Here is a 70,875-nt window from a genome sequence, read left to right as displayed (position 1 = left end):
GCCCTCTTCTGGCCTCTGCAGGTACCAGGCACACACATGGTGCACATATATACATGCAGGCAAAATATCCATACACATAAAAATAAACCCCTAAAGTTAGGGCTAGCTTAGTTGATAGACTTGCCTTGTGAGCAATGAAGACCTGTCTCTTCAGTCCCCAGAACCCACGATAAAGTTGGATATGGGGACCCACAGTTGTAAACCCAGTCCTGGAGATGGGAAGAGAGGTTTGGGGTTCTTCGACCAATCAGCCTAGCCCAATTTAGGAGCCCGAACTCCTAACGAGAGACTCTGTTTCAAAAAAACAAGGTGGGCAGCTCCTGAGGGATAATTCCTAAGTTTGACCTCTGGCCTCCCCATGCAAGCACTCATACATGCACACAAATTTAATATTTACTTTTCTTTTTAAAGTAAAACAGGTTTAGTGGCTGAGAGTATTTATTGCTCCCACAGAGCATCTGGGCTTGATTCCCAGCACCCACATGAGGATTCACAATCACTCGGACCCCTAGTTACAGGGTATCTGGTACCTTCTTCTGACCTCCATGTGCATCAAGCGTGCACAGGATGCACATACATAACATGCTGGCAAACTCACAAAATGTATAAATCTAATTTTATTTATTTTTTTTAAATTATGTATTTATTATGTATACATCATACAGCTTTCTGCCTGCATGTATGCAACTGCAGGCCAGAAGAGGGCACCAGACCTAATTATAGGTGGTTGTGAGCCACCATGTGCTGGGAATTGAACTCAGGACCTCTGGAAGAGCAGACAGTGCTCTTAACCTCTGAGCCATCTCTCCAGCCCCATAAATCTAATTTTAAAAAAAGTAAAATTGTTGGGTTGGTGAGATGGTGGAAGGGAAAAACTGAAAATTCTCTTCTGACCACACACTATGGCACATATATACTCCACAACACATTGTTCACACAATAACAATTTTAAAAACCATAAAACTTTAGCGCACACACACACACACACACACACACAAAACACACACACACACAAACCTATTCAATCTTAGTTTGTTCCCTTTTAAAGCAAGGAGTAAACTTGAAAAGCATTTTAGCTGTGTTTGGCCAGGCATTAGTATAGTGTGACTTATGCCATGCCAATGTGGCTGTTGATGTGCAATGTGTCACTGGTTTAAGGGTGTACATATCAAGAATAGCAAGGCTGGGCATGGTGACATGTGCTTATAATCTGAGCAAGAAGCATGCGATTCACAAATTTGAAGCCACCCTGGTCAACAGCAAGTTTCAGGGCAGCCCAGGGCTAGAGAGGAAGATATGGTTCCTCCAGCCCGCCTCCACAAACCAATATATGGCCCTGTTAGCTTCAGTTTCTACTAAGATATATTTATGTGTAATAAAGTGAGTTCTTCATGTGTACTGGGCAAGTGTTACTGATTGAAAATAACTTCATGGGGCTGGGGATTTAGCTCAGTGGTAGAGCGCTTACCTAGGAAGCGCAAGGCCCTGGGTTCGGTCCCCAGCTCCGGAAAAAAGAACCAAAAAAAAAAAAATAATAACTTCATTTGGGCTTTTGCAATGAAAGGAAAGTCCTTTTAAACTCCTCATGTAGCGTGTTATAGTTCAGAAGGGATACACACACACACACACACACACACATGTGTATATATATACACACACACACATATACACATATGTACATACAGACACTTGTATATACATACACAGACACATATGTATATACATACACACACATATCTCTGCTGAGCCATCTCACTGTCCAAACATAATGTTTTAATTTATAGCTCAATGCACTCCCCCTCCCCTCAGTGTTTTGGTTATGTTACCTCTATCTCTTTATACGACGATGAAGCTGCAAAATTTTATATATAAATAGGAAATTCAGCCTTTTCTCTGCCATGTCATCTCAGTTTTTTAATAGCTCCTATAATGGCTGCTCTGTGTATCTGTATAATTCTTTGCTTATTGATGCTCCCCAGCGGTTGACCTCCTTTAAGGTGTTCCCAGTGGGGCTTATGAAGGTGCTTGTATGCACACTGGAATGGCGTTTCCAAGAGCAAAGCCAGCCTAGGCGTACACTCCTACCTTCACCCAGGCATTCACGCCCTTTGTTCCCAGGTCAGGTTGCTCGCTGAGACTTTGCTGTGTGCATCTGATGAGTGCTCATTCTGCTCCCTAGGCTCACTGGTGACTTGTCACCGGGTGTAGTCTCTGTCAGTTTCCCAGGAACAAGAATAAAGAAAGGGCGTGTAAAAGAAATGGAAATCTAAGCTTAATGAAGGGTTTGAAATAATACAACATGTTCATATCCTGGGAACAGTGATCTAATTAACTACATTTAAAAATGTAGATGGGAGAGAGAGGAAGGGAGGGAAGGAGGGAGAGAGAGAGAGAGAGAGAGAGAGAGAGAGAGAGAGAGAGAGAGAATGCAAGCAGGCACATATACTAGGACATAGGGAGAGAACATTGGTTCTCTCCTGCCACCTTGTGGGATCCAGCATCAGGCCTGTGCAGAAGTGTCTGCCTGCTGAACCACCTCCCTGGCCTCACTACAGGTAGATCAATCCTTTATTCTGTGCATTAGTGGAAAGGGGACAAGTACCACGGTGTACACACGGAGGCCAGAGGGCAGCTTCAGGGAGTCGGTTCTGGCTTGCCACCCCCTGTGGACCCCTGGTATAGAATTCAGGTTGTCGAGTTTGGTAGCTTTTGCCTTTACCCACCAAGTCATCTTGATGGCCCCCGACTTCCCTGACTCATACTGGAAACTTTTACATATTTTTCCCCATTTTTTAATCTACCTTTCAGTGACATTCACCGACAACTTTACTGTGGGCTTTTAAAGTGTATCATTTTAATCAGATGCCAAGTGTGGTGGTTTACACCTATAATCACAGTTACTCAGTGAAGTGAGCTCAGACAGGAGGATTGCCCATGTGGTCAGTGTGGGCTACAGAGTGACTCCAGGCCAGCCTGAGCTGCAGAGCAAAAACGTGTCTCAAAACAATGATTTTAATCAAAGCATTGGCAAGATGGTAGGAAACTGGAGTGCTCGTGAACTGTTAATGGGATGTAAACTGGTAGAGCCTCTATGGATGGCAGTGTGGAGGCTTCTAACAACTGTGAAATAAAATCGCCATGTGACCCTAACGGAAAAGAACCGAGAGCAGATTTTCCTAGATTTGCATGTCTCAGTTTGTAGCAACACCATTCACAATCGCCAGAGGTAGAGGAGCCTAAATGCTCACACACAGAGATGAATGGGAAAACAAAATGTGATCTATACACAATGGGATACTGCTCAACGTTGAATTGAAATTAAGTTAGGTGGATGTGCACTTGTAATCCCAGGACTCGGGAGGCTAAGACAAGAGGGGTCTTAACTTGACAACTAGCCCGGGCTGCATATTGAAACCCAGTCTTATAAAAGTGGAAAAGGAAGGAAAAGAAGAAATGGAGACAAAAACTGGAGGGAGGGGGTGACGCTGTCAACTTCCACAGCATAGAGGAGCCATGAAGACACTTTGCTAAATGAAGTAAGCTAGAGACAGGCAATGCGATTTCGTTTACATTTTTAAAGTTATCAAATTTAAAATACTTAGAGTGTTCAAGGCGAAAGGGAAGAGGGTGAAGCAAGTTAATAGGTAGACTATCAGATTGACAGGGTAGAAAATTCTGGAGAACTCCTTTGCAAGGTGAATCTGTTCAATGTGATTGTGTTGGACACCTTAACTGGGTGGAGTGGGGGATATGATGTGTTTATTTTTTTTCATTGAATTTTATGTTCTTTGCCTGCATGTATGTCTATGCATCACCTGTGTGCCTGGAACTCACAGAGGCCAGAAGAGGGTGTCAGAACCCCTGGAACTGGACTTATGAGCCACTAAGTGGGGGCTTGGAATTGAGCCCAAACCCTCTGGAAGAGGATCCAGTGCTCTTAACCACTGAGCCATCTCTCCAGTCCCTAGAGAAGCTTCTGTTTTGGGTGCTGGCGAATGCAGAGATTCATAGCCAGTAAAACCTCAGAAAATGTGACCAATGGGTGCCCAGCCCCAGAGAGAATATTAATACTGACTTCCTCAAAGCTCAGGAGCCATTACTGATGCAGAAGTGGAAAGAAGGTGAGAAACCAGAGGAGATCATTGGCTCCTGAACATGACCTCTGTTGCACCTGTCACCTCACAGTCCCTGTGGTTACCTGCACAAGACAGGGCTCACTGACACTCCATCATGAATGGAGAGAGGGCCCTTCCCTGGGGAGCTGTGGACAGTTACTGGTTACAGGAGAGGCCACCCATGCACGTACAAGCAGGCCTGACTCATCCCAGCCAATCACGTACACAAAAATGGACATGAACGTTGACGTTAGGTGGTTCTTCCTCCCAGAAACAAGACCCAGACTCAAAATATATTTACAAACACTTTGGCCATAGAGCTAGACTCTTCTCTGACTAGATCATAACTTAAAGTAACCCATTCACTCTTATCTACATTCTGCCACGTGGCGGTTACCTGAGCTCAAGAGACCATGCATCTCTCTTGTCACGTCTTCCCCAGCGAATCTCCCACCTGGCAGTATCCCAGAATCTTTTCTGCCTCCTGGAAATCCCACCTATTTCCTCTGTAAGCTAAAGGCCATCAGACTTATTATTGACGGTGCCACATCCACACAGACACAAGATGTTCTCTCTACACATGAAAGCGTGTGCTGGGGAAGGAGGCATTTGTTAGGGAGAAAGGGTTTCAGTGAGGGAGGGAAGGAGAGGGATGAGGGATGGAGGGGGCAACAGGTGGTGAAATGGCCCAAACCCATTTACATATGTATGAAATTGCCAAGGTGGGGGAAAAAAAGGAAAAAAAGAATCCAGGTAACTATTGACTTATCAATGGGTTGCCTTTGGCCTCAAACTGCTATGAGGTAGTTTTAATCTGCTGCCATTTAAAGCCTGATATCATAAAATATATCTGCAGAAATAATCTCAGTAGTCGCGTTGGGATTTAAATGCCTGCGGGACATGGTGGACATGGGGTGCGTGCCTCAGATGCCACAGGTGTAAGCTCGTGCTGGTGCATGTAAGGGGAGCTCTCCTCCATTGCTGGGAGGACCAAGAACTTGTACCGCCACTGTGGAGATCACTGTGGCAGTTCCTTAGGAAGATGCGAATCAATCTACCTCAAGATGCAGCTGTACCACTCAGGCCTCTACCCAAAGGACACTTCATCGCTACAGAGACATAAACTCAGCCTTCTTCACTGCTGTTCTATTCCTAATCGCCAAAAATTGGAAACAACCCACCTATCCCTCAACAGAAGTCTGTATAAAGAAAATGCAGTATATTTACACAGTGGAGTATTACTCAGCCGTTAAAAAATGAAATTCCGAGGTAAATGAATGGAACTAGGAAAGAAACCATCCTAGATGAGGCATCTCAGAGCCAGACAGACAGATTACGGCATGCATGTACTCATATGTGGACATTAGCTGATAGGTTAATGATAACCAAGCCACAACCCATAGGATCCCTGAGGTTATGTATAGAGTAAGGGACTGGGGATGGGGCATATAGATCTTGTTAGGAAGGGAAATAGAACAGATAGTTGTGGATAAATTGGGGTGGGGGGTGGCGCTGAAATGGAAGGACCAAGACAGAAGGGAAAGAGAGAAGGGGATGAGGGAGAGAATACAGGGGAGACACAATTAAAATTAAGGGCCATTTGAGGGGTGTGGGAACAATACAGTAGAAGCTTCCTAAAGTATATACGTATAGGAAGGCGATCTAGATGAAGTCGCCAAAGAATGAAGGAGGCAGAGCCCCAACTGGACATCCTGTGCCACCAAAGAAGCTTTCAGTACCAGGACTGGCTTACATCTAATGGAGTTGTTGGCCAAGGGGTCTCATGGAAACCCCCAAGCAACCCAGGCTGTTGCCAAGATTGTAGGTGGCTCTCCACGGAGGGATAACAAGGTCCTACTGCTGGAGACAGCACTCAGACAACTCACTGAGCATGAAGAAGTCGCACTGGCGCCTTCATAGAGCCCTCACCACATGTGCATGCTACCAAAGGAGAACTAGACTCCAGCCCAGCCACCAACCCTCTGATCTACACCGGTGTCCTGCCTGCTAGATACACTAGTGCAATGGTGCCACAGAGCCTGCGGGGTAACCGACCCGTGTCTGATTTGACGTAAGGCCCCCTCCATGAGATGAAACCCACACCTGACACTGCTGGGGTGACCAACAACCTGAAACTAGATAGACCAGGGACCTGGGGCAGAATTAATACGACTGTTCTAAACCAACAAAAGGAAAGTGGGACGGAAATGGCTCCCCGTGACACTCTGTCATACTCAGAGCAGTGCCTTGCTCAGCCATCATCAGAGAAGATTCCTCCTGCAGCAGGTGGGAACAAACACAGAATTCCACCGCCAGACATTGTGCAGGGAATAAGGAACCCTGGAATACTTAATCCTAAACTGGAAGTCTCTATCAAATCCCTTGCTTTAGGGTTCAGGGTACTATGCAGAAGAAGAGGCAGAAAGCCAGAAGGGATGATGGAGGACACCAAGAAAACAAGGCCTCTAATTCAGCCTGATCAAGGCACGGGTGAACTCTCGGAGACTGAGTTAGACCTGCGCTGGTCTGCACAGGTCCTTCCTGGGTATACTTCTGGTCTAGTGTTTTGTTTTGTTTTTGTTTGTTTGGTTGGTCGATGTAGGGTTTCTCTGTGTAGCCCTGGCTGCCCTGGAACTAGCTCTGTAGACGAGGCTGACCTCAAACTCATGGAAATTTGGTTGCCTTTGCCTCTCAAATGTGGGGTTAAAGGCATGTGTTACTGCCACCTGGCTAGGCTGGTGTTTTTATGGAACTCCTGAACGTACAAACAAGTTTCTTGTGCCTTCTCTTGGGCTCTTTTCCTTCTGTGTGTTTGTTCTGTCCAAATCCAATGTGTTGTTTTTGTTTTATCATTTATTTATTATCATTATTTTATTATCTCTTAGAAGTCTGTTTTTTAATGAGATAAAGAAAGGAGGTAATGCAGATGGGAGGAGGGTGAAGAGGAACTAGGGTGAGTAGAGGGAGGGGAAACTGTAATAAGAATAAATTATATGAGAAAAAAAGTCTATTTTCAACAAAAGGGGGAAAACAGGAAGCAAACAACTCAAAATAACTTCAGGAAGTCCCTGAAACTGATCGTACTCACTAGGCTCTAGATGTGTGTGTACTTCCCCAGGAGAAGTCCATCACACAACAATGTCCCAAGTGGAACATGTGCTTGTTTCTGAAAACTGTCACCTGACATTTCCCCCACTGTGGGTCTCAAAAACTCATTTCCAGTACTTGGAAAGCACTGGTACACTGGCCCAGCTTCTCCCTAGCTGTGCCCTAGTCCCCACAGTGATTTCTCTATTCACTGTCACCAAAGAGCTTTTGGCAGTTTCCAAAAGCCAGTGAGAGCTATAGAGCCATAAAAATACTTTTCCGGAGACACTTACCAGACTGACACATTCCCAAGGAGAAGTTTCTGAGAAACCCAAGCATAATGTAGCCCAGACGACCATTAGAGGCTATGTGGTAGTTAAAATGTTGTATGAGGACAGTATTTAAAGCCACACTTTTTGCACTGCCAACTACCTAAAAAGACTGGTTGCCATTCACTAGCACTGGTGCCATAACCAAGTCTTGGTGTGGACTAGGCAAGTGAGATCAGTGGAACTTTCAAAGTGAATTTTCACTCTTAGTGAATGATAGATGCATGCTATAGTGGTGTGGAAACCCAGGCTCTATCAGTAGTGTTTGGAAAAATACCACCTTCCTTTCCGGTCTTTGGTGCTTTCTCCTCAAGGCCGGTAGGTTTTACTCCCTGACCCTTTCTAGCGATTTACTCACTGGGTTCACAACTGAAAACAACTCACTCTCTCCCAGAACCTATGGTAGCCAAAATTGCAGGGTGGGGCAGGGCGGGGCATTCTGTTTTAGTTGACAAGTGGTGTTCCATTATAACCACATACCAGGATTTCCCCTTCCAGTCAGCAGTTGCTGGGCGTTTGGTGTTTCCAACGAGTGCTATTTCAAATGAAGCGGATGTGGACATTTGTATCCAGCGTTCACACACACTTCCATTTAAAATTTCTGCTACATTTTCACTTTTAGAGTGTGAGTCCTGTGTATGTGTGGTGTGTGTGTGTGTGTGTGTGTGTGTGTGTGTGTGTGTGTGTGTGTGTGTCCGTCTGGTCCTTCCACTCCCATTCTGTGAGTGCATGACAGCCATTCACCAACACACCTGCCTCATGTGGTCCTGGGGACTGAGCCAGAGCCTCGGGCATGCTGGCAAACACCACCAGATGAGCCGTTTCCCTCCCTTCAGTGTGTCTAACCAGATGGTTGTTATACAGCCCAGGCTGGTCCAGAACTCCCGTCCTCTAGTCTCTGTCTGGCTTGACAGGCCTATGCCTCCAGCTGCGGTTGTTGTTGAACTGCTCTGTTGTTGTTGTTGTTGTTGAACTCTGTTGTTGAATATATCTATATCTATATATATAAATGTGTTATATATATCACAATACATCATATATATATACATATATCAGAATAACAAAGAAAAGGAAGCCATGAATTTGAGAAGGAATAGGGAGGGATGGGATGGGAGTATAGAGAAGGGGTTGGAGAGAGGAAAGCAAAGGGGGAAGTGAAATAAATAAATAAAGACAGTTTTGTTCTTTTCAAGACAGGGTTTCTTGTGTAGCCTGGATGCTCTGTAGACCAGGCTGGTTTTGAACTCACAGAAATCTATCTGCCTCTGCCTTCCAAGTGCTGGGATTAGGGCATGTGCCACCACTGCCCAGATTGTAATTGTATTTTAGTTTCAAAATAAGCTAAGAAAGATAGTAGATATCAGGGTTGTCAGAGGGGAAGAAGATATCTTTTTAAAAAAAGGTTTATTTATTTATTTATTTATTTATTTATTTATTTTATGAATATGAATGCTCTGTCTGCATGTACACCTGCAGGCCAGAAGAAGGCATCAGATCTCGTTACAGATGTTGTGACCCACCATGTGGTTGCTGGGGATTGGACTCTAGGACCTCTGGAAGAGCAGACGGTGCTCTTAACTGCTGAGCCTGAAGATACTTTTCTTTTTTTTTTTTGACTACTTCTTTTTCATACGATTTATTTTGATAATGTTCCTTCTCCTCCCATATGTTGACGAGTTTAAGAAACTTCCAAACCACCTTCCAAAGGACTGTATCATTCTCAAGTCCCACCAGCAAATGGGTGCGCTGCCCTGCACCCCACCACCAGAATGTTCTTGGTGCGTTTTCCTGAAATTACTTTTGTGCTTTGAGATTTCACACTGGCACCCTTTGTGCAGGGCTGTCATTGCGGCCCTTTTAGGCTCTTTCCATTTGGAAATAAATTTTCTTCAGCCTGGGACATTTTCTCAAGATGTGTCTTTTCTCTTCTCTTTGGCACTGCCCTGGTAATACCTGTGGACACTCACTTACCTTGGATTGGCTCGCTGACCTCGGCTCGCTCTCTCCGATGGCCGCTTCCCTCATCTGAGTTTTAGGAGCTTTGTCAGTGCCCAACTCCATTACTAAGAAGTTTTGTTTCCACTTTAGTTTCTACATTCCATTTTCTTCTTAAAAAAAAAACAGATTATTTTTATCTTACATGCACTGGTGTTTCATCTGCTCGTCTGTCTGTGTGAGAATGTCAGATCACTTGGAGCTGGATTACAGGTAGCTGGGAGCTGCCATGTGGGTGTTGGGCCTCTGGAAGAACAGCCAGTGCTTTTTTAACTGCTAAGCCATCTCTCCAGCCCCGACTCCTTCTTTTAGAGTCTGTCTGTGTCCCTGTGTCTGTGTCTCTCCAACTTTCTTTGGCATTTCTTACATGTCAGAGGTCCTTGCATGTATGGCTTTCGTATTGGAGAAGCAGGTATTAAATGTCTGTCTGGTCAGGACACTGTCTTCTTGTGATTGGGCGCTGCTAACTTTGACTGGATGCAGAACTGAGAGAGGGACAGGACCTGTGGAAATGGCACTGGGTGGTCCTCATACCAGGAAAGAGTGCTCTAGACACAAGGCAACAGGCACTGGACACAGGCAGGGTACATGTGGAGGCATTTGAGGGAGCCCTGAGGAGGGTGGACTGGTCACCAGGAACCTCACGGGTCCCTATGTGACCTACGACTTCCTCTCAGGGTGACATGAAACACTGCCACAGACAGAGTTTTGGCATGATAAGAGCCACCTGGAAGGAAGAGTCCCCTCGCATGCCACACGATGGGTCCCAGTGAAGAGGAAGGAGCATATCAGTTGGCAGACGTGGTGACTTGGGTAAAATGCAAGAAGTATCAAATTCTGGATTTTAAAGGACTCCTGGGTAGACGTGACACAAGACGGGAACAGTGGCTGGCTAATGAGTTACTGTTGCCTTTAGCTGGGCTAGGAGGGAAGCGTTTGTTCTAGAAACACTGCATTTGGGATGTCTTACTAGACTGCCCAAGGAGAAGTTAAGGAGGTGTGTAGGGCTGGAGACACAAGTCCTTCCTGGACCTGCAAAGCACACGTGATATAAACTCAGGGTAAAAATGGCGTGTCAGTACGGCCCCCACCACGGGACCACGGATGCCTCTCTGGTGTGGGAGGCCTGTGGTGGGGAGGCTGCCCACGTGCGAGGTCTGGGAGGACAGCGAAGCTCTGTTTAATTTTGCTGTAAACCTAAAAATTCCCCACAAAATAAACTTGATTTTTTTTTTTAAAAAAGAAAATGTTATTCCAAGCCATGAAACTTGGTGGAATAGCAAAGAGGATAAGAGGACCTGAGCCAGCTCTGAGGACCAGGCCTGTGGTGCACTGTTGACAGAGGAGGGAGAGGTGAGTGTGGGACAGAAAGTGATGTGATGATTGTGCAAGAAGCAATGGGTTAAGAGGGAGGGACCGGTCATGGACTGGTGAGAAAGTCAAGTGATACAGACGGCGCTATGTATCTTCTCCTTGGCAGAGATAGGTAATGGACTAGAAAAGGCTGGGGGACTAGGAGGAAAGGGGCCAGGGACAGGGAAGGAGGGTCCACTCACTTGAGGTATTTTGTTGAAAAATGCTATGATGAAATTGAGCAAATAGAATAAGACACATTTTAAAAAGACATGTTCCCTATGTAGCCCAGGCTAGCCTCGAGCTTACGATCTTCTCGCCTCAGCATCCCCATTGCTAGGATTATAGATACACACCTCTACTACATTAGCGAGAGAACTTTAATTTATTATTTGCTTATTTCATTAAAAATGTAAATGGGGGACTAGAGAGATAGCTCAGTGCTTAAGACTGTAAACTGCTCTCGAACAGGAGTTCAGTTTGCAGTACCCACACTGGGTGGCTCGCCACGGCCCATACATCTAGTTTTGGGGAATTCAGCATCCTTTTTCGGTATCCTTGAGTACCTACATTCATGAGCACACTCCTTTAGAAGGCACACACATGGAGCTGGAATTTGCACCTTGTGATTCCCAGCTTCCGTCTTCCTCATGCCCCCGACCCTGACAATCACCGTTCTCCTTGGAGGCTGTCCAGACACAGCTACTGTAGATTGCTTCTGTTGCATGGACTCTCGGCATTCATTTTTCTATGTCTGGCCTATCTCACCTAGTACAATGTCCTCCAAGTTCCCCCAGTTTGTCAGAAATAGCAGGATTTCCTTCTTTTCTTCTCAGGACTGTTTTGAATCTGAGACCGGAGAAACACAATCCTGGCTACAGACCGACAGAATTAATCGGCCTTATTTTTATTTCATGATCTTTTTTCTTGAGATGGTATCTCACGGTAGCCTAGCCTAACCTAGAACTCATTGTAGTTCAGGTTGGCTTCAAACTCTTGGCAACCTTCCTAATTTAACCTCTGTCCGTCTGGGATTATAGACTTGAGCTAACATGCCCTCCTGATCTGCCTCTTTAGCTGAAATGCTATCCAGAACCTTCAGCTTTCTCTCCATGGATACGATGTAGCCTGAGGAGGGTGCTCTCAGTAGCCCTAGGGAGGGTACTACCAACACAGTCGCTAGCTGAAAATAGCCAAACCATGTTCAGCCGCTGTCTGGCCTTAAGCTTCCTGATCTGCAGCCCGAGATGCTGCCCTCCAAAGCTCTCTGGATTTTGGCAAGCCAGGAAGGCATGGTGTGATGTCCAAGAGAGAGCAAAGCTGGGAACAGCTGACCCTGTCTGCCTGATGCTTCCATGGGAAATTGAGAATTTTAAGAAAGAAAAGTCAACGAGGTAAAAACGGCCAATGGGGACAATGACAGGGTGTTAGTAAAGTCTAATGGCACATAAATACAAAGACGTCATAAGGAAGCCATTACGTTACGTAATTTCTGTATAACACATTAGTTGGAATACTCACTAAAATTAAGTAAAATGTTATAAAAACAGAGTCTTACATATTTGTGTCATTAAACCCAAATGGAGCTTTCAGCTAGGTTCCAATTTCTGATTTCTGGCTCTCTGGTAGAAGCAGATGGATTTCTGTGAGTTTCAGACCGGTCAGGGCTACCTACACAGTGAGAGCCTGTCTCAGAAAAAAATTATAGAAGCTGTAGCCATCTTTCAAACATTAGTGTATAACATAAAGATTGCCTCATCCATTCAAAAAGCTGAGGGCTGACTCTACCAGCTGAGCTATATGCCCTGTCAGGTTTATAAAACTTTTATTTCCTTTCTCCCTTCCTTCTCTCCTCCCTCCCTTCCTCCCTTCCTTCCTCCTTCCCTTTTTCCCTTCCTTAACTGTGTATGTGTTTGGTTGTGCATGTGCCACAGCACACATGTGGGACTTTACCAACTGAGCTAGATGCCCAGTCAGGCTTATCAAAGTCTGTCTGTCTGTCTGTCTGTCTGTCTGTCTGTCTGTCTGTCTGTCTATCTATCTACCTATCTCTCTAGCTGATTTATCTATCTACTACCCACCTACCTACCTTTTTATTATGTATGTGCATAGTTAGTGGACACCTTGCAGGAAGCCAATTCTCCTATTCCACCAGGTGAGTCCTGTGACAGTTTTGTTAAAAGTCTGCTCGCGCAATTCCACATGAGCTCCATTTGGTCTTTTTTTTTGGTGTGGTTGTTGGTTTGTTTTTCGTTTTTTTTTAAATGAGGTTTCACATAGTCTAGGCTGACCTCAAACTCAGCATGTGGTCAACAAGGACCTTGAGTTTCTGATCGCCGGCCTCTACCTCTTGAGTGCGAGGATTAAGAGCACGCACTACACCACCCAGCTTTGTGTCTCTGCGGGTGGAACCCAGGGCTTCCTGCTTGCTAGGCAAGTGCCCTACCTACTTAGTCGCGTTCCTTTCTAGCACATGGTCCCTTGCAACTGTTAGATCATCTATCATAGGACGGCTTACAGCTCGGTCATCTTCTGGGCGAGCATCTTTATCTACCACAAATAGCAACAGGAAGCGGGCAGTGATACATGTAATCGTTGCGCTGATTATTCTTTTTAATTTTTGGCAAAATGACTGGTTGTCAAACTATTTACTGGCTCAAGGGACACAAATACTTCCAAGACTCCCATACACAATGCCAAATAGCATCTTACCACGTCTGCCTCCTGGAGCAACTGATTAACTGTAAGGGCTTGGTCTCCCCTTACATCCTGTGAGAGTTGCTATTAGTAATTATACCTTGGGTGCATCGCACCATTACTACTGTGTCAACTTCTTTAATTTAAAAAAAAAATCCAGACCTGAGGTCTAGCTCAGTGGTAGAGCGCTTGCAAGGCTCCAGGTTTCATCCCTAGCTCCACACATAAGCAAAGCCAACACTCCCCAAAACTTTCCGCCTGTGTGAGGGCTGAGGTTTACTATTTACGGAAGCAGCTTGCCGTGGGGGTGCGAGTAATCTAGATTCCAGTGATTTCTTTGTGCGCCTACATGTGCTAGGCACCGGGCCAGGTGCTTTTTGTGTTTATTACTGCTGGAACCACACCTTCAGAACGTAGGTGTTCTGTCCCCGTGAGGCTGTGATATGTGAGGACAGAGTGCTGGTCAGTTGGCATGGTCAAGACTGGTACCAAGTGGCTCGACTTGGAGTGTAGCATTGATCCATTGTGTACTCAACCCCTCCTCAAAGGATTTTACATACATGCTCACGTGTAAACGCATATATTACATATTGCATATGATTATGTATGTATGCCATATATATATTCACAGCTTACCAGTTCTCTCTCTCTCTCTCTCTGTCTGTCTTTTTTTGAGACTGAGTTTCATGTAGCATAGGCTAGCTTTAAATTCGCTATGTAGTCAAGGGTGGTCTTAAATTTCTGATTCCCCTGACTGCTACTCCTGAGCGCTGGTGTTACAAGTGTGCACCATCCCTGCTCATTACGCACCCCTGTTCTGTTTAGTGCCGGAGATCAAACCCACAGCTTGGTGCTTGCCTAGCAACTGAGCTATATTACCAGCCAGACTTCAGCAAAGTCTTACTACCTTTATTTAGATATTTTTACCTTACTTTGTGCATATGAATGCTTTCCTTGCACAAATGTATGTTTGCCACACGATTGTTAGATCCTCTGGAACAGGGGCTACAGGTGGTTGTGGTTGTGACTAACGACACAGCTCCTGAGAAGTGAATCCAGGTCCTTTGCAAGTGCAACGAGTGTTCTAATCCCTGACACCCCTTTGCAGTCCCACACTGTCTAAGTGTATAAGAGCATACATATCGGTCTGGACATAGTGGCGCAGGACTTTAATCCCAGCACTAGGAAGGCAGAGGCAGGCAGATCTCTGTAAATTTCAAGGCTAGCCTGGTCTATGTAGTGAGTTCTTAAGACAGCCAGGCATGGCTGCACAGAGAGATCCTATTTCAACAAACAAAACAAAACCGGAGTGCACATGCCATAGTGTGAATGTGGAAGTCAAAGGACAATTTGCAGGGGAGTTAGTTCTTTTTTCCCACCACATGGGTTCTGGTAGCCACTGAGCTATCTCGCCCATCCTCATCAGTTTTTAAATTCCTGGTAGACTAAGCCAGCTGATCTACAAAACTCATTTCTCTGAAACCCCAACCTCCCGGAAGAACTCCAGGGCCACTGCTTCTTGTCTGCTGTGATAGGTGATCCTGGATCTAAATGTGAAGCCAGCAGTAGGGGGGAATGGGGCCTAACCTATTTACCATCATTTCTTCTGAAGGTTTAAATGAAAGAAGCAGAAGAGGGAGTGACTTGGAGGACTGATTCCTTGGAGGCTGTGTCTTTACTTGGGACAGACACTGTGCCCAGAACATAGCTGTGTGAAAAGGTGACCCTCTCTGACAGCTTGAGGCGGTTTCCTCCCTGCCCCCACTTGTTTTATTTTGTTTTGAGACAGGGTCTCACGGTGTAGCCCTGGCTATTCTAGAACTCTCTCTGTAGATCACTCTGGCCTCAAACTCACCAGAGCTCCACCAGCCTCTGCCTCTACCTCAAATGCTGGGATCAAAGGTGTCTCTCACCGTAGGCCTTTTATTCTGGGTCTTCTGCACTCTATACATGAATATTGGCTCTTGGATCTTTGGACACCATGCATAAGAGTGTTTTGTCTGCATGTATGTATGTGTACTGTATGTGTATCTGGTGCTTGTAGAAGTCAGAGGAGGATGTCAGATCCCCTGGTACTGGAGTTATAGATGGCTGTGAGATGACATGTGGGTGCTAGGACTTGAACCCTGGTCCTCTGTGAGAACAAGTGCTCTTAATCACTGAACCATCTCTCCAGCCCCGGGCACCAATTTCATGAGTCAAACAAAAAGGAAAATTAAACTGTTTCCTTGCTCTTAACCCTGGCCTTTTGACAAGCTCACAGGGCAGAAAAAGGGATCTAAAGCTGTTAACCTTCCCCATTGTTTTCCATTGTCTAAGAGGCTTAGAGCTCTTAGCTCAATGTGGCCTCAGAGTATATCATAGGCTACACCAGTCTTGCTGAGGGCATGTGGGGAGGACCTGACTGCTAGTGCTGGCTTTGGCTGCCTGTGTCTAACTTCTACCCCATTGTGCTAGTCTCCTCCTTTCCTGTGTTAGCTTCAGTGTATTTGTGATCAGCCTTGGGGGGATGCTTTCAACGGAGGTGGGCAGAGAAAATTCTGTTACTGTTCTCAGAATACAGTGATCTCATTGGGATGGTTCGACCCTCCCTTCTCTCTCTCCTTCCTCCCTTCATTTCCTTCCCTCCTTCCCTCCCTCCACCCCTCCCTCCCTTTCTCCATCCCTTCTTTCCGACTCCTTCCTTCTGATTCTCTCTGTAATCCTGGCTGCCCTAGACATTGCTATGTATATCAGGATGTCCTCTAACTCAAAGAATCTTCCTGCTTCTGCCTCCGGAGTGCTAGGGTTGCTGGGATTAAAGGAGTGCACCATTACACTCCTGCCGGTTTAGGCTCAGTTTTTCCAGAGCCTATGACCCAAGAGCTATTTCAATGGCCAGGAAGCTTGTCCCGGGAGTGGGCCAATAGCAGCTGGAAACATTCAGAAAGCCCCGCTTGGAAGCCAGGCTCTCTGATGGTGCTCACCTGCAAGCCGCTGCTGAAGACCTCTGCAGACTTCAGGGGACGGAATATCCTCTTTGGAAAGCACAAATGGCCTTGTTTGGAAATGATGGAGTGGGGAAGAGTAGGGAGAGATATGGAGAATAACCACAGAGGGCCAGAGCTGAGGTGGCGTTGGGACTGCAGGGTGGACAAAAAGGGAGGAAAATAGAGCAAAAATGGGAAGCTCAGAATAGAAGATATAAAGGAAAGTGCCAACTAGTGAAAATCCTGCGAAAGAACGCGCGCGGGGGGTTGGGGGGGCGACTGGGGAATGGTTTAGAAAAATAGCAATTAGCACAGCTAAAAATAAAGACCAATTTCGAGACAAAGCCAGACCCACAAGGAGAAAAATAAAACTCGCCAGAAAGACAATTCCTTGCAAACCAAATGCTCAAGAAAATGGGGCTAACGACACCCCCCTCTTGGGCTGTTTGGTAAAAAGAAATGGGAAACTAGATGAGCGTGGAGCGCGGCGCTGAGCAGGTGACAGGCACCAGGAGAGGAGCGTTGAGCCGGCGCTGGAATCCATAGGATTCCGGTAGTTGAGCGCAAAGGTCCTCCTGAGACTGCACCCGAGTGTCGTCCAAGTTAAAATATGTGCCGGCGCGCTCCGATCCACTCTGGAACCGCAGAGGCTCCGGCAGCGTTCTCCCAGGTCTGTCCCGGAGCCTGGAAGCCCCGGCACAGGCGTGGCGTGGGCCAGAGTGGGCGCCCACTCGCGGCGGCTTGGCTTGGGACTCTGGTGACGCCTCCCGGGTATTCGCGGCGTGAGCAGGCCGCGCGCCCACGGAATCGGGTAGACCTGGGGGCGATCAGGGAGGTGACTTGGGCCTGGCAGGGACACTGAACACTGTACGTCTCCCGGCTGGGAGGGGAGGGACCGGGATGTGCGGGGGAGCTGAGGGTCACCCGGGGCCAACGCTCCCTGCCCTGCGCCGGTAACTGGGGGCTGGACCCAGTGCCCACGGGCGCGGGTGGGCAGGGAGAGGGGAGCGCGGCGGGGAGGAGGCGGCGGGCGGGGCCTGGAGGGGCGGCGTCGCGCGGACTCCTCCTCCTCCTTGCCCTCTTTGGGCTCAGCCGCCGCGCGGCCCGGCTGCTCTGTCCTCTGGACGCCCGCGGCGATGTTCACCCGCGCCGTGAGCCGACTGAGCAGGAAGCGGCCGCCGTCTGGTAAGCGACTGCCCGCGCTGGGGCGCGGGAAGGACCGGTCGCGGGGTCCCTTGGCGCGGCTTGCCGTGCCGCCCGGACAGCAGCCGCGCTCCTCCCCGCTCGCTCTGTCCCAGCCGCGGCGGGAGCGCAGAGCTGGGGAGCCGCCCGGGGAGGAAGTTGGGCTTGAAGCGGGAGTCTCAACAGCTTTCTTTCTGGAGAAGGTCTGGGAGCCACGGGAGACACATTAACAGCTCCACACTCGGTGGCAGTGTGGGAAGCCAGGCTCCCCTCCTGCGTGCAGCCTCCTCCTCCGGCGGAATAGGAAGGATGCTCCTCCGGACCTCTGCATCCCCGGAGTGGCCGGGCCCCGAGGCGCCAAAAAAGTGGAGTCCCAAGGTGGCTGCACACCAGGGCGGGGGGAGGAACTTGTGTGACACGGCGGGGGAGTCACTTTGTTTTTCCCCCCTGAACCTGCCCGACCCACAGTTTGGGGCAACTTGGCAAGACAAAGAACCCGCGGTGCAGAAATGGTGATTTGAATCCTGTCATCCTTTTTGTTCTTAAGAACACCTAACACTCTTTGATGGCTTACGTTTGTGGCCAGGAGTTGTGTTGACACCTTCTGTGCTTTCTCTTGTCTTAACCCTTAGAGCCGCCGCGTCGGAGGGGTGGGGCTCTAAAGCCAGGGTATTGGGTAACCTGCTCTACTCTTAGCTGATGGATCTTTTAAATGTAGGTTTGTTTGCTTGACTCTGGGTTTGGGGTTCAAAGGCTTGCTTTCCTGTCGGCCGGAGATTCACTACGTGTTAGCCGGTTTCCTCTTTTCACATAAATATCAAACGTGGTTAAACGACTGCAATCAGACATAGACCCAATCCCACTGCCACCATTCGCCAGCTGTGCAACTTGTTTGTGAGTAGGGATGTGCAAAGTGTAGCTTTAAGTGCTTAATTGGCGCCTCCCCTCCACCCATCAACCTCATGCAAATCATTTCATTAAATATTTAAGACAACCCCACTAAAGTCAGATTCCATAGAGTTACCGTGAAGAGTTAGCACTGTTGTCTTAATATGCGTTGAAATGATCCATTAGCGTTACCCGAGTGGCCACATTCCCTTTGATGCTGATGGCTGACACGGAGTGGTGGTCAGATTCCAGGCACTGGAGTTGAACTCCAACCTTGACTCTGCCACTCCGACACGCTGAATAATGAATGTCCTTGGACCTTTCTGTGCCGCAGAGCTGTGCTGGTGCTGGCTCGGTGTAGCTTGCGAGAACCAATGGCTAAATGTTCAGGGCATCTGGGAACTGGTTGCTAAGTCATAGGTGGACTGAAATGAACTGTGCTGGGACATATCAACATATGTCATACAAGGCTTGATGAACACTGGACTTCAGAAAGCTGTGGACTTAACTACATAATTTGTATTTTAGATTATATTTACATTTGTGTGTGTGTGTTTGTGTGCCTGTGCCTGTGTGTGTGTGTTTGTGTGCCTGTGCGTGTGCATGTGTGCCTGTGTGTGTGTGTGTTTGTGTGTGTGTTTGTGTGTGTGTGTGTGTGTGTGTGTGTGTGTGTGTGTGCTACAGCTTGCATGTGGAGGTTAGAGGATGACTTATAGAAATCAAGTTTCTTCTACCTATAGGTCCCAGTAATCAAACTCAAAAAAGCCATCACACTTGGATGTAAGCATCCTTACCCAGTGAACGATGTTACTGGCCTTTAACTGAAGATTTTAATTCTGATAAATATATGCTCACATTACTAATGGTAGCATAAGCAGCTAAACATGAGAAGCCCCGAGTGCAATGCTGGATACATGGTAAAAGGTGTGGGCTTACTAGTTCTCTTTTCTTCCCTCTCCTTGTTATGTAGAGGAGCCATGCCGAGCCCTGCATCAGTTGCTTGCTGCTTAGCATTGTCTTTGGCCTGAATTTAATACAAGCAGAGCCACGGAATCATGACACATACCTGGATTCAGGGTGCTTTTTCATGTGGCCAGATCACAATCCCAAATTGAAAGGCAGTTTCACAATCATTGGTACCATGTATCTGTTCTGAGGCAACAGACTAACTCTGATGAAGTTTGCCCACACCAGTGATAGAAAAGCCAGGAGTTAAATGGCAACAGCTGGTGTTGGATGTCTATATGACAAGAGCCCATTTCCCTTGAAATCTGCAGGTATAAAGTCTGCTTCTCTGTCAAAGGACATGAGCCCCTGCCAGTTTGGTCACTATCATCACCAGCCAACATCAAGAAAAGGAGAAAGGAGGGAGGGTGAGGGCTCCTCACAGAGATACTGTGCAGCTGGCAAGCCATCCGCAAGACGGTTATGGATTTGGGGGAGGGCAGTTTTGATTATTTTCTTTTTCTTGTGGTGCTAGGAGTGTGTCCAAGGCCTTGCCCATACAGGCAAGTGGCCTACCCCAGGGTGATACCCACACCTGAACTTGACTTTTAAAGAGGTTTTCCAGAATATCCAACTAAAGCCCCATCAAAGCTGGAATCACCCCTGTAAGAGCCTGCAGGGGCTTGGGGTTGACTGCAAGCCTGTCTCCCCCAGAGCATTTTATGTGAGGCTGAAAGAGTTAACTCTCATCACTCTGTCCACTGAGAGCTGGGAGCTCCCCCTGTTTCTAAGGCTCGTAGTTAGAAGCCTTTGTTGGAGACTCTGTATCTGCTTATTAGGTAGGAGACACGGGGCTTGATAAAACTCAGACCCCAGTTCAATCTTGGGGAACCAAGGGAAGCAGGAAGAGTCATGGCTTCATTTTTAGCAAGCACCCCGGTATTTTTATGCTGAAGTGTGAGGAACCCTCAGAGGACCCTGGCCTCTACCCACAACCCGTACTGCTAATAACTGGCAAGATCCTACCTCAGAACCAAAGTAAAAGCCACACCCTAATCCAGACCTCTGGGGAGCCTGTCAGAGGAGTCCTTTTTATGTTATCCTATTGAACCTTGGCAATGGTTTCAGAGTCAGTGCTGGGCTTATGTTTTTAGTCTGTACAGAAATTTAATGAATTTGTTCCTAACAGTTTCACAGTGGAGCGTCTTGGCAGTTGGGGAAACTTTCCTCTGTAGAAACTCATGGGCTGGCTCTGAGGGTTGGAAGAGAGCAAGGCTGGCCTCCACGTGAGCAAAGGCCAGGATGAGATGGCCTTTTTTCTTCAGATGACATCAGCTCTGTCTGCTTGGGTCCCACCACAAGCAGCCTGTAGACGACATGGGTGAGCAGAAGGCACGATGTGGCTTCAGTTGCTGTCATTCTTCTGTATTTTGTCTTTTATTTTCTTTTTTTGTTTCGGAGCTGGGGACCGAACTCAGGGCCTTGCGCATGCTAGGCAAGTGCTCTACCACTGAGCTAAATCCCCAACCCCTGTCTTTCATTTTCTTAGATGCCCACAGGGTCTGGGCTGGCCATTTCCTATAGCTTTCATGGGAAACCAGGCACTTCCCTCCCTGAGCTGACTCCCCTTCTGAGGACTTGTTTAGATGGTACTAAATTTATCGTGGTCATGTCTGCTTCCCCCAGATAGCTGTCCACTGCAGCAACCCAGCCATCGGGTGGCAGTGAGAGAAGAGGGGCCTCCGGCAGGCTATACTACAACCCCTTGATAAGAGCTGTCAGGAGGCGTCCACTACGTGAAGCAGTTCCTGCAGACTTTCAGGGACAAATTTCTCTTTGGACCTGATTCCCATTTCTTGAGGGCCATGCCCAGTGCTCAGGGTTGCCTTACTGTGCTGTCTCCACCTGAACACCCCCTCCTTTTCAACCCAGTTTCCTGCCCCTGCTCTGCCTGCAGAGGTATGGGTTTTCCTGTTTCCTTAAGGGTATCCTTCTTCCAAGCCTGACTGGTCCTTTGTGCCCCACAGTGGTTTGTCTCAGAAGTTGGGTCCCCAGGAATGGGGACTACTTTAGGGCTACTCATCTCCAAAGAACCAGACAAGATTCACCTGTCTTGGACCCTCCCCTAGAGCTACCTGAGCGCACATCTACTCAGCCACCTTGTTAAATAGTTAAGGAATAAGTATGGAGGTGACAGCTTATCCCTGGTCCTTCCCCTCCTGTCTGGGAGTTCCTGCTCTTTACCCCCACCCCCAATTCGTCGTAAGCCTGTGACTAAAAGCTTTCATTTCTTGAATATTATAGTTCCCTTTCCTTCGCAGCTCCCTCAGCCGGCCATCCTGAGGTGACAGGATCTGGCCTCCTTCATTGAGTTGCTCGCTTCCTTTCTTCTCTTTGTGCTTTATTTCCTTCTTGGCTTGCCGTACATTCTCGGTGATTGTCACCTGTTTTAGTAGCTCCCTGTTTTCCTTTCAGCACCTCTCAATCAGGTGCTTGGCTTAGCTCATTCCTCAGAAAGCATTGATCCAGAGTACCAGATGTGAGGTTGACCCTTGAGGAACGCATTGCCGTTGTCCTTAAGGAGTGCACACGATGGAGCGTAGAGAGAGCACCATTGGCGAAGGGCTGTTTATTCAACATCAGGACCTGGGCTGGGTCTCCAGAACCCTGAGGGTGGTACCTACTTCAATCCCAGCACTGGGGAGGTTCATGGATCCCTGGAACTCACTGGCCAGTGAGTCAAGCCTATTTAACACTCCTAGGCTGGTGAGAGACTCTATCAAAAGACAAGGTAGACAGTGCCCGAGAAGAGATACCCAGGTCTTCATAAGCACTTGCACACATGCACCAGCATATATGTCCACCAGCACACACAGGGACAGACACACAAAGAAATCTGTGAGCTGGGGCTGGGGGTGTAGCTCAATTACGAGAGTACTTATTTAGCAGGCACAACTCTCAGAATTCAGTCCCCCAGCATAGAACTGGCTGTGGTGGATTTTACCACCCGAGAGGTAGGAGGATCAGAAATTCAGGATCATCCTTGGCCTCATAGCGAGTCAAGGCCAATCAGAGTACATATGCCCCTTCACAACACAAACACGCACACACGCACACACACACACACATACACACACACACCACACACCACACACACACCACACCACACCACACACACACACACACCACACATACACACACACCACACACATACACACACCTACATACACACACACACACCCCTACACACCAACACTCATATCCAAAACAAAGTAAAACCACACCAAAACACACACACACACACACACACACACCAATAAGAACAACCCCTTTCCCCCAACAGAAACAAGCAAGCAGGGAAAGAAATGTATGGGCTAAATGAATGATAGTGAACTTGGGGGGTTGGGGCTGGGGTTTGTTGGGAGTTTGAGACCAGTCAGAGCTACTTAGGAAGACATTGCCTTAAAACTGCCTCCTCCTCACACACAAGGGAAGCATGACTGATTCTGACAAACTCTGTTTACAGGCTTTGGGATTAGCCCAGGGCCTATGTGTGCTGGGTAAGTGCTCTACCACTGAGCCACACCCCATCCCAGAAGTCTGATCTTGAAGTGAGGTAGAGACAAGAAGGAGCATGGAGAAAAGTTACTTTATCCGTAAGTGTCAAGCCCCCATCTCGGAGACAAGGAAAGGTAGTGACAGGGACTTGGGCCATTGTCATCTTTCAGGGTCTTGGGGGCCATTATTGTTTTTCTGGGCCTCTGGCTGCCTAGAAAGTGGGGATTCTTGGGAGGGTGCAAACAGCAGTCTGGCACCCGTATTTCCTTCCCTCTAGTCAATGCTGGAAACTGTGGCCATCTGTTGTTTAGTCCACCCAAAAGAGGATGTTAGTATAGTTTTCTGTTTGGACCCAAGAGTGTCAGGGAACCCTGAGCCCTGTTGGTCTACACATCGGCTCTGAGAAGGCAGCAGCACTTTGGTCTGCTGGAGCTTCTAGGTGGACTGGAGCATGGAACGTAAGGGCCCCCCCACCCGCTTCCCCTTTACCCCCCCCACTGCCCCTTTACCCCTCCCCCACTGCTGACCCCTCAGAACACATTCTCAGCTTGGGGGTGGGCAGAACAGGACCTAGGGAGGAGGGCGTTGTAGTGAGACAGACATGATGGTGGCTTCTGAGTGGCTGCTGGGCACACTTGCCTTGTTGAGTCCTGAGCTCTGGATAAAAGTGTCACAGTGTACCTCAGAGCTGTGGCACCCTCGATGGCCGTTTCCCCGTTCTCATCTTATGTGCCGCTTCAGAGTAAGATTGTTTCAAAATTTTTAAACTTCGTCATTATTATTATTATTATTATTATTATTATTATTATTATTATTATTTTAATTAATTTTTTTTGTTAACAGTAGTGAATTTCCATGTCCTCATTTGGGGCCTTGCACGCCTGTAAGGTCGTTCTCAGGGGCTAGATACCAGTGAAAAATATGTAAAGTAATGTTTAGGTACAGAATTTCCACGACCCAGTTTCCGTGGAGACTTAAGTAGATCACCAGTTAAAACAAACAGATTCTCTGCTTCTATATTGGGATGTAACTTTAAAAAAATGTATTTTACTTGATGTGGTGTAGGTGATATGAACTTTCTGAATAAGTCTTGTGGGCACAGCTCTCCCGTGAAGCTACACATATTGCTTGTTTTTCTTACCTGTTCCTCTTCCCATTTCTTCCCTTCTTTCTAATTTCATGGACCAGGGTCTTAGGGAGCTCACACCATGTAGCAGAGGCTAGCCTGACCCTCCTACCTCTTACCTGTCTAAGTACTGGATCACAGATGAGAGGCAGTACACCAGGCTGGACGGAGAGGACTGAGGGAAGGTGGGGTGCTCTAAGTGCTTTGGAATTTGGGGCTAACATCTCTGCCTTTCCTGGATATGAATGTCTCCTTTGTCTCCGTCAATGTGCTATGGATTTATGGGTACTTAGGGCAGAGCCTGTGAGAATGTACCTTGCCTCTGCTATTGAGGAAGTTGGGTGCTGAGAGCTTATTAAAATATTATTTGGATTGGGGAAATGGCCTGCTACGCAGGGTCCTTACATGGCTCTCCCTACAGAGCCATAGCAGAAATCTAAACTGCAAGCGTTCAGGTCTGACGACTGCCCCAGATGCCTTTTGAGTATGGATTTCTAGGGAATTCCTGTCTGGAGAAAGTCTCGATTAGCTGTGACATCATAGCTAATATAAATAATATATTACGAAATGGATCGCAAGCAACAGGCTCCAGCCATCTGTAGGGCAAGGCTGCACGCATCTTCGAAGACAGGCTTTTACTGAAGTCGGAAACCACACGGAACAGCACAGATGGAAATGAAACTCTGCACATTCTGTCTGTGTGCTAGATGCTCCCAGTTTAGTCTTACAGGGCCCCTACCCCGACTTCCCCAGTACGGGATTCACCCCAAGTTTCTGTCTTTACTCACACAGTAACAATGTAATTGTTACTAGTGAGTCTTGTGTTCCTTGACCCCCTCCCCACCCTGTCTCTCCCTCTCTCCTGGATCTTACCACATAACTCTGGCTGGACTCTCTCTCAGGCTAGGCTGGCCTGGGAGTCAGAGGTGTGCCTGCCTCTGCCCTGTAAATGCTGGGACCAGAGGTGTGCCCAGCCACGTCCTGCTGTTGTTAGCCTCTTCAAAGCCACTCCTTTCTGACTTTTCAATGTAAAGATGAGCAGAAATCAAAATTAAACAGCAATGGAGCCTTGTGAGAAAGAACAGGCCCCCTGGTGTCCGGCCACTGGCCTTCGGACCGAGATTTCCTTTCTCTGCGTGTCTCACATCTCAGCTTCCTCGCCTGGAAAACAGGGACGTTATGAATGTCACACGAGAGTGCTTTCAACCCACAGGAAAGTGCAGCACACAACCTCACACCTTGGAGAACGAGTCGTAAGTAGTTTTGTCACCAGCTAAAGGTACATTTACTGGAAAATTAGGCCCAGGCATGCAAAAAGAAACTCCGAAGAGCTAGAAGTCAAAAGGAAAACAAAGCAAAACAAAACAAAAACAAACAAACAAACAAACAAAAAACCAGTCATGCAATGACAGACCCCCTTTCTTCGGCATAACATTTTAGAGTTGAAATAAAAAAAGTAAAATATGAACAGACGAAATTGCCACAAACTAATATCACTCCAAATTGATTCTTATGGCCCGAGAAATCTTAAAGCTGATGGAAAAATATGTTCAGTGTATTTTCCCCCCACCTGGGCATTTTAAGCCTGCTTTCTTGCCTAGTCACCAAAAATGGAAACTCGTCGATGAAAATGTCTAGGCAGGCTGGGGAGCCAGCTCGGGCAGCGAAGGGCCTGGATGTGAGAGGACCTGGGTCTGAATCCCCAGGCCAGGGTGAAAGAAGCCAGTTTACTCTGTGATTACAATCCCAGTGTCGAGGAAGCCAGCACAGGAAGATCCTGGGGCTCAGGGCCAGCCAGCCTGGCAGAACCAGCCAGTTCTGGGTAAAAGTGAGAAACTCAGACTAAAAAACCAAGGTGGAGAGTGACTGAGAAAGACCTCGGGAATTGACCTCTGACCTATGCATGCACACGTGTGTGCACACACACACATACATGTACCCATGCAGAAGAATGAAAAAGTATCTAGATTTGGGGATTCTTGGATAAGGTTTGGGCAGCTGTGAAATCTTGGTGTTCCTTTTTTTTTTTTAAAAAATGTTTTTATTGTCATTATTAGTACTAATAATTCTGAGAGGGCCTCCCCATATAGCCCTGGCTGGTCAGGAGCTCCCTATGTGGATTGGTCTGGCCTTGAACTCTCAGGATCCTGCTGATACTGCCTCTGTGGGATTACAGATGTGCGCCACCATGTTTTTAAGTTTCGAAGTAATCTTGCTTGCTATCGGTAAAAGTTATTCTTTCTCTTGCACGTTACTAGGTAAAATATCATGTTATGCTGAGGTAGCATAGGCTTCCTTAGTCTATATCAAAAAAGTAGATTAAGCTTTCAGAGCAGGGACACCGAGTCACAGATATGTCCTGAATTCAGGGTGACTTCTAGGGTGATGCCAGATGGAGCAGGCCGGCCAACTGCTTCACGGGAGCTGGGAGATGATGGCTTGCTGTGACCTCAGTGAGCGTTGACAGTGTCTCAAAGCTCCTGTGTTGAAATGCAGTTCCCATTGTGAAGTATTAGGAATGGGGAAGAAATGTTTATTTTCCTTTTTCTTTTTTCTAGATATATTGTTTAGAGTTGCGGCCTTTGGGAGCTGAATCAATGAGCTTAAAACAAAACAAAACAAAACAAAACAAACCTCTTGCTTTATAAAGTAGCTCCCCTCAGGTATGTTGTTATAGGAATAAAAACCAGACAAAATATAGATGCCATTAAGTGAATTGTGTTTGCAGATGTTGCCTCAGGAAGATCTGTTTGTTGTAAGAACAACAACGACAAAACTCTTAATTTTCAGAATGGAGAAGGGGAGCAGAGGCAGAGGAGGAAGTGGGGGACAGGAACACAGTTAGCGGTAGAGCGCAGGGTCCTGGAGTCAATCCCCAGTATTGAAAGACAAACAACGAAAACCTTTGTCAGTCTGATGTCTTGGAAAAGATCCAAACCAATATCCAAGGAAAGAGAAAACACATGACAGAAGCCGGCAGAAGAATCCTGAGGGAAGTAGTGGAAGAAATGGCCAAGGGGAAGGCTTCAGTTAGGAGAACTAAAGTATGGAAGCTGGCCCAGCAGCGAGGAGAGCATCCCGGTCCCTGGAGACTGGAGTTGAGGTCTCAGCTGGCCCAGCAGCTCACACCCACCTGGAAACTCTGATGCCCTCTTCTGGCTTCCTCAGGCACTGCACTCGTTAGCACTACCTTACACACACACACACACACACACACACACACACACACACACACACACACTAAAACACACACTAAAACACACACTTAAGAACTCCAAAGTCAAAACACCAGTAACCGAAGCTTTTGAGAATCCCTTCCCTGAATCACACAACATCATTTTTATTTTCTAATGCAAGGGAGATGGGAGCCCTGGAATGTCCCCATGAGGGACTACCATTTTCTGTGTTCCAAGGACCCTGGAGTCCATGGAGCCAATCCTGATGGAACAAATAGGTGTTTTTTAGCAGTTGCATGTAGCAATTCCTTAGACATGTCACCCAGGGACAAGTCATTTTCTTGGACTTTTGCTTTCTTTTTTTTTTTTTTTTTCTTTTTTTTTTCGGAGCTGGGGACCGAACCCAGGGCCTTGCGCTTGCTAGGCAAGCGCTCTACCGCTGAGCTAAATCCCCAACCCGGACTTTTGCTTTCTAGTCTAAGGAGGCAGTCTAGCTCCAGGTAGACCTGGAATTGTGTAACTTCGTGTGTGTGTGTGTGTGTATGTGTGTGTGTATGCATTCTGTGTATGTGTGTGTGCATGTGTGTGTGTGCATTCTGTGTATGTATGTGTGTGTATGTGTGTGTGTGCATTCTGTGTATGTATGTGTATGTGTGTGTGTGCATTCTGTGTATGTGTGTGTGCATGTGTGTGTGCATTCTGTGTATGTATGTGTGTGTGCATGTGTGTGTATGCGTGTGTGTGTGCATTCTGTGTATGTATGTGTGTGTGCATGTGTGTGTATGTGTGTGTGTGTGCATTCTGTGTATGTATGTGTGTGTATGCGTGTATGCATACGTGTGTGTGCATTCTGTGTATGTGTGTGTATGTGTGTGTGTGCATTCTGTGTATGTGTGTGCATGTGTGTGTGTGCATTCTGTGTATGTGTGTGTATGTGTGTGTGCATTCTGTGTATGTATGTGTGTGTGCATGTGTGTGTATGTGTGTGTGTGCATTCTGTGTATGTATGTGTGTGTATGCGTGTATGCATACGTGTGTGTGTGCATTCTGTGTATGGATGCATGTGCAGATGCATGAGCATAACACCTGTGGAAGCTAGAGATAGATGCCAGGCATCTCCCTCAGTCATTTCCACCTTGTTATTTTGGAACATGGGTTCTCACTGAACCTGGGATTCTGTGATTTGGTTAGACTGCCTTGTCAGTGAGCCCCAGGAACCCTCCTACCTCTGCCCTTCAGCACTGGGATTATACAGGCACTGCAGGTGCTAAGAGTAAGTGGACCTCAGGTCCCAAAGGGGCCGGCTCACTTCTTGTTCAACTGAAAGCTGCCACAAAAAGTTAGTCCACAGATTAGTAGTCGGGGTGTGGCTCGCATTTCCCCAGCAGTGGAGCCAGCTCTCAACTGCCTGGGTGCAACCTACCATGTGCATTTGCCAGAGAGCAGGGCAGTGAAACCCTGGCATGCTATGGTTGATTATTTAAGGGTGCCAAAAATTTCAGCGTCCTTTCAGACCAAGACTGAAAGCATGTAAGGGAGCGTGTGGCTGCCCGAGGTAGTTCCTTGAATAGTGTGCTTGTGTCCTGGTGTTTATTTGCTCAAGAGAATCTGCTGGGGCAATGGAGCAAATGCTCAAACTGTGTTCTCAAGGCAGAGGACAGAAGGTAAGTCGGAAGGATGCTTGGTGGAAGGAGCCCTCCTTCAGGAACCTCTTATAATTCTTTTAAAAAGCTGATATTTATGGAGAAACTCTGGGTCCAGGGATAAACATCCCACAGTAGATAAGGGGCCAGGAACTCATTTTTTTCTTTTCTTTTTTTTTTAAGATTTATTTATTTATTATATATGAGTACACTGTCACTGTCTTCAGACACACCAGAAGAGGGCATCGGATCTCTTTACAGATGGTTGTGAGCCACCATGTGGTTGCTGGGAATTGAACTCAGGACCTCTGGAAGAGCAGTCAGTGCTCTTAACCACTGAGCCATCTCTCCAGTCCCCAGGAACTGCAGAGTCACTTTGGAAGATCAGCAGGGTCATGCGGTTGGTTGTTCTAGGGAGCTTGCTTTGCCAAGAGGAGTGGTACCGCCACAGATGTGAGCACCAGTGCAGAGTCCCTAGGTTTCTGATGATGTTCTGTTTTATAGAGATGCAAGAAATGGATCCCAGAAGAGTAAGAGGTTAAGGCGTCAGTCTGGGTGTGGTGGTACAGACAGGCAATTCCAGCCCTGGAAAGGTTAAGAAGAAAGACTGTGAGTTCTAATCTAGCATAGGCTACATAGTGAGATTTCCCTCCCCCACTCAAAAAACCAAACCAAAACAAAAAAGCAACCAAACAAACAAAAAAACCGAAAGCCAAAAAAACAAAACAAATAAAATCAAGGTTAGGATGTGTTGTTTTGCTAAAAGTACATCAACGGACAACTATTAAATCTATTGTTCTCTCTCTCTCCCGCCCCCATGTGTGTGCGTGCATGTGTGCCCGAATGTACAGATGTGCTTATAAGTGTGTGTGCATATGTGTTGAAGCCAGGGACAATCAAGGGGATGTTCCCTAGTAGCTATCTGCTTTGTTTTGGAGATGGGGGTCTCTCAGTGGGCTGGGGCTTACTGGTTCAAGCTAGGCTCACACTTGGGTGCTGGGAGTCAAACTTGGGTTCCCATTTCCTGTGCAGAAGGCACTTCATCAACTAAGCCAGCTCCTCAGGTTCAAGTCTGGTATATTCTAGTACAAATTTTCTTTAAAAAATATTTCACTTCTATGGTTTCCTAGTTATTTTCAGTAGTTAATATATATTTCCCCCGATCATCCTTTAAAAATGATTTGCTTTTTTTTGGTCTCTTATTTTCTCCTAGATTTAAGTTGTTGTTTGTTTTTGTTTGTTTTCAAAATAGAACCTTGTCTTTAGTGTTTGAGACAAAAAAAAAAAAAAAACAATTGTGGAAAAAAGTACTAGCTGTCAATATGGTTCCCTTGGCGGGTCATTCTTTGTGGAAAAGGAGAGACCGACTGTCACGGTGTGCTGCCAGCTCTCTGGTGGACACATGACAACTACACATATCTGTTAGATACGGTGGGGGCGTTTAAGTTATAGTATGTGTGAGGGTTAGGTCAGGGTCGTCGCCATATCTGCTACCTCTTCAGAGTCTTCTTATTTCTGTGCTGGGAACATGCAAGACCCTCCTACCCGCTGTGGAGAAATGCATAGATTATACTTCTACCTCAAATCTGAGGTAACCCCCCAGCTCAGAGGCTTTTCTTCAGGTGCACACACAGATTTTACTCAAGACCTTGTAGCTCAAACTGGTCAAGTTGGTTTTGAGCTTGTACTCAAAGTGACACGCCAGTCACACTAGTGCAAGTCCCTCCCCCCCTTTTTGGTAAAGAGGATTTTAACTATCAAGCCTGTTGATGTAAGTCAACCATTCACCCTGGGCCAGTGATATTTAACTCTGCCACCAACCATCATCCATCCACTCATCCACCCATCCACCCATCCACCCATCCACCCATCCACCCATTCACCCATCCATCCAGCCATCCAGCCATCCACCCATCCATCCAGCCATCCACCCAGCCATCCATTCATCCATCTAGCCGTCCAGCCAGCCACCCACCCATCCATTCAGCCATCCATTCAGCCATCCAGTCATCCAGCCATTCATAGGCAGGATCTCATGTTTCTCAAGCTGGTTTTGAACTTCCAGTGTAGCCAAGGCTGACTGAACTCCTCATCTCTTATCTCCTGTGTGCTAGGATCCAGGCAGGTGCTACCATGGCTGCTTTTGTGTCGTTCTGAGGCTGGAGCCCAGGACTCTGTGTATGTTAGACAAGCTCTCCCCCAATAGAGCCACGCTCCTGGCTACATTTTTAGGCATATGACATATTTAAAAACAAAAACAAAACAACAACAACAAAAAAACCAACGAACCAACCTACAGAAGGTCAAATAAAAACTGGATAAGTCACTGTGTTGGCAAACCACACTGGAGGTCCAAATGAGACTGAAGATGGAGACCGTTGATGCTTTATTTAAAATGTTGGCATTTGTTTGTCATGAGCTTTATCCTGGGGCTCAGGATAGAACCCAGGGCTTGGCATATTCTAGACAAGCATTTAATCCCCCTCATACCTCTAGTCCCATTATGGAGTCTTTGTACATTAATTTGTATCACACGAAGACATTTATCTCGAGGCTTCAGTGTCTTCACAACTCTCAGCGTGACTGTCCTTTTTTTTTTTTTTTTTGGTTCTTTTTTTCGGAGCTGGGGACCGAACCCAGGGCCTTGCGCTTCCTAGGCAAGCGCTCTACCACTGAGCTAAATCCCCAAGCCCAGCGTGACTGACCTTATTCCAGCCCTGCTCTTCCTTATGTGCCACACAGGCTGAAGATGCTGCTCTAGAGGGCCTTTCAGACCCATGGAGTCACCACTACTGTGCAAAAAGGCAGGGGGAAAGAGTCGATGCTGAGTCAGGGGTTGATGGCCAGTAGGTTGCAGAGAGACTCAAGGGCCAAGGGATAAACCAGGACTTAACAGAAATGGCAAGTCCCTCCACTGTTTTGTTTGTTTGTTTGTTTTTTGTCTGAACAATGGAGGGAGTAGTGACTCCCGCCTCAGTAGACTGGTTATTGTGACAGGTTTGGTGCCGACGTTGGTGATTACCCTGCTGTACAGGGTTACAGTAATTTTCTCATATGCTCTGTCTGCGTGGGACAGAGTCCTTCAGTGGTGACACTGAACTGTGTTTTGCAGATATCCACGATGGCGATGGGAGCTCAAGCAGCGGCCACCAGAGCCTCAAGAGCACAGCCAAGTGGGCGTCCTCCCTGGAGAATCTTCTGGAAGATCCAGAGGGCGTGAAGAGATTCAGGGTTTGCCTTTTCAATGTTCTTTAGAGTTGAGGCAATAGGAAACGTTTTGACATGTGTCTGATGGCGGGTGGGGGTGTGGGACCCAGGGCAGTGTTTAATATTGACTGTCCTGGCTACAGATTAAGAACTGCTGTTCATCTGTCATGGCCACCTTGGACTCCCACTAAGGGACATGGAGCCTGTCTCTGGTTTTCCTATAGGTAGTGGGGAGGATTGGACTGATGAGAGAGGATGTTCTACCCAAATGGGATCTAGAGGATGGGTTTCCGGGATTGGCAAGGATGACCTCGGTCTTTGAGGTAAAGGTTTGTTCTTTCCAGTCTCAGGCCCTCTCTGGATGCATCCCTGGTGAGGGAGGTTGGATGGTAACTGATAAACTGAAGCTGGGGAAGGAATCTCCCAAGGAGGGCAGGACAGAGCCAGTGTCACCAAGAAATTGCTTTTCCTGTTAGCATGACTGCTGCCGCCCATGGCAGGTCACGCGTAATTCCAATGCTGACCCTGCAACTTGGCTTTTTAAGTGATGGGGCAAGGTTCCGCTGGTCCCCATGGAGCTCCTGGGGTGGGAGGTAGGGCTGTGAGCATTGTCTAGATGCCATCGAGGTTTGAACGCAGCCGTATAGACGACCAGGTGCCGATTCCTCCATTGCGGTCCCAGGAAAGAATTCCTCCCACTTAAAATGGCCTCCATCACCGTGATTTGGGCAGGGTTAATATGTTTTCTTTTCTTTTGTTTAAAAAAAAGGGCCTGGCTTCGGAGGAATGCACTTTGTTTAAACAGTGTCTGGAAGGGGCTGATATATCTTCCACTTTAATTTACTTTTTGGTAATTTATTGTCCGCTCAGAAATGCGAGTAGATTCCCGCTTCATTTTTACTGCGCCTCGCGATGTCAAAGCCATTAAGGTGAAATGCGTAAGAAATACTTGCTTCGACATTAAACACGTCCTCTGTTTTTCCGGGTGGAGTTTTTTTCAAGGGCTGATTAATCCAGGCTCCTCCGTCCACTTTTGCCAAGTCATCTTCTAAAGGAAACACATCTTTTTTTCTCAGCGTTGGACACTATATGATTCCCTTCCCCCCCTTTTTATCTATAGGAATTTCTGAAAAAGGAATTCAGTGAGGAAAACGTCTTGTTTTGGCTAGCGTGTGAAGATTTCAAGAAAACGGAGGACAAGAAGCAGGTACCTCTCTGCCTTCTGCTTCCTTGATGGATTTCTCCTCTCATTACCCCACCTCAGGCACCTGTCGCCGAGATTTAGGAAGTGCCCAGATTATCCTCACTTACACCAGACTCAAGGGGGGATTTAAAATATTCATTTTTTTTAAAAAAGGGAGCACGTTAGCCATTTCTTACAATTTTTTGGTTGTGAACCTAGCCTTTAACGGCTGAGCCATCTCTCCAGCCCAGGTTAGCCATTTCTGAAGAGAGCTGTTCAACCAGGCCAATACTCAGAACAAGCGTAAACATTTTTCATCCATAGTTTGTCATTGCGTGGACTGTCTTCTTCGTAAATAAGTCATGAGGGTGTCTCCTCTGCCTGACACTGGTGTTTCAGATGTGAACCACGCGATGAGCAGATGTATGTGCAGCCGTGAAGGCACACGGTTCATCAGACAGGCTGCCAGTCAGTGAGTCTGCGAACCCCGGTGGCTGACAGGCGTTCCATGTGAAGAGTTTGTAACTCCTCTCAGAAGGTGTTTGTCTTTTGTCAGAGGTGGGCTTTACTCTCCATGCAGCCAATGAAGGAGGGATACAGGTGAGCTGGATGGGTTTCTGATGTTAACTCCTTGTCTTTCCAAGGCCATAAGTCCCGTGAAAGAGTGTGGATTCTGGCCAAGGCTGTTGGAAGTGAGGGGAAGAGGTTGAGCAGAGGATGTCCTGTCCTGTTTCAAGCACCTGCACTGCTCACTGAGGGCCCCAGGGGCTAGGCTTCCTTGTTCAACACCTGCCTTCAGCTCACTCCAGGAGGGCGGCTAGGCCTCATCTTGAGCCTTCTCCCATAATTAGATGTTCGGATTCCTCTTTTATTTCTTCTAGTGCTTGGGATTCAATCCAGGGTGTGGTCCATGCCAGGCAAGCACCTTACCGTTGAGGCTCGTGCCCAGCCCTCATGGCACTGTCTTTTGAGACAGGGTTTCACTAGTTGTCCAGGTTAGACTTGAATTCACTCCTGACTGAATCTGAGTAGCTGGGACTACAGGCCTGTGCCTATGATTCTAAAGTGAAGCCATCTAACTAGTCAACATGGGAACTAATTTTAGTTTATAACCTTTCTGTCTTAGTTACTGTTCTATTGTTGTGAAGAAACACCATGATCAAGGCAACTTATAAAAGAAGAAAAGCATTTAGTGGGGACTTACTTATAGTTTCAGAGGCTTAGTATATGATCATCAATGCAGGGAGCCTGATGGCAGGCATAGAGCTTGATCTCACACACACACACACCACACACACACACACACACACACACACACACACACACACGCAGAGAGAGAGACAGAGACAGAGAAAACACCACAAGTAGAGTCCTAGCATGGGCTTTTGAAACCCATAACAAGACCACACCTCCTAATCCTTCCCAAACCGTTCCACCAACTAGGAACCAGGCATTCAAACACATGAGCTGATGGAAGTAAGGCCACTCTTATTCAAACCACTACGCTTGCCCTCCAAACAGAGCATCTCCCCATGCAGATGTTGCTTATCAGCCAGGTTTGGAGGTTCTGTCTCTAAAAGTTGGAATCTCCACGGCCAACACCATTCAGTGTTTGCAGACAAGAGCCTGGAAAGTACACCTTGCTGCTCTCTTTCTAGGATGGAGCAGCCTAAGGCCTTCCTCTTTGGAGTGGGCAAGAAGCGATTCTGAGGGATTTCTTTGGCTTGAGTCTCTGAGGCTGGCCCAGCTCTTCTAGGGATGATTGTTGTCTGCCATTTTCTGCCCAGGACACCCTGAATGGGGAAGGGACTTAGTGGGGGAAGAGTGGAAAGTTATACCAGCATTGGAAAGCTAGGATTCAGGGGTAAGGTCCCCTGGGAAGGAGCATGCACCATTCTCTGTCCCCAGCACTAAAGAGGTCTGGAAGAACCCTCACTGCACTCTGGTCTTGAGCATCTAGTGTGACCAGTATCACCACACAAACATCTAGCTCAGAGTCAGGTGGCCGTGCAGACGTCCTTCATCTGCCTTGTTCTTTGAAGGTCAGGGATGGGGAGGACCCACAAGAGGACAAATCTATCCTTGTGGCTCAGACAGGAAGTAGAGGTCCTGGGTAAAGCTGAGCTTAAACAGTGCTCTGGAGGCACCCAGCCATCTTTCTGCACACCTACCCTGTGTGTGTCTGTTCCCCTGGAGCACCCGGTCCATGCAGAGTGCCGGGGAGGGATTGTGAAAAGCCCCAGAGGTACCCACCTCATAGACAAACTGGATGAGCTTCTTTGCAGTGCAAAGGCTGTGCTTTGTAAGTGTGATGCGTGCAGACACGGGAAGGGGGAAGCCTGAGAACACTCGGGCAGTGGAGGTCACTGGGGTCTACTGGGAAGTGAGTTGTAGCCTGAAACCTGCAATGGTGGTTGGGAGAAGGGAAGCAGTGACTCTACAAGTAGGAACAGAACTTGGGAAGAGCAAAGAGCAGGGTGGGAGGGTCCTGCTTGCCACCAGCTGCTGGGATGTGTTTGAAGGTAAGAATAGGTGTGGCCAAATCTGGGGATGTGTGTGCCATGGCAAAGAGGGGACCTCGTGCCCTAGCCCTGGAATGTCCCTATAGGACCTTAATGTTCTATGTGGCAGATGTAGTCTTGGGTGGCACTGCCCTGTTACATCCTATGGAGAGCTAGAATCAGCGGCCCTCTCTTCTGCCCCATGCCCAACACCTTTCCCAGGGCATCTGATCTAGAAGGCTTGTGTCTCTAAGTCTGGAACATACCGAGCAGTGTAATGAATGCTGTATTGATTTTCTCCTCTGCCTAAGGGACAAAGATGCTATCTCAAACTCTCCTTTGGGATGTCACCAGCTAGACCTCCATCTTATGCGTTTTTCTCAGTGCTCTTCCAAGCTCCGACAGACCAGCTCACCAAGCTTTGAACACTCAATGGCTTTTATAGCCCAAAGTCGTAACCTCTGGCTTTGCTGCCCACACCCAAGGTCATAAAATAATGACTGAATTATTATGAATAATTGCCTAGGCCAAAAGCTAGGGCTTGTCCCTCAACTCGCTTGTAACTCAGGAATCCTGTTTGCTCTATTCTAAGTCTTGTCATGTGGGGGCTACCTCTCCTCAGGTTCGTGCAACCATCGCCATCACTTTTTAGGGAGAGTCTCCTGTGCCTCTGCCTCTCTCCCAGAAATCCTTTCTCCACACTTCATTGTCCCTGTATCCTGCATAAGCTCATAGGCCAACAGCCTTTTGTTGACAGGTGAAGCTTCCACACGTTATACAAAAGATTCCCTCTACACAAAGTTCCAAAAGTCCCCTTTTCTGCGGTCCTTCTCAGAACTGCACGGTCAGGTATGTCATGGGAACACTTCACTCCTGGAACCACTTTCTGTGTGAGTTAGGGTTACTGTAGCTTTAATGAAACAAAACAACGTGGACAGGAAAGGCTTATTTTGGCTTACACTTCTATGTCACAATCTACTCTTGAGGGAAGTCAGGACAGGAACTCAAACAGCAGGAACCTGGAAGCAGGAGCTGACGCAGGGGCTGTGAAGGAGTGCTACTTACTGGGTTGTTCACTGTGGCCTTCTTAGCCCCTGTTTTTATAGTACTTAGGACCTCCAGCCCAAGAGGTGCAGCACCCATACTGCATGGGCTGGTCCCTCCCCCATCAATCACTAATTAAGAAAACTAAGGCTGTCTACGGCCTGATTTTACAGACGCATTTTATCAATGGAGGATTCCCTCCTCTCAGATTGATTCTAGCTTGTCGGGTTGACATAAAGCTTGCCAGCACAATGCTGCCAGAGAGGGCGGAGCCATTGGTGATACGGGCATGTCTGGGTCTGGGTCTGGGTCACAGCATCGAGCTTTCACACTGCTACCATGCACGGATGCAGGGGTGTGATTTGAGAGGTCAGCGGCAGCCGTTGGGCTACTTTATGTTGGTTACACAAACATGCAGAGCCAACCTCTGGGCCCATAGGCTCAACTGGGGCCAGCCACTGGGGAGGTAGAACTAGGCAATCAGCTCTGAGTTACCAGTTTCCAGAAGTGGAGGAGGAGGAGGCAGGCCCTGCAGAAGGCACCTAACCGAATTTCACAATCAAACTTACCACATCTGTCCCAGAGGGAGCGTGGGAGGCTTTATCTCTATCTGCAGTCAATTGAGGCAGCTGTAAGCCTGATGCAAATCGGCTTTCAAACCTCTGCTGGTTTAAGGACAACTGGTTGATTTGTTTTCTTTTTCTGGTGTGTGCTTGCCCAAGCACAAGTGCACGTGTGTGCGTGTGTGTGTGTGTGTGTGTGTGTGTGTGTGTGTGTGTGTGTATGTGCCTGCATTGTGCATGTGTGCATGAGGCTTTTTTGTATGTATGTGAGTACATGTGTGAAGGTACTATGTACATGTCTGAACACGCATGTGGAGGCCTGAGGCTGATGTGAAGGTATCATCCCCCATCGCTCTTCCACTTTAGTCACTCAGACAGGGTCTCTCAGTCAAGCCCAGACCTTATCCATACGGCTAGTCTCACTAGCCAGCTGCACTGTCTCCTCTTTCCCAGGCTGAAATTGCAGGTGATGCCACCATACAGAAGTTCCGGGGTTCACTGTGGCGATGGCTTCACACCTCCACTGTGGAGGTGAGCTTCTCCTCAGTGAATAGCTCACACTCACTGACTCTGAGCATCTTGTATAACATTCTTCTTCCTCTTTTGTAGTTTATCTTTCTGTCTCCTGTGTCCATGAGTCCAGGCGTTCTGGTCTTTCTTCCTCTCCCTCGCATCCACACATGTAGATCCGGGCCAGGCACACAGTTTGCGTCTTCCCCTCTATGGGATGATCATGGTGTGCCCTCCACTTAGCTGGGCTCACGCCTTCTGAGACCCTGGACATGACAGTGGGCCTGAAAGACAGGAATACATTATTCTAGCCTGCTGAGACTTTGATTCTTAGGAGCCCCACAGGGTAGAGCAGCCCTGAGCCTTAATCGTCTCCCACTGAGGTCCTGCAACTCTGCAGACTACTGGACAAAGCAGGGCCATGGCTTAGGAAGGCTTAACGTTGCATGTATCGAGGAAGTGCTGGGGCAGGGAATGCTGGGGGCTTTGGGAAACACGGAAAATGACACCTCCTGCCTCCCGTCCTCAGATTCTCTTGTTTCTCCTACCTTCCTTTTGTCAGTACTCAGCACATCCCGCCTCTCTGTGGTTTAAAACCTTTCTCTCATATGCCTTTTCCCCATGAGTTATCATGTGAGGCATTTGTAGCTTTTAGGGTAATTCGACATTTATGCCTTATAAAACCACAGAGACAGGCTGGAGAGCTGGCTCAGCAGTTCAAAGCCCACTGTGCTCTTCAGAGGACCGAAATTTGGTTTTCGTGACCCATGCTGGGTGGCTCACTCTAGTTACAGGGGATATGATACCTCTGGCCTCTATGGGCACCCAAATTTATCTGCACATCCTCCCATAATAATAAAATAAATAATAATAAAATACATAATAATAAAAATAAAAATAAATCTTAAAAAAGAACAGAGAATGCTCCAACGAGGTATTTGTTCTTTGGCTAACCCTAAGTTCGTTCGTTCATTCATTCATTCATTCATTCATTCATTCATTCATTCATATATTCGTTCATCCAATTTCCCAATCCCCAGTCACCTCATGTACACTGCGTTGAGCCTGTTTACTATGTGGCAAGCACTGAAAAGGACTTGGCCTCTTGTACAGATTTGAGCAGACCACATCCAGAATGGGTTAGGGGTGGTGTAGAGACTGCTTTCCAGTGTTCACAGCTCTGAAAGAGCTTTGGGCCAGCATGTAAATATGATAGTACCTTGTATTTTAACAGTATTTTAAAGCTTAGAGTTATGATAGTCTGTGGTATTGATTTGGGGGTGGGGAGGTATATTTTACTAACACTACAACCTGATCTCTGACTGGGTCTATTTGGGGGTGATTTCTTTTTTAAAAAAAAAGTGCTTTTAGAAGGGTTTAAAATGTTCCTTCAAAGCCCTTTGTGCTCTGACGGAGTGGATTGCACAGGAAAGGCACGTTGCCTTCACCCCCCGGCTCCCTTCAGAACTCAGGTGCCGTCTAGTGTGGGTACTGTCTTTCTGACTGTGCCTGTGGTATGAAATTTTAATCCATTTTCACCATGCGAGTGGCAGGGCCACACTGAGCCTTAGGGACCTGCTGTGATCCTGGCCACTGTACTTACTGTCCCATGCCTCTGCAGCTCCATTCCTGAGCTCCAGGATGGAATTTTGGCTTTATAAAGTGTTTTAATAAAGCATCAGCTGCCCCTCTTGCCCTCCCTTCCCTGTACCTTCTACTGGAGACAGGATCTTGTGGTGGTGGTGTGCACAACACACGTGTGAGGCCTGCAGAGAAGGCCAGGTGTCTGGGTTTATCTCTCTCCACCTCATTCCCTTGGAACAGGAACCTGGAGCTCCCTGTTCTCCAGCTGGGCAGGCTAGACAGCAGGTCCGAGCCACCTTCCTAGGACAAACTCTTGCTTTATTGCCCAAGCTAACCTTGAACTCTTGGCTTCAAGTGATCCTCCTTCCTGCAGATGCCTGCAGCCATGACTAGCTCTCTCTGTGTGTGAGTGTGCGTGTGCATGTGTCTGCATGTGTGTGCACGTGTGTGCATGTTCGTGTGTGTATATGTGCATGTTCATGTGTGTGTATATGTGCATGTTCGTGTGTGTGTATATGTGCATGTGTCTGCATGTGTGTGCACGTGTGTGCATGTTTGTGTGTGTATATGTGCATGTTCATGTGTGTGTATATGTGCGTTTTCGTGTGTGTGCATGTGTGTGTGTGCGTGTTCGTGTGTGTGTGCATGTTTCCTGAGGTGCCCCTCTCCCGTGAGTTGAGCTCTTAACTGTAATCTTTCTTTCCTTCCTTTTCTTTGGCTTTTGGTTCCTACTTTTATTTATTTATTTTAAACTTTATCTTTAGATGCTCTTTTGGACTTTCCTTGGCTTTGTGTTTTTTCTACAGACAAGGGCCTTTCAGTCCCTCCCTAGTGGACTGATGTGTTTATAAACTGGACATATTTCCATCCGGCTGTCTGGGAAGTGTGCTGGTTGTCTGTGTTTAGAACTCACCTTGACCACCTTATTCATCTCGGTATCCACTCCCCTCCCCAACCCCAGGCCCTTGCTCTCATTGCCCTGGAGCCTGCTCAATCAATCATTAATCAACCAACCAACCAACCAACCAACCAATCAATTTATTTATCTATTTTAGAGCTGAGGGTTCAGACACTCACATTCTATTACTGAGCTAAACCTCAAATCCAGTCTTTAACATTATTTTATCAGATTTACTTGCTTGTTTTATGTGCACGTGGGCCACGTGTATGCACGGTGGCTGTGGAGGTCAGAGAGGGCATCAGATCTCCCCAGGAAATGGATTTACAGATAATTACGAGCCACCTTGTGGGTGATGGGAATTGAACCTGTAAGGGTAACAAGTGCTCCTAATTGCTGAATCATCTTTCTAGCGGGAGGAGGAGAGGCTTTAAAGGGGATTTATTTATTTGTATTTTGTGTGTATGAGTGTGTGTCTGCATGTATGTTTCTGTACCATGTGCATGCCTGGTACTCATGGAAGCCAAGAGAAGATGTAAAATCCCTGGAAAGGACATTAAAATATATTATGAGCTTCCGTGTAGGATTACAATGTATTTTTATTTACATATATGGGTTTGTGTCTATGTGACTAATGCTTTGTGTGTGTGGTCACGGAGGGCAGAAGAGGGCATTGGGTCCCTGGAGGTTGAGTAACAAGTGCTTGTGAGCCACCCAACATGGGTGCTGGGATCCAGAGTCCAGTCTTTCAAAGGAGCAGGAACACTCTTTTTTTTTTGTGGTGGTGGTGGTGGTGGTGGTGGTATGGGGCAGTGATGAAGCCTTACCATGTAGCCCTGGCTGTCTAGGACTCACTTTGTTGACCAGGTTGGCCTTGAACTCACAAAGATCTGCCTACCTCTACCTCCTAAGTGTTGGAATTAAAGGCATGTGCCCCCACACCTGGCTATCAGGAGACTCTTAACTGCAGAGCTATTTTACAAAAAAAGGTATTATCTGTGTGTGTTGGTGTGTGAATGCTGATGCAGACATGTACGTGCACTGCAACACACATGTGGAAATCAGAGGACAAGTTTTGGGTGAAACTCACACACTGCACTTGCACTACCACTTGGGAAAGGTTAGGGTAACCCAGCTGCCCAGAGCTGGGGCGGGTGCTGAGAACACAGCTTCCCCCTTCTGTCGACTTCCTTCAGAGGAGGTTCCCAAACTCCCGCTCTTCCTGGACATGCTTCTTCCACCCCTTCTCTAGGCTCACTTGGGTGACCAGGCTTGTCCCTCCTGCTCTGGTCCCCTCTGTTCCTCCTCCCATTGCTCCCCTCCTCCTGGCCTAGTTCTCAGAAAGTATCTTGTAGCATTTAAAACTTCTCAAGTCACATTTATTTCAGTGCAGTGTGGAGGTCAGAGAACAACTTGTGGAAGTCAGTTCTCTCCATTCGCCACATGGGTCCTGGGCAGTGGGTGGGGTCAAACCCAGGCCACCAGCCTTGGTAACAGGGGCCTTTACCTGCTGAGCTATCTTACCTGTGCCCTTCTGTTATTTGATGTCTCTGCTCCGTTCTCTTTGTGCAACAGATATGAATGCAGTTCGTACACAAGTGTGTCCCGGTCTCTCTTGGGCTAACCCTGGTGGAGGTACAGGATAGAGAGGAGCCGGCTGATGGGAGATGTGTTCTAGAGACAGGCATGCAGCAGATAGGGTGTGGCCATGTGGGGAGATGTCACATGGACTTAAAGCTCCACCTTCCTAGAGAAGAGACTAGGTCACGGGCCAGGAGGTGACCTTCCCTTCTCTTGGTGTCTCTGGGACTCCCGACTTGTATTGCCAACAGTCTGTTGACTCATGGGCCAGTAGCTTGGGAGAGTGTTGGGCTCCATGGTAGAGAGTAGTTACAGGGCAGGACTCAGTTTACGGAGTGGCTAAGAGGGCACAGGGCCTGCCAAAGGAGAAAGACAGAATCTGAGACTCCTACGAGAACAAGGCTCTTCTGGCGAGGGAGCAGGGTGAAGGAAGAAGGCAGGCACGGTACCCAGGACTAGAGCCAGAGAACCTTGGAGGGGCTTAGCCACCAGAAGCAGCCAGAAGACCCCAGGCAACGTGGCCTAGACTGCAGGATTCAGCTAGGAAGGTGGAGAAGAGAGCGGATGGGAGGAGCTACCATCTACTTTTGAGATGTGAGGAGGCCCTTTGCCATGAGGAAGTGAAGTGAGAGCTTTTATGTGACAGAACAACAGCTTGTGCCCTCAGTGGGGGAGAAGAGACCACACCGCACCTTCCTGAGTGCTGGACAACTGATGACCTTGCTGTTCTGAGCAGACGGGTGTCTGGGGCAAGCCTGGTCACCAAGCGAGCCTGGAGGAAGTGAATTCCCTTCTCTTAAACCTGCATTGGTTGTGAGCAGGGTTTCAGGCTGGCTTCCTACCCAGTGTTGGCGCAAACCAGGCGTTACAGCACCTGCAGGAAAGGACCTGACCTGTGCCTGGAAGCAGCAGAGACCGGATATATCTATCTGTCTGTCTCAGGGAAGGAAGGGCTGTGGTGAAGGCGGTGGCTAGATGCATATGCTGGCACTTTCACACACCCAGAACTGACTCCGCCGAGGGAGCCAGTCTGTTCTTATTCTTATGGTGGCTAGAACAGGGTTAACAACACTCTGGAAAAACCTACCAGAATAGCTCAAGAGAACAGTTCTTCTTTTCTGGTCAGTGTTCTGAGCCTGGACACCAGGCCTTCCCGTGACTGTCTCAGGGTTTCCCTTTTTGATCACACTTCCTATCCCAGCACAGATAAACTCAGCTACCCACTCATCCTCCTGCACCCACTGGGTCAGCACAGGGGTGCACCGTGTTCTCAGCCGCTGGGGAAGGACAGCTAACGAGAGGGGGTTGGTTGAGAGCGGGGGTCTGGACACCTGCAGCACTGGCACCTGCTTCCTCTCCCTCCCCTGGGCCACCTGCCCCCACACATGGAGTCTCAAGCTGCTTACTTAGTGTCTTGTTTTCAGAACCACCCCAGAGAGCCTGAATTCAAGTGGGCCCTATGTGTGCATGCATGCGTGCGTAGCAGGGCACTCGTGTGCGTGTGGATGTCTTGGGAGGGGAGCCCCGCAGACTGTTACATGCGGTTCGCTCGTCTGGCCAACTGAAATTCTACTTTCGTGAAGTAACTTTAAAACAGGAAGTGGGTTTCCAAAAATGTTCCCTTATGACAGAATGGGGGTGGTGGGAGAGGCTCATGGCTCTGTGGAGCTGGTGGGTCTTTGAGAGACAGAAAGTTCCAAACTGCTCTTCCAGGCAGGCCTCATGATGGTCCCCAGACCTTTCCTAGGAATAGTCGTATTTATCTTGAGAGGCTCCCATGTCTTTGTGTCTGACATTAATTAATTGCTCCTGTAGTCAGAAAGCACAGACACACAAGGCTCTGAGTGCTGACCCCCTCTGGGCACCGTTCCTGTATCAGCAGAGATAGAGTTGGGCCTCAGCTTCATGGGGTCTTTTGACTTCTGATCTCCAGCAAGAAACAAGATCGTTTTCTTCTTTTTCAAGCACTGCTAATTGAAAACTTCCAGGGATTTTCATAAGACCAGAAGTTATCAGAGCTGGGTGTTCCCTCAGTCGAGCTCTGCAAGTACCCTCAGAGACTGAGAGCCTCTCTGGGAGAAAAAGTGTTTCTTTAGGGCCTCCTGACCTCCCCCCATCTCCTCCACAAACCTCAGCTGCGTGCTACATGTGAAAGGCTCCGTTTCCTCGCTCTGTGGGGTGGGAGGGGGCCTGAGACCTGAGGGCCACGCAGGAGCTGTCTCTGCTGCCACAGACGGCTCCATCCTCTTCAAGAAAAGGGAGGGAAGCTCAAGGGAAGTTCTGGTGGAGAATGCCGAGTCTGCAGCCCTGCCCACCACAACTTTGAAGACAGTGCTTTAAATAAAGCTGGCTTCTGCCATCAGGGCATGTCACAGCCCTGCCACAGCTCTCAGTGTAATGAATGAGGTTGCAGGTGAGTGGACATCTTGTCAGCCCTTGTCTCCAAGATTTCCAGTGAGGCTGCACTGGGGACTTCGGGCATACAGTGAGTGTTCTCTGCATTACTTACTGTGTGATCACTTGATGGAAAACTCCTTCCTCTGGAAGACTGATAAGCCATCTATCCATGAGCTCAGGGTGCCTCGTGGGACCAGAGTAGGACTGAAGCGTGAGGTCAGATGGTCCTGGTGTCACCTGTCCTGGCCCTGGTCCTCATCAGGAAACCAGCATTAACAGGGGGAAAGACCAAGAGGTTAAGGGAAGGGAAATGGGTTTCACATGTCCACAGCACAGTAGGCACTGGTGGTGGGTGATGCATGCACATATGGGTGGTTTCATGGGACTTTATCTGTCCTGGGGAAACACACGCCATAAAAAAAGACTTTGTTTGGAGTGCCTCCCTGGAACCGAGTGTCTTTATGGTCCTGTACAGGCACCAGAACCCAAATCCTCTCAACATTCCAAAGGGAAACCTGGAGAGATGGCTCAGCCGTTAGAGCACTGACTGCTCTTCCAGAGGTCCTGAGTTCAATTCTCAACAACCACATGGTGGCTCACAACCATCTGTAGTGGGATCTGATGCCCTCTACTGGTGTGTCTGAAGACAGTGACAGGGTACTCACATTAAAGAATAAATAAATAAATAAATAAATAAATAAATCTTTTTTTTTTAAAGAAGCAAGGAAAGTATTCCAAAGTTGAGCCATAGTATAGCTCAGAAGAAAGGCTCTGTCAAGAGGGACAACAGAGGCTGGGTCTGGTGGCACATGTCTTTAAACCCAGGAAGCAGAAATGTGAATCTCTGTGATTTTGATGCCAGCCTAGTCTACAGAGTGAGTTCCAGGACAGCCAGAGCTACAGAGTGAGACCCTATCTTAAAAGCATACAACGACTGACAGCAGGCCACATGAGCGAGGGTATACTCAGGGGCCCCAGCTTATCGCCAGGGACGACTTTGATAGGTCTTGAGGAAGGAGGCGCTGTTTACTGAGGGCCCTAACTGACCGGTCTGAAATAGAAACTTTACTGTGCATGTGTCCCTCCCCACAATGCGTCTGATTTGAATCATACGCATGCCTAGTGGTTCATAGGCGTAAGATTGAAAATAGAGAGGTCCTCTCTAAAAAATTCACTTAGAGGACACTGTTTGTCATATTGCTCAACCACCCCAAACTAGTTCAGACAGACTGGCCCCCTACCAGTGTACCTAGTTATGACTGGAGTGTGACTGAATGGAAACATGAATAATGCTTGGTGGTTATTAAGGGAAGAAGACATTTATTCCATTGTTTGCAGTGAGCTGTTTTTGTCGCTCAATGAAGGCAGGGGTCCGAGGTCCCTAGGTGCATTGTTAGGAGAGGACGCATGTGCACATAGTATATATGTAAGTGAAAGCCCTAGATTGCCAGTGCATTGTGGGAAGAAGGCCGAGCGCACACCCCAAGCTTAGTGAAGCCCCAGCATACTCAGCTGCTCTGTGCTTGCCCACCTCATCCTCACCCCCATTTATTCCTCCCACAATCTCGAGCAACCACTAATCTTTCTGTTCCCGGGCACCTGCATGTTCTTGCGAACAGGATGATGCCTTATGCAACCTCTTGTGTCTGATTTCCTTCGTGTAGCTTAACACTTCCGAGGTTCATTTAGGTTTGAGCTTTGACCCATGAGTTTCTTTCTACCTCAGGACCGGGTATCGTTTCCATGAGCTCTGAATTGGGAGGGGTCACAGGGTGACTGGGAGTCATGCTGGATTGCTACTTTCATTGTTTCTGAATGGTCAGGGTAGCAATTTTGTTTCAGAAGACTTGTCTTCAGAAGCCTTATTAGGTGTGGGGTAGGCCAGGCTGCCTTGGGCCTTCTCTGGGAGCTTGGCTCTGGAGGCTGCAATAGCTCCCAGCTGCAGCTCTTCCAGGGCCGGCTGGAGGGTGGAGCTGGCTTTAGGCCAGGAAAGGCTGTGCTGGTGGATAACAGGCCAGCTCCTCTGTCTCTTCCAGATGCAGGAAAAGGCCAAGAAGATCTACATGACCTTCCTGTCCAATAAGGCCTCTTCACAAGTCAATGTGGAGGGGCAGTCTCGGCTCACTGAAAAGATTCTGGAAGAACCACACCCTCTGATGTTCCAAAAGCTCCAGGACCAGGTAATGTGACCTCCTTACCCGTGCCTCTATCTGAAAAGCTATGTTCACTCCAGGCCTGGGGGAATTCTTCAGGGAAATGCCACATTCCCCAGGAAATACCTCATCCAGCCGTGCAGGCCAAGGTTACTGAGGAGCTCTGATTGGCGAAGGTCGGGAACCCTGGCTTCTGAATTCGGACTATGTTGACTTATTCTATGCACAATTTAAACTATTGGGGTTCGCAGCCGTTTCCACCCAGATGGGATGGGAGACTGGGTCTGTCTGGGGGATGCAGATTAAAGCAACATGGAAATCACTGAAGGGAGGGGTGGCTAGGGAACCCTGCAAACAGTGGCAGGGAATCCAAGACTGGTTTTGTACAAATCACCAAACTACTCCCTGACTGCCAGTGGCCCAAAGCTGTAAGTAAATTTATAACGTGGCCCCTTAGCCATAGTGACAAAGTGAAAATTTTGCAGTGTATTCCACTTAGAACCAGAAGAGGTAAGTTTAAAAGTGGACATGTTAAAGAGGTAAACCTTAAGTTTTCTGGCCGAATTTCTTATGAGGAATACTCAATAAATGTCACTAGACAAAAGGGACATGACCTGATACTCAGACCTGAATTTATAAATGTGTGCGCACATCTGTTAAATGTGAGATGGGCTCTGGGTCAAGCTTGCACCTCTGCTGGGAAGGCAGACTGAGGCTAAGAGACCCATGTTGAAGTGACGTGGAACAGCTGTTGAAGGTGGAAAGAAAAGGTTCTGGAAATAGCCACGAGGATTCCAAGTAGCAGGAAAGCTGGGACTGTTTCCCTACAGACGCCCATAGACCTTCCTCACTGCGTGCCCTCAGGAGACCATTCATACAGAGGCCCTCCAGGGCCCTCCCAGGGCTAACTGTTCAGAACTGTAGGTCATCCAAGGTGTAGAAACACTTCGTGTTCTTAGGGAAGGCTGGTTCTGCAGAGCTCAGGCTATACACCGTGGGCACTGTGCTGTCCGTCTGTTGGCTGAGCTTTTGTGTTTGCTTGTGCAGAAAGGCTTTATGATCACCTGAGGTATGGAGACTAGGACAGCTTGTCTGACTGTGGGTCAAGGCCCCTCTGGGGATTGCACATCAGATACCCTGTATATCAGATATTCATGCTACGATTCATAACAGTAGCAAAATTACAGTTATGAAGTAGCAATGAAATGATTCTATAGGTGAAGGTCACCACAGCCTGGGGAATTGTATTCAGAGGTCACAGGCTTAGGAAGGTTGAGAACCACTGGGCTAGAGGATGTCCCAGCATCCACAAGGCTTAATCTTTGCTCCTCATCTGATAGAAAACAAAACACCCGGGCAGAAACACAAGCAGAAGTACTGTGAGAACAGTTTCCAACTGACACAATGGGAAGTGTAGATCCCACATAAATTCTGAATAAAATTTGGGTGTAGAGGGAACTCTGTCTGGGTATCTGGGGAGACGTCTCAAGGGTCTTCTGCAGGAGTGATTCTGAGTAATGCACATAGATTTGGGAGAGAGAGGAAGAAAGAGGAAGGCAGTTTTTGTGACTGCAGCCACATGGGAACATCTGCCTATTCTGGTCCTCAGGATCTTTTAAAAGGCTCCCATGGATGATGTGAAGTACATGCGGTGTGAGAGCTTGGCCAGCTACTAGGTTCTAGGTTATCTGCAGTAACAGTGCCCGATGCTGAGCTGTCCTGAGAGCTGTTGTATCAGTTGGCATGAACGCTCATCTTGTCTCCAGTGAGTGTTCTTATCCTGGTTTTGTTGACCGCAGAAACACAGCTCAAGGAGTCGTGGCAGCTCCTTAGTTAAAGTCACTCAGAAAAACCATGGTCACCGTGTATCCTTCATAGCTTCACCCATCTTCCCGCCGAAGGGCAGCTTCTCTCTGCTGGGCAGAGGGAGTACAGGGATCCTGTGGACACAGACACTTGCTCTGTGGGGTTACAGAGGCTGAGCTGGAAATGAGCGGGGAGAGCCTGGTAGGACTTCACACAGTGGCTGGCATGCAGTGCCAACAATTCCCACAAGACATCAGAACAGAGGCATCTGCTATGATCTGCACATAGCCTAGATGAGTTGGCTGGCACAGAAAGGAGACACACAGCAGACAGGATGAAGGTTTTTGTTTTTTGTTTTGGGTTTTGTTTGTTTGTTTGTTTGTTTGTTTTTGTTTTGTTTTGGTTTTTTTTGAGTGACACCATAGTTGTTATTCTGAGACTTCGTTCCTCTGCCTCCCAAATGCTGAGGTTACAGGTGCGTGCCACCACACCTGGCTAAGTGACAAAAGTTTTAAAAATACTTTTAATCTACCTGATAGTAAAAGGCGCTTGGAAACGAAAAAATATACTGAAGGCACGCCCCCGTGATTTCACCTGGCGATGGCCTGGCAACATCCCATCTGAACGAGCCCATCTTCCATGTTCTAAAAATAACCCATGTGACCCAACTCGTCACCGATGTGGTCTAGAGTTTGACTGTAAAGGAAGTTCTTTTATATCCTGTTGTGAAGCACTGTTCATGCAGGCAGGAGAGAGAGAGAGAGAGAGAGAGAGAGAGAGAGAGAGAGAGAGAGAGAGAGAGACTGTCCTCCTAAGGTATAGGTGGGTGGAGGAGAAAAAGTTACAGCCATTCCCTCCCTTAGCACCCTTGGAGACCGGAGGCAGGAACTCTTCCGATGCACACAGCATGTACTGAAGGTCTTCTGTCAAGCAGTATTAGACGGTGTAACCTACACATCTTCCCACAAGGTTTAACCTCTCTGTAGGTGACTTTACCCTGACATAGTACCCTGTCAGTAGTTACATCATATTTCTTAGGGAATTGTGATAGGAAAGGAAAGCTTGGTGCACACTTGACTTTTCCCGCCGTGGATGCACAGCACGGTCCTACTTGTGTAGCGTTTGCTGGTTTCCTGGAGGTGGGGGGAGTGGTGAGGGCACCTGGGTTTGGCTTCATGTTGGAGACCTCTGTTGGGGGCCTACACTAAGGGGCTCAGCATCACCTGCTGTCTTTGCTCCCACAAAGCTTCTTTGAGGACCCTGCTTTCTTAAGGGAGGGATGTTAGAGAGAAACAAGATGGAGATCCCGAGATTTAAAATAAAAGTTTTTATTTATTTACTTATTTTTGGTACGTGTGTGTGCGTGTGTGCGTGTGTGCATGTGCATGTACATGCGTGTGCGTGTGTGTGTGTGTTTGTGCACACACACGCACACACGCAAACACATATGCTGCATATAGAGGCCAGAGGTCGGCATTGTGTGCTTTCCTCAATTGCTTACCACCTCATTTTTTGAAAGAGTCCCTCTCATTGGCCTAGAGCTCATGGGTTTGACCTGATTGGCTGGCCAGGGATCCCCCTGCCTTTACTTCTCCAGTGCTGGGCAACAGATATGACATCATGCCAAACTTTTCTGTGAGTGCTGGGAATCGGAACTCAGGTCCATGTGCTTGTCCGGCCCTCAGTTGACTGAGCCACCTCCCCAGTTCTAAGTCCAGGGTCTCACTGAGCCTCATTCACAGCTCCAGCATCACCAGGACCACCATGTGGCTTATGGTAGACCTACCTGAATAGGCTACTACCTTCTGCTTTCAGTCATCGTCACCAGAAAGGCTTTGAGTGGCCCAGCCACTCATAGTGTGGCCTTACTCTGCTCTTCTAGGGAAAGCTGGTGGGGGCAGCATGGCTCTTGTGGGACATAGCTGGAGCGGAAAGCACAGCAAACCCCCTTGAGCTCAGATTAGATGGCCCCACATCCTTATACCCGTAAAAGAGCCCCTTAGGCTTTTTACTCAGATCCTGCTAACTCGGTTTGTACACTGCTCTACCAGGTTCTTTAGCTCAGAGCAGATTTGCAGGGAAGTACTGGCAGGGCTGGGAGGGGGCAGACCATGGCACTGAAACTTAACCACAGTACAGTGATCTGGGGCTGAAACACGCGGGGCCTATGTTCCCACACACGGCAGAATAGGCTTCTCTGTACTACAGGATGCTAACTTGATTGGCGAGCTAACAACACTCCCAAGACATCAAGCAAAAGTCAGTGATGGTCGGCATAGCGTGTGCAGGGTGCATGTACATAGCGTGTGCACGGTGCACGGTACGTGTTAGCAGGCACATTAGCAAAGGCCCGAGGAATTAGGGGTTCACGGCTCTTATCTAGGGAGTTCCCCCGTGAAATAAGGTAAGAGATGATTTCCTGATTTCGTTTATAAGTTTGGCTTGTCTGTATGTCCAGCCGTGACTCAGGAGGGGTGGAGATTGTGCTGTGCGCATCTCTCGGGCACTGTAGTCTAGAGTTGGAGGTTGAGCTGTGCAGGAAGCAACGAAGGAGGCAGAAACAGGAAGGAAGGTGGCTCCTTTCAGTCACTTCAGTGACTATGCTAAGAGCTATTTATGCTGCAAGGATCCCAGCTCCTGCCCATCTTCGAGGACAGATAAATGCTAAGAAGGAAACACAGCAGCCAAGAGATGAGTTCAGAGCACCTGGGAGGGGCTCCTGGGGCTCTTTGGGCTCCTGCAGAGGCCAGAGCCCCAAAAGACAGCAGGTGCTGGAAGAGGAGGCCTGGGAGGCAGGGTGCTCCAGGAGAGGCCAGTGTGAAAGCAGACATTGCTGTGTCAGGAAGTTCAGTGTCCCTACTGAGTGACGGGTAGGGGAGCTTGTTGGATCCTGGGGCTGTGGTACTGGGTTAAGTGGGGGATTTTGAAATTTAGTGTGTTTGTTTGCTTTTATCTTTCGAGACAGCGTTCCTCTGTGTACCCTTAGCTATCCTTGGAACTTACTCTGTAGATCAGGCTGGCCTGGAACTCAGAGATCTGCCTGCCTCCGCCTCCCCAGTGCTGGGATTATAGGTGTGTGCCACTACTGCCTGGCTGAAATTAGCTTTTCATCAGGTAGGTCCGTTGCACCAGTAGGTTTGATCTTGAAAGTTGGGCCGCTTGGCCCCATTGCCCAGCCCTGGCTATGCTGCCTTCCTTCCCTAGCTGGGCTATAGAAAGAGGATGACTCAGTGAGGAGCCACCTCTATCACTAGAGGTCAACTGTTGGCCTTGGCTTTCTAACCATGGCTTATCATTAGCCCTTGGCTTGAGTTCCAGCCCTCCGCCCCATCCCTGTCTCAGCCTGTCACTTCCTGGATGTTGGGCTCAGAGTCATGGTCATGACAACTGGGTGGTAGATTGGTTCTTGGTATCAGAAGAGAGAAGCAGGGGCTCAGAGCTCCATCTTGCCTCAGACCCCACATGGGTTCTATTTCTTAGTGTGGCTCTGGGTTCACCCCAGTTCTCCTGTTTCTCCACACAGGACCTCAGTCTGAGTTTTCCTACACTACCATGGTCGCTCTGTCTGGGCTGTGGTTGGCAATCAGAGCCAGGGTATAGCCCATCTCTGGCTTATGGGTCTGCTGACACTCACTTCCAAGGATCAAACGCAGTCCAGAAGTCGGCAGTCTCCAGGGAGGGCTGAATTTTTGTTCCTCACATCTATATGGTCAGCCACCTTTGGCAGGATGGGGCATGAGGGCTGCTCCCTGAAGGACTTTCAGATTGACCTTATGACTTTAAGGTAGTGGGGCACACTGGGAGGGGGTCTGGATATGTGTCAGAAAAGCACTAGATTCTGAGTCATGGCAGACATACAGAACAATCATTGAACATTGAACTGGAACTTCACAGACTCCAGGAAAGACTGGATAGCCCACACTGAGGGAGTATATTTTGCCTCATGCAGAGGGTCTTTTTCACTCCATTTCTAATCTTCTTGGAGTTCTGATCCCTCCCCCCGTCCCCCGCACACATTCACCTAATGGGCCTGTCTATGAACTAACATGCTGTCTAGATTCACAATACCTTTCAAGTGGCTGCTCATGCCTAAGGGCAGGGTCTGCACTCTCTGCTTGTCCCACTCTCTGCTAGCTACCCTCAGACCTCCTGGGTGCACCCCATTCCTTCTTCAGAAGACAGAGCAGGACCTCCATTCACAGGGTGGGCACATCAGCTTGCCAAAGCCATTAATCACATGAGAGATGTAGGGAGAGGCTTCCTTTCCTCTCAGTTCTATATTCACACAGCCAGTAATCAGATCTGCAATCTAGGTACAAGGGGAGGGAGGGAGAAACAGACACACAGAGTCAGACACACAGAGAGAACAGAGACACACAGAGAGACAGAAACACAGAGTCCCGGGTGGGAGTGGGGAGGGAATGTTCTAGAATGACAAGTCAGAGAAATCCCATTACCCAACTTTATGTTACATTGAAGGATTTAAATTTTTCCTACTTATGTGGGTTGAAGTAACCCAGAAAAGAAGGGAGGTGGTTATTTCATTTAGCTCTTCTAATGTACTTGATTCTGAGTGATCAAATATTTATCAGGCTCAAAATGCAGTGGATGGAGGCAGTGGATTAACCTGGAGTGGCCATCGTTCTAAGGCTGAGTGCTTCTAGGGGAGTCCTTCCCTCCCTAGAGCAGCCCGTTGGGTACTGCAAAGGTGTTCCTTGCTTCTCCATTGCAGCTCCATCCCAGATTTGAGGAAGCACAGTGGGTGTTTAGGTGATGTAGGGCCCCTGCACTAGAAGCAAGGTTCAGGGGACAGTTGCGCAGGCACAGGGCACAGTTGCGCAGGCGCAGGATTTGCCTTCCACTCTTCCTCTGTCTGCAGCAGGGGATCCCAGGCAACCAGCTAAACAGTTTATAGTGTAGGCATGCAGATGTGGGGCCTGCAAACCAGGAACCTTGCTAAGCTACATCTGTCCTGGCCCCCCAAAAAAAAAAAAAAAATCCCGGAAGCAGCCCAGCTGCCTACTCACGATTTTTCTGCCGCCTGCCAGAGACAAATCTCGTGCTCAAAGGCTTTCTTCCTTTTCCTCCCCTTGAGTTGTTTCCATTTTCTCCTTTTTCCTGCAGACGTCTAGAATTCTGACCACATTGTTTAGGTCCAGGTCAGCTTGGCCTGTCAGAGGCCTGGTTTTATAGAAAGATCTTAGGGCCAGCTCATTCCTCTACTTGGGTTGAGTCTCATTAGCACCTAGGTCGTGCACTGCAGGCCTTCGGAACTGTGAGGGGCTCACGCCTGTGTTTCTGTTTTAGCAGTTTCCTAGTTGGTCAGTCTCATACGTTTTCAAACAGGAAACATTTCTTGCACATCTAGGAGACTAGGAATCTGAAATCGGCCGTGGGCAGAGTCGGGGGTTCCGATGAAGGGCTGAGAAGAGGAGCTTGCCGTAGTTCTGGCTTCTGGTCAGTTGCTTGCTTGTCACCTTTGGAATCCATAGGCTGGGTCCGTGTCACTCCCGTCTCTGTCACTGTGGTCAGAGAGCTTCCTTCTTTCTAGATCTCTCCGTGTGTCCTGCCTCTTTGGATCTGGGTCCCCCTACCCTGTAGGGTGATTTCAGCTTGATAGATATCACTAGATCTGTTTCTAAATAAAGCTGCATTTTGAGGTTCTAGGTGGATATATTTTTGAAGACACTACCAACTTGCTGCCTTTATGACGATTCCTTTCCCTCTGACCTATTTGGGATCATGGGTTAAAATTCAGTACATTTCGAAATTAAATATTCAATCCCTTAACGCTTATGGACTAGTTTCTATATCTGACTGTTTGCAAATTTCTCTCTCTCTCTCTCTCTCTCTCTCTCTCTCTCTCTCTCTCTCTCTCTCTCTTCTGTGTTTCCATGTAAGTGAAAGGCTGACCTGGAACATGTGTGGCCCAGGATGGTCTTGAACTTATGGTCCTCCTGCCCCTCCAGTCCAAGCACTACCCATCATGTAGACTTTAACATTTACGTATTTATTGGAGGGGCAGGGAACACATGAGCCATAGCGCATACGTTAACGCCAGGATGGTTGCAGGAGTTGGTTCTCTCCTTCGACCACGTGGGGTGACAGTAATGGGCTATCAGGCTTGTGTGTCAAGTGTCTTTACCATCGGAAACCTCTCCCTGACTCCCAGACCTCATTTTTGCATTATTATGCATAATGACTACAAAGTGTTCTGCTGGTTAAGTGTATGGGATGGGGAAGTAGCCTGCCGGGTTTGGCCTCTCGTCCGTCCCTTATGGGCTGAATTGTGTCCTTCTCCAGTCCCACTTCATATGTGGAAATCCTCACTTACCATATCCTGGAATGTGGCTGTGTCTGGAGACAGGGGCTTAGAAAAGATAATTAAGTAAAATGAGCTAATATGAGTGGACCCTGATCCAAAGTGACAAGTATTTTTTTTTATTTTAAAGTAGTGTATTTCTCTCTGTGTGTGTGTGTATGTGTGTGTGTGTGTGTGTGTGTGTATTGTGTGTATGCATGCATGTGTGTTGTGTTTGTGCATGTGTGTGAGACAACATACACGTGGGTGGTCAGAGGACACCTTTGAGAAGTTGTTTCTCTCCTTATGTTTATGTGAATTTCAGAAATCAAATTCTAGTTACCAGGCTCTCACAGCAAATACCCTCATCTGACCCTCATCTGCTGACCCATCTTGTGGGCTCCTGACGTGTGTCCTTATAAGACATACACAGGGATGGCCTTGTGACACAGAGAGGCACCTTGGAAGAAGTCCGCTCGCTGACAGTTTGACCTCAGAATCTGGCCTCCGGAACCATGAGGGAAAGTTGTCTCTGCTTCTGTTTTGCCAGACAGAGTGGAGCAGCCGTTGCCATCCAGCAAGTGCGAGCCACAGGCCCTGTTTTCCTCCTCAGTGAAACCACAGTCCCTAGGGCCTTGTGATAGTGTCACGGGAGAATGCTCTATCGGATGCCTGGAGTGTGTGGTCACAGACCTCTCGGCAATGTCGGTCCTTGTTTGAATGTCTGCAGAGCACATGGGAAACATATGCTGGACTCCTCCATGGCTTTTGCCCTGTGGTGGGCTGTAGCTTCGGAAGGATTTGTAGTAGGTTTCTGTATGCTCTCTGACTCCATGTTCACATCACCCACGAGGGGCTCTGCGGTGAACATTCCCAGGGCCACACACTCTTATGCTCATACATGGCCATCAGCAGCGGGAAGCTCATCTCTGGATGTCATGCAGTGCCACGGGGCTGTGGATACCCAGGCAGATGAAGTCTTCCTGGCCTGCTGCCCACAGCCGATTCCCAGTCTCTCTGGCACCTAGAGAGGATGAGAGACAGATATCTGGAAACCACAGCCTAAGGACTTTGGGGCTGGCTGGTTGTTTCACACCTGCCCACCGCAGGGAAATGGCCCTGTGCCCTTGATAAATTTTGTGGCAGTGCCAGCAAGATGACTCAGTAGGTGGGAGCACTTGTGACACAGACGTAAGTTGGATCCTTGGATCCTGTGGTGGAAGAAGAGAATCAGTTCTCCAGAGTTGCCCTCTGACGTAGGTACATGTGCACCCATACTTAGGTCTCCTCCACCCAAACCCACAATAAGGAGACAAACACTTCATTGTGAGTTACCACGTAGATTCGGGGAATCGAACCTGGTTCATCTGCAAGAGCATTAAGTGCTCTTAAGTGCTGAGCCATCTCTCCAGCCCATAAATATGTTTTAAAAGAAAAGTAAAGTAATTTACATCCAAGAACTGAGTTGACAGAGCCTCTGTGGCTCCTGAGTCCCATCTCCAAATGAAGCCCAGCCCTGATTCAGTCTCCCACCTCTGCACACCCTGGATGTCCGAACACACCCCGTCTCTTTTCCTCAGAGTCACAGAAGGCAGACAGGAGACTCCTCTCCCACCCTCAGAGACTTCGGATGAGAGGCCGTACCTCTGCTTCTGGTGCTGGTTGGCTTTGCCAGGGACCTAGGGAAGTGACAGGGAGGGAGGGAATAGGGCTGCATGTGGGGACCTGGGGGAAGTGACAGGGGTACAGGGCAGGAAAGGCCTTCATAGAGCTGGCTCCACTAGGCACACCTGGAGCATTTGCTCTGGATTCTGAGCCAGGTGGGCACATGTAAGATCCCCTTGGGATCCATGTTCTTGAAAGGCTGAAGGATGCCTAGAGGTGAAGGGGGGTGATACCTGCTTAGCACATTTGTGGGAAGCCTAGGAAGGAGAATGGCGTCTTATCCTTACCCTCCTCACTCTGCTGCTGTTATTTTTTTAAAATTTCTGAGGTGTTATATTTTCTTTAAAAAATGATGTGTCCAAACCTTAGCTAGTTTTGTAATTTCTTAAAGATTACAAAATCAATACAAAATAGTGACCTCTCCAGAGTTTGGGCGAGAGGGGGATATCTCCTGGGGACTAGCAGGCACAGAGGAGTGGCAGGCACTGGTTGAACAGTTTACAGTTTATGGGCAGCCCAATGTGCCAAGTGTTTCCCTGGTTGTAGTCTCTGCAAAATAGGAGGTTTGGTTCTCCCACAGCCCTCTTGGGAGGATGAAGATGGGAGGCTCCTGTCCTTTCTGGAAGAAACTCCCATCTCCAGAGCAGATGGCCCAAGGCCCAGCCCCTGTGTGTGTTGGGGGAAGCATGTTTAAAAGATGTCAGGATTTTACCACCAACTCGACAGTGAGTGGCAACTTGGAACTTTTCACTCAGCCAGACAAGAGCTAGCGGTGTGCCTTGTGGCCCTTTAATCTAAAGGAAAGACAGAGACGGTGACTCTCTGAGAGACAGAGAGAGACAGGCTATGTCTCTACAGCAGGAGGGGAAGTGAGCAGGAGTGGACCCGGGATTCAGGAGATATGGTCCAAAGACAGGAGGCTTCTGTGTGAGACAGCCCTTGGGGCGCATGCCGTCAGGTGCAGCTCTCTCTAGCCCCAAGGACTTGGGCTCCATCAGGGGTTCCCCCACGTACCTCAGAATCACTGCTTTCTAGAGACCTCAATCTGCCTGGCTGTGCAGGGGCCTTTGCTGCTCTGTACCTGAGCCGTGGTCCCCTGGCTTCTCCTGACAGAGACTGTGTCTGTACTCCCTCCCTTGCATTAGACAAAGGGGGTGCCCTTTGTCTCTTGGCTGGTAACAGGTTTGAAGTCTCCAATACCAAATTTACTGGGCTTATTAATTTATTTATTCTCCAGACAGGGTTCCTCTCTGTAGCCCTGGCTGTCCTAGAATTCACTCTGTAGACCAGGCTGACCTCTACCTCACTAGATCTGCCTGACTGAGTTGAAACATTAGGTTTTAAAAAGATTTTTATTTTGAGGCAAGGTCTCATGTAGCTCAGTCTGGACTCACATTCACTATGTAGCTAAGGCTGAACTTGAACTCCCGAGTGCTGGAATCACTGGCTTGTGCCACAACACGCAGCCAGAGAAGATTCTTAAAGGGCCATTTGAGGCAAAGGTATGCTTCAGGCTGTGTGCATCGAGATTTCTGTGGGAAAACAAGATGCATCTGTACTTGTGATTATCTAATCTATCGCGTCCATTGAGACTATTACACAATGATCAATAATAGCGTACAGTAGGTCTGCCTTGTCCAGAACAGCCCTACACCAAGTATTGTTATTGTCGTTCTCATTATTGTTATTATCTGTGTGTGCACACGTGATGTGTCTGTCAGTGTGGGCAGGTGCATGCCACGGCATGTGGGAGGAGGCTAGAGGACAACTTCTGGGAGTCAATTCTCTCTCTACTGCGGGTTCTGGGGCTCGAACTCAGGTTGTCAGGCTTGAGCGGCAAGCACTTTTATTACTTGCTAAGCTATCTCTCGGATCCTACACTAGCACGGATTAGTGTGCATGTGTGTGGGTGTGCATGTGCATGCATGTATGTGCATACATGTGCATGAACGCATGCACGTTTGTGTGTGTTTGTGTGTTTGTGTGTGTGTGTGTGTGTGTGTGTGTGTGTGATTCTTCGGTCCATGGTAGGGTAATTTATGGTCTGTGTTGGTGTAAGCCATCAGACTCTTCTCTTTCCTCTTTAGATCTTCAATCTCATGAAGTATGACAGCTACAGCCGCTTCTTGAAGTCTGACTTGTTTCTGAAGCACCGGCGGACTGAGGAAGAGGAAGAGGATCCTCCGGACGCTCAAACTGCAGCTAAGCGAGCTTCCAGAATCTACAACACATAAGCTGAGCCCTTCACCCCCATGGAGCAGAGGGATGGACTCTCAGACTGTGTGCAGGATGTCATTGCTTTGTTGTGTTTGAGGACTGGAGTGTGCAAGACCTTCCCTCAGAATATGTGTATTTTATTAACTGTTTGACCAGTAACTTCTGCATGATGGCTAATCCTCCATTAAAAACAAAAGTAGATTTAAAGTTTCAGTTCACAAAACACATGAGAGTCCTCCAGCGCTGGACACTCAGAGCCTTTTAATCTTGATTAAAGTTCTCGTGAAGCTACAGGGGAAGCCTTTAGCCATCTCTACTTTGTAAACCTTCCCCCTGCCCTTCCTGCCCGGGCTGTGCGTGTCCACAGACCCTCTTGGCCAATGAGTTGCCTGACAAATTGGTCTGACAATCGCAGGGGTGGTGGGTATTGTTTTGAGGGTCGTTTTGAGGTTAAGTAGTTCTGAGAGAAGTTTCGTACTGTCCGAAGCAAATCTCTGACAGCTGCTAATGATCTAGGGGTCAAATGACCATGTTAACAAAAGGCTGTTATTTCTCATGTAGGGGTCCTGGGCCCTTAATCTGTGGCATTTCAAGCAACACACATTTAAAGATCATCTCCACAGAAACACTGTCTGAGCCACGGAGAAATCAAAAGAGAAATTGTTCATGGGTGATGGCTGCTCAGGGTGGTGTCTGCTGGGACCTCAGCACAAGATAAGTGCTGAAGGTGGTATTGGCGGGATGTCCCCTTTTCCTTCATCCACCGAGGGACCAATCCACCCCATACCTCCTACTCCTGCCTTTCTCCATTTGTGAGCTCTGGCTTGAAATTCCAGGGAGGGGAAAAAAGTGCTGTCTACATATGTTCAGGTTCCAGGCTAGCCTGGTCTACATATAAAGACGCCTGATGCAGCTGGGTAGAGACTGAGAGTGACCAATGGGTTGCAGCCACGCTAGGGCACTCTTCCATTATAGTGGAACCTATTGAAGTCCCAGATCAGGCTGAGCTCCCGAGTATCCACACCACTGGCTGGGCTTGACACTGCTTCTAGGCTGTCCCCAGGATGTTTGCTGACTCTCATTTGTACAAAACAACAAGCCTCCCTTGCTTACTGGCCTCCTGACTCAAGCTTTGTCATCTGCAAAATCTCCCACCCTTGAGGTAACTATGTGACCTATCACGTAAACCAGGATACTTGAGAGGCAAGGTGAGGTACATTTTAAAATTATAGTGGTCAAGCATGTTGGGAGCAAAGCTCTTGGGAAGCAAAGATAGGTGGATCTTGGTGAGTTCAAGGCCAGCCTGACTTACATATAAAGTTCAGGCTAGCCAGGGATACATAGTGAAAACCTGTTTCACAAAACAGTCAAGAGAGACAGCTCAGTGGTTTAAAACATTTGCTGCTCTTCCAAAGGACCTGGGTTCCATTCCCAACATCCACAAGGCAGCTCACAACGGTTCATAAACTCCAGTTGCAAGGGATGTAATGCCCTCTTCTGGCCTCTGTGGGAACTGCAGGCGCATGGAGCTCATTATATCAAGGCAGGCAAAACACTCATACATATAAAATAAAAACAAATCTTTAAAAATAAAAACTAAATATTCAAAAATACAAAACCCAAAGGAATTATGGTGGCCCAACATCTCTGGTAAGTCATTAGCAGTATGCCCTGATGAGGACCCTCTGGTGAACTTGCCCTGTCTGGACTCCTTAATCTGTTGGCTGCTTCCTGCCCTTTCCTCTTGGTCTTGGAGGAAGAATGGCCTTTGGTGAGCGATCCTATGATGAGGGTGGAGCAGCCACTGAGCATCTGCTGGCAATCACGAGCCCAGGCCATTGTGCATCCCTCAGGCACATGCCTCCTGGGGGTGTCTCTCTGCTTAGCTCTGGAACCTGGGACTGAAGACACTGAGAGACACCCGAGGGCCCTGTTACCAGAGCCATATAGTTACTGTCATAAAGAGTGAAAGACAACGGTGCAGGTCCTCCAGCTCCTCCTTTGCTTGGCTGGTGGGGGGCTGTGCGAATGGAGCCTCTGCATCACTGAGGATGCAAGGTTCCAGGCCAGCAGTTTCCAAAGCCCACCATAGGCAGTGACCAGGGTATCTGGAGGCCTCACACTGACCTTTCCCTTCTCACCACTGGGTTCAGAGACTATTTTAGAAGACACTGATCGGAATAAGAGGAATATAACCAAAGGGAGCCAACAGGCTGTCCATATGAAGAAGTAAAAGAGCGCCCTCCCTCACATCCTCTCTCCCTACTTCTGGACCACCAGAATTTACACCAAACTTAGGTACATACAGAATTCTGTGCCTGAAGAAGCAGTTGCAATGAGACTGAAAGGCAGAGGATCCATGAAGCCCAAGAAATGCTTCTATCCACCCCTCACTTTGATCTTTATGTTTGTCTGTTCAGTCCATTTCCCCCATCCCACCTGCCCACCCTTCATCTATCCATCCAACATCCACCCACTCCCCCACCCCTTCCCCACCCACCTGCCATCACTCCATTTACTGACCCATCATCCATCTGTCTGTCCACCCATCCATCTATCTGATTAGTATTTAAACTGTGGATTGTTAGATGCTAATACTGAAGGGGGCCGGTGGATAAACAATGGTGACAGTTCACACACCATTGAGATCTGTAGATGTAGTTCTTCTTATTAAGGTCTAGCGAGGCCAACAAGCCAGAAGACAGTTGCGACTGGAGACTTGGTTGCACACAGTTCCTAAGAGGAGGGGTGCACAGTCATGGCTGCACCAGGGTGCCATCTGGAGGCAGGACAAGGAGGGTTGTGGAAGGGCAGGGCAAGCCAGCCCAGGGTGTTTGGGATTGGTCAATCTGCATATTTTTACTAGGCTCCAGATATGAGACTGTCCCCAGTTATCCTGGGGCACTTCTGAGGATGGGTAGATGAGAGAGCATGACATAGGTGGTTTAGTGTAGTTGGTGTGCTCCAACATGGCTGCTTTGTGCACGAAGGAGACAATCCAGTTGCTTATGGCCCAGAAACTGGTTAGCTCTGGGAGGAACAGTCTAAGGTCATTAAGGTCCCAGATATCACAACAGCAGGCTAAAAAGACATGCTTAGTACAACGGTCTCCAGAGACGTCCGCCCTCAGCCTGCAGGCCCTGGGTACATTTTGCTGCCTTTGCCTGGGCATCTGTTTAAAATCTTGCTATGCTGATGCCTCAGGCAGTGAATGGCATCATCTCTGGTGGCGCACAGGCTCTCTCTCTTCCCTGCTGCTTTGTCTCAGACCACGCACATGCGCCTGTCACCTGCTGGCTCGTTGTTCCCAGTGTGCACCCTCCTCTCCGTTTCCCACCTGCAGAGAACACCGGCCAGGCGGAGTTTTTCTCTGACTTCCTGGCCACTCACCCCTCTTCCCTAGCCCTCCACTGCCTTGCCTGGCTTTCTGAGAGTAAGCCATGGTGGTTTCCTCCCTCGGGCTTCTGTACTATCTGTCTTTTCTTTACTGTAAAATTAATTGTGTGTGTGTGTGTGTGTGTGTGTGTGTGTGTGTGTGTGTGTGTGTGTACATGATGGCACACATATATAGATCAGAGGACAGCTTGCCATAGGTGGTCTCTGCCTCCCACCACGTGGGTCCCAGGAATTGAGCTCAGGTGGTATCAGGCTTGCAGGGCACACTCTCTCCTGCAGAGCCGTCTCACTCTCCTGCTGCAGCTTCCCAGCACAGACTCCTTTCGAATAGTGACAGGAACCACTGGAGCTTCCTTCTCTTAACCTCCTCCCCAAAGAGATTTGGGGCAAGAACATCAAGTGGAGTGGCAAATCGCTACACATACACACCCATGGGGCAGAATCTGGGGGTAAAGGCACTTCTGACCCAGCTCCCTTTTGGCCCATCCCCTCAACTGAACAGAACCTTTGCAGAGCTGGGCCGGGGTGAATGCTGGCCTTTTGGCAAGCAGGCGCATTTCTCACCCAACAGGAATGTAATGAGCACCTACTACATACATCCTGGGTCAAATAATGGATACAATGAGGAAGCCACGGGAGAAAAGAGTGGAGGCAGCTGGTCAGTGACGCAACTGGCCCCAAAGATGACGGGACATGACTGGCCGATTGTACTCAGCCCCGAGACTCACAGGCTAGGTGGTACTGGAGGTGTTAGGCGGAGATGAGGCACTCCAGACACATAATAGCTCTGTCCTTCTTGGGGAGAGCTTTCCATTTCCGCCTCAGATGAGGCAGAGCAAAGGGTCTCCCCACAGTTGTGCCGACAGGGACAGGGACATGCATCCTGTCACGTGTCACAGAGCTAGAAACTGATTAATTGATTGCCAGCTCCCAGGCTCCACTCTGCCACGTGGGGAACACTTTTGTTTATCCGCTTTGCAAACTGTCAGGCGAGCACAGAGCACAGTCCAGATTCACATCCCTTACTATTTACTTTCGTTCGGCCTGCGGATCACCATTTATGTGCTGCGTGGTCTCATACCGTTAGCTTCCAGGGGGTTCGTTTTTAATTGTCTCTCTCTCTGCACGGGGCGGTGAGCACTGCAATGAGGCTGATAGCTAGCAAGGGGACAAAGGAACTCGGATGCTGAGATGGACCCTAACCCTTGGGGAGATACTGTGACCTCTCATAGCCGTCCCGCCCACCCTGTGAGTCCAGTGTCACATGGAAAGCTTGGGTCCCTTTTGGGGGAGACTCTGGATGAGGGCAGTGCAGGTGGTAACTGTGCTGAGGGCTGGGCTGGAAGGGTAGTCCCAAGGCTGCGGCCACCCAGAAAGGCAGCCATTTTCAGATCCTCACAAAGCCAAAGGATGGAGGTGACTGGGTAGTCGAGCTTGCCTCACCTCAGCATGTGGCACGTCACATGGTGTCTCATATGTCACCGAGTCATCTCCAGCTTTTGTTTTCTTTGTACATGCTTGTGTGTTCATGTGTGACGTATGTATGGAGGTGTGCATGCCTGGGAGAGGTCAGAATTCCACTCTGCCTCAGTTGCTCCCTTCCTTATCGGTTTTTGTTCCTGCTTCCCCAGCTCTAGGGTCACAGGTGTAGCCACCACATCTGACTTTTATGTGGGTGCCAGGGATCCGCATGTGTCTTCATGCTTGGACAGCCCAAGTCTTCTTGACTCCTCTTCCAGATTCACAGTGCTACACCATGCTTCTGTCTCCATTGGTGTGGTCCTGATCAAGCGGCTTTGTTCCTGACCAGTGGCTGCTCTAGCTTCCTCAAACCCCCGTTTTGTTAGAAACACAAACTTGGCCAGATGTGCTTACTGACCCTGCTTAAGTCTCCTTAATGTTCCCCCTCCTCCTCTTTCTTCTCTTTCTTTCCTCCCTCCTCTTCTTTCTCCTCCTCTTCTTTCTCCCCCTCTTCCTCCTCTCCCTCCTCCTCTTCCTCCCCTTCCTCCTCCTCTTCAGAATGAAAACGAAGGTCATAACTGTGACCTTGGGACTGCAAGACCAGAGAGTTCACTTGTACTTTCCCTCCTGCAATCCCCAAGGCTCATCCTTCCAAGTCTCTTGGTTGCGTCGGATGTGCCAGCCGGCACCACATGCTACTTTGACAGCCTTTGCATGATGCCTTCCTTTGCTAAGGGTACCCACCTCTTGACCTTGGAGACCGAGTTCTTCTCATGCATCAAGCCTCAGGCTGACTGCTAGCTCCTGGGAGAGCCTTGAATCACCCCTTTACTTTGGGCTTCTCCTGGCTTACTTTTACTTTTTCCAGTTCTGTCTTCCCAGGGGCATGGAGGGTCTCTTTCCTGGTGAACCCAGTGGTCAGCTCACTGTGTGACACTGGTCACAGAGAAAGCCCTTCGGAACACTCTCTGGGCTGAGTACGAGTGCAGGAGGGGCTTGGCTCTAAAATTTCAATTGGTCCTATTCATAGCCCATGTCACTGGCATAACTGCAGATTAGCGGCCCAGAAGGTCGCACCTCCACACTCTCTCCACCCACATCACAGGCGACGCCACACCACAGAAGCTGTGTTCTCCTGGGCTCTGTGGGGAACGGATCCTCACGGGTCTCTAGAACTGAATCCAGGAGCACCAGAATCAGAATTAGGTCTTCAAGACGTGGCAATTCAAGACGTTTCTTTGCACCAAACTAGGCCAGCTTCCGGCTTAGGCAAAGCTTGGGTTGGTCTACTTAGAAAACATGTCTCTGGAAGCTGGAGAGATGGTTCAGTTTTCTAAGTGCTTGCTTGCCCTTCAAGTGTGAAAACCTGAATCTGACCCCCAGAATTCACATCAAAAAGCCAGGTGCCAATGCACACTTGGAATCCTAATGCTGGGAGATGGAGACATGAGTTTCCAGAGCTCACCAGCCAGCCAGTCCTAGCCTACTTGTTGAATCCCAAGCCAGCGACAGACCCTGTGCAAAAAAATATGGTTGATGGCACCTGAAGAATGTCCAAAGTTGACCTCTGGCTTCCACACACATGTGCACACATGTATACACATGAAAAAAATTCCTGTTTCTTCTGACTTACACACACATGTACACACACACACACACACACACACACACACACACACACACACACACACATGAAACTGGAAATGTGTTCTGTTTCTCAAGGAAAAGGCTGTAGGACACACAGTCTTGGTCCTAGCTTCCTTTTGGTTTTCAGGGCACATAGAGGGATCCCAGCCTCTGCCCTGGGGCAGAGCCAATGCCCCTTCCAAAAGTCTAGCTCCATGTTTACAAACAGTGTTTTCCCCCCTTAGTGATATACAGTGAATGCCTTCCCATGCCAATAAACATAATTACACACTATTCCCCCGAAGTCTTGTTTGGAGATGAGATAGAAGATAAATGTTTCCCTTGGGTTAATTCTAGCTCAGTTTGTATTACTGTTTTGCAACGTAGGCAAACTGTTTTCTTCTTATTTAAGCATCGAAACCCTGTTTTTTAAACTGTTATGGCATACAGATCGCCTCAGAGTAACAGATGTCTGCTGGATAGAGTTGTTTCCCAGGAAAATAACCGGCTGCTCTATGGCCTCCAGAGGAAGGGTGGCTGTGCAAATACGTGTCACTTGGTCCATTTGTCACCCCCCTCTCCCTCTTAAGACAGAGGGGACAGCAGAGTGCCTCGGCTGCCTTCTAACTGTCTGCACTTACAGATGGAGACAGAGGACAGAGGCAAGACTCTGGCATTGCAGGAGGGCCATCCTGTCCTTCCCTCTTGGAGGAAGGACTTTCTTCAATTTCCTAGGTGAACAAGGTCATGACACTGAGACACCAAACTATGTGTACACTTTTACTAAGTTGACAAATTTCCCCAGAGTCTTAGTAGATAATCTATCAATTATCATTGCCAGCATCACCTTGTCATCACCATCATGATCACCACCGGCCTGTGCCACCATATCATCATCATCACCACCACCACCACCGTCGTCACTGTCATCACCAGCATTATTGCTGATGTCACGATCTCTTTAATATTGAGAATTCTGGTGATGTGAGGATTCTGATTCATCTGTGCTGTGATGTTCCGCTGTCTAAAGTCTAACCCCGAGCTCTACGGCTCTCTAGCTGTGTGACCTTGGGTGAGTCACACATCCTCGTAAGCCTGTTTCCTCTCTCTCTCTCTCTCTCTCTCTTTTTTTTTTTTTTTTTTTTTTGGTTCTTTTTTTCGGAGCTGGGGACCGAACCCAGGGCCTTGCGCTTCCTAGGTAAGCGCTCTACCACTGAGCTAAATCCCCAGCCCCACCTGTTTCCTCTCTTGTTAGATGGTTAAACCATGGGATCCTGTGCTTTAATCTATTTGGGCTCCTAGAACAAAACACCCCAGGCAGATTGTTAGACGACAGGAACTCACATCTGGAGGCTGGAAGTCCAAGATCAAGGCACTGACAAGTATGATGGCAGTTCCTCATATAGAATGCCTCTTTACCATGCTCCCATATGCTGACAGGGAAAGCCCACTCCCTCAGACCCCTTTTGTAAGGGCATCAATTCCATTCTTAGATCAGAACCCCCATGACTTAAGTTCTAAGGGCTACCCCTCTGGACCAGATCACACTGGGTCTGTGGTTCCAACAAAAGACCTTTGGAGGGACACAAGGGTTCAGGTTCCAGCATTGCACAAGACTCATGCACTCAAGAGCGCATGTCAAGTGCAAGGCATGGTGCAGGGTACACAGGGCCTTAATATCAGTGTACTGGGGAGTCATGCAGCTACAGAGGTTGTCTGGTCTGCCTGAGGCCACACAGGAAGGACAGAGTCTCCTTGTCTGAGTTCTAGATTGGCACTCTTTTCACTGTCACCTGCCCAGTCCTAACACAAGTTACTCCTGGTGACGTTTGAGTAGCCACAGGAAGCAACCCAGGGCCAGAGCTGGCTCTACATGTTGTTCAAATGGTTAGTGTCCTAATCTTCAGAGCGGGATCTGTGGAGGCCCAGAGGATGCCCAGACAAGGAGCAGGTAGGGAAGGGAGAGCGAGAGGGAGAGACCCCGGCGACTGGGACATAGCTCAGTTTCTAACTCGAAGCCAGCTTCCGTATTAAGCAGAGTGGCTGGCTGGAGGCAAGAGAGTGTGAGGGGCTCGAAGGGCTACAGGGGAAGTAACTAGGGAGACTCTGCATCTGAAGGAAGAAGAGGAGGGAGGCCCTGGCGGATCTGTGCCATCTGGCAAGCAGAAAGGTTTCATGACATGGGAGATGGCTCAGTGGGTGCAGCGTTTGCTACTTAAGCATGAACACCTGAGTTGGGTCCCCAGAACTTACATGAAGGAAAGCTTCATAGGAGAGCTATAATCCCAGTGCTGCGGAGGGACAGACAGGAGGAATCCCTGGGGCTTGACAGTCAGCCAGTCTAGCCAATTAGTGAGCTTCAGGTTCAGTGAGAGGCCCTGTCTCAAAAAACAAGGTGGTGAGTGATAGAAGGCACCTGCACACACACACACACACACACACACACACACACACACACACACACACACTGCAAAGATTGCAGGATGTTCCTGCAGTTCACAGCTCTACCTCATGGGGGCGATAGTGAGCCATGGAAGGAGAGGGCCACTTCGCTCCAGGCAAAGGAAGTTTTTGCTTAGAGAAGACCCTCCCAGGCCCTGGTCACCATTCTGAGTGGATTCTTTTATACCAGAGGATACTCTGGGAGGTTCCTTTCTCAGGTCTGGTTGTGAAGGTTTTTGTACTAACTTTCAAAGACAGGCCAGGTTCATGCTACATGACCAGGGCCACTGACCTGGCAACCGAATATGGCAGAGCGGAAGGCTCAGTCTAGATGATCAGCTGATCCACAAGCCCAGGGCTGTCGGAGCAGGAGAAGAGGCTCTGATGTGCTGAGATTCCCTCAACTCATGTTTTTGCTTTTGATTTCACCCCGTTTGGGGTCTTCCACTCTCAAAGACCCCCCCATATTCCCAAAAGGCCATCGGTGGGACACTCGTTTCATTAATGCTTGCTTTCATTTTAATGTGTGGACACAGCATTTTGTGGGACTTTCTTGTTGCTTCTTGGTACTGAGTCTTAACCCACACTGGCCTTGAACTCATGACAGTCCTCCTGCCTCAGTCTTCCAACTGCTTACAAGTGAGATTACAGGCTTATATCACCACACCCAGCAGAAGTCTTGTTTCAGTGCAAGTTGAACCGAACTTAAAAGAACTGAAAGTTTGTTTTAAATTTTATTTCCCAATAAACTGCCTGAGCCTAAAGCTTCATTAACAAAGATCAAGAAATGACTGGCTGGGTACACAGAAGCTTAAAGGTTTAAAATAGTTGAGATATTAAACTTTTCTCTAACCCATTACTCGACCCGTAAAGTAAACACTTAAATTCTTATCTTGAGCCAAAGAGATGACTCAGCTAGTAAAGGTGCTTGCCGCCACGCTGTCATCTGAGTCGGATCCCCAGGTCCCTCACGGTGGAAGGAGAGAAGCTACACTCTGACCTCCACGCGTGTACCATGGCACCGTGACCTGGGCACCACCCCCTGACATTCAGGTGCACACATAATAAATAAAGTAATAAAAATTTAAATCTTCACTTTGCTTTGGGTGTCTTCCTGAAATTACAGTTATTATTTCTTAAACGTCAGAGACAAGAGGCTAAAATTGAATCCTTTCTACTCCTGCTGGCTGGAGTAATTTTCTTGAATAGATGAATTATCTAAAAAAAAAAAAAAAACCAATAGTTTCAAAACTCAGAACCAGATTGATACCACCGGCTAATTTCCTGTTTCATATCCTCTTTTTTATTATTACAGCATTTTAATTAAGCAGACTAATGGATTTTAATTATGCAGACTAATAGATTTCATTGTGACAATTTCATACATAAATGTAACGCACTTTTTGTGTTGCGATTCTTTTTAATCACAGCAACATGATGAAAATCCAACTTTTCAAAGATCTGACTCCGGCTAAAGGAATGTAGGGCTAATGCCAGTGACAAAATGGACTGGCCAACAACAAGAGAGCAAGGGCAAGAACAAGCAGGCACACGGTGAGCTTCCTTCTTCCGTGTCCTCTATGCCAGCAGAAGGCGTGGCCCGGATTAAAGGTGGATCTTCTCACCTCAAAGATTTGGATTAAAGGTGAATTTTTCCACCCCAAAATACCCGGATTAAAAGTGGGTCTGCCCACTTCAAGTGATTAATTAAGGAAAAAATATATATATATACCCCACTGATGTATCAGCCGCTTGGGTTTTAGTTAATTCCAGATGTAGTCAAGTTGACAAGCAGGGCTAGTCATCATAGATCCACTGCCTCTTTCTTGGTCAGGAGGCCCGGTGTTCATGTCCTGGTCCTTTCCTGTAAACATACAGTAACACAGAAGTTTTGTGGGAAAAGGAGAGGCCATTAGAATGTCAAGGCAAGCATCTATGATCTCTCTCTCTCTCTCTCTCTCTCTCTCTCTCTCTCTCTCTCTTTCTCCTACACCCCCCACCCAGTGCATGTGTGCTAGTATGTGTGTGTAGATGTTGTAGATGTGACTGCATCTATGGGGGGTCAGCGTTGTTTTCTGGGTACCTTCCTTTGTCCCTTTCCACCTTGCTTTCTGAATCAGGGTCTCTCCAGTCTCCTCTTCCCTCGGGCTGGGATTATACGTACTCACATCGGTGTCCAGTTTGTCTGTGGGTTCTGAGGATCAAACACAGGTCTCCGCAGTGGCATGGAAAGCATCTTACTGACTGAGCCACTTTCCCAGCCCCTAACCCCAAACCTTTAAAGTCATCTCACCTCTCCTGTCCCCGTTCTGTGCTAGGACAATCCCTCTAGGTTGACAGAATTGACTCTAGGGAAGAAAACTGGGGAAGACCTGGGACAAGGTCTGCTCCTCGTCAGCCAGCAGGGACCGCAGAAGCTGGGCTGTTCTTTGCTAACTTGCTGTCTGGAATGTGTTCTGGCCGAGACATCATGGGACAGCCACAAAGCCCCAGAAGTGCTGCCAGCGTTGAACAAGCCCAGGCCTGTCCTTGAGTCCTTCCTGCAGCCCAGTAGAGGACAGGGATAGGACCTGTCTTGCTGAGACACAGCTCAGTGGGAGCCTGTCCTCCTCCCATGCGGGAGGCTCTAGGCTCAGCCTGGAGTGTTTGGGGGATGTGTGTCAAATCAGAGCTGACTGAAGCCGGGGTGGATCTAATGGTGTTACTGCAGTTTTCCAGGGAGATGGGATAAAGTTGTCACTATGTGGCCACCCTCTCCCACCTCCACACTTAAAGAGGTTATTTTTTTGCCCAATCTCATTAGGTAGGAACAACTTGGGGCTGCTTTGTCTTGTCTTTTCTTTTTCTTTTTAACTGAAATACCAGTATTTCTTTGGTGAATTATTCAAATTGTGAATAGGAATGTTGGAGCTTTTCTAGCTTTATTATTCCTTAACAATGAACGATAATCTATTTGTATGAACTCCACCCGACACCCACATTTGCACTGCAACTGAAAGCATCTGGTGAGGGCTTCGAGCAGCCCCCTCGTCTCGCTCACAGCGATGCCAGGCAGAGAGCTGCATCACTTCCCCAGGTGGCTTGTGACTGCAGAGTTGTGCTGTGGCCCAGAGTGTGACCCCCGATATCTTCAGGCCCTCAGCTGCAGCTCTTTCCCAAAACTTGTGCCCACAGTAGCTTCAGCCTTCAGTCTGCAAAGACATTGTCAAAGTGTGGTCAAGTTTAAAGGACGCGTCCTGTATGAGGCATGGTGGCGATACTATTTCTTTGTCTCCTG

General features: G+C 48.2%; 1 protein-coding gene and 3 long non-coding RNA genes across 11 annotated transcripts in view; 3 read left to right on the top strand and 1 right to left on the bottom strand.

Moving 5' to 3' along the window:
* The first annotated feature begins 13,103 nt into the window (after nt 1-13,103).
* Nucleotides 13,104-58,972, top strand: Rgs10 (regulator of G-protein signaling 10). Of its 5 annotated transcripts, XM_006230326.5 has the most exons (6): nt 13,104-17,730; nt 32,176-32,294; nt 33,391-33,477; nt 46,568-46,711; nt 53,859-53,947; nt 58,544-58,964. In XM_006230326.5, coding segments are annotated over exons 1-6 (489 nt in total). In that variant the 5' UTR covers nt 13,104-17,681; the 3' UTR covers nt 58,545-58,964.
* LOC134485179 (uncharacterized) lies at nt 23,867-30,358 on the top strand. Its single transcript, XR_010063161.1, has 2 exons — nt 23,867-25,497; nt 26,803-30,358. It is a non-coding gene; the product is annotated as an uncharacterized LOC134485179 (long non-coding RNA).
* A 7,099-nt stretch (nt 58,973-66,071) lies between the features above and the next one.
* Nucleotides 66,072-70,875, top strand: part of LOC134485178 (uncharacterized) — an 11,408-nt gene continuing 6,604 nt past the window's right edge. The window contains exons 1-2 of one of the 2 annotated variants that reach the window (XR_010063159.1): nt 66,072-66,228; nt 69,029-69,243. This is a non-coding gene — a long non-coding RNA (uncharacterized LOC134485178). The remainder of the gene's footprint in view (nt 66,229-69,028; nt 69,244-70,875) is intronic. The other variant, XR_010063160.1, reaches the window with a different exon arrangement.
* On the bottom strand, nt 68,019-70,201 carry LOC103691239 (uncharacterized). Of its 3 annotated transcripts, none has more exons than XR_001836015.3 (3): nt 69,763-70,201; nt 69,331-69,462; nt 68,019-68,816 (listed from the first exon to the last, which is right to left on the bottom strand). It is a non-coding gene; the product is annotated as an uncharacterized LOC103691239 (long non-coding RNA). The 3 variants fall into 3 exon arrangements; XR_590500.4 differs by having other exon boundaries at nt 69,767-70,200; XR_005499483.2 differs by having other exon boundaries at nt 68,020-68,816; nt 69,892-70,196.

The sequence above is a fragment of the Rattus norvegicus genome, chromosome 1, assembly GCF_036323735.1.
Source record: "Rattus norvegicus strain BN/NHsdMcwi chromosome 1, GRCr8, whole genome shotgun sequence".
NCBI classification, from domain to species: Eukaryota; Metazoa; Chordata; class Mammalia; order Rodentia; family Muridae; genus Rattus; species Rattus norvegicus.
This window is presented reverse-complemented; position numbering and strand designations above follow the sequence as displayed.

Excerpts from the sequence above, each read along its gene's own strand:
- Rgs10 (XM_039088606.2), top strand. The coding sequence starts at position 23,821 with ATGGCCGTTTCCCCGTTCTCATCTTATGTGCCGCTTCAGA. Across the intron at positions 23,861-32,175 it reads ATCTTATGTGCCGCTTCAGA|ATATCCACGATGGCGATGGG; the intron begins GTAAGATTGTTT and ends TGTGTTTTGCAG. Across the intron at positions 33,478-46,567 it reads AAACGGAGGACAAGAAGCAG|ATGCAGGAAAAGGCCAAGAA; the intron begins GTACCTCTCTGC and ends TGTCTCTTCCAG.